Source organism: Helianthus annuus, chromosome 4 (assembly GCF_002127325.2).
Source record: "Helianthus annuus cultivar XRQ/B chromosome 4, HanXRQr2.0-SUNRISE, whole genome shotgun sequence".
In the NCBI taxonomy this organism is placed as follows: domain Eukaryota; kingdom Viridiplantae; phylum Streptophyta; class Magnoliopsida; order Asterales; family Asteraceae; genus Helianthus; species Helianthus annuus.
In genome coordinates this window covers 199,176,993-199,249,081 of record NC_035436.2, presented here as the reverse complement: position 1 = coordinate 199,249,081, position 72,089 = coordinate 199,176,993, and the positions used below count along the sequence as shown (strand labels likewise).

At 39.3% G+C, this 72,089-nt stretch overlaps 2 protein-coding genes, 2 long non-coding RNA genes and 1 other non-coding gene across 7 annotated transcripts; 2 read left to right on the top strand and 3 right to left on the bottom strand.

Annotated features, from left to right (window-relative positions):
* Nucleotides 1-28,013: 28,013 nt before the first annotated feature.
* Nucleotides 28,014-29,297, bottom strand: LOC118491205. Its single transcript, XR_004890822.1, has 3 exons — nucleotides 29,092-29,297; nucleotides 28,534-28,629; nucleotides 28,014-28,154 (listed from the first exon to the last, which is right to left on the bottom strand). It is a non-coding gene; the product is annotated as an uncharacterized LOC118491205 (long non-coding RNA).
* Nucleotides 29,298-31,420: 2,123 nt separating this feature from the next.
* On the bottom strand, nucleotides 31,421-32,155 carry LOC110937844. Its single transcript, XM_022180299.2, has one exon. The coding sequence runs from the start codon at nucleotides 32,153-32,155 to the stop codon at nucleotides 31,421-31,423; it is 735 nt and encodes a 244-aa protein (XP_022035991.1).
* Nucleotides 32,156-45,048: 12,893 nt separating this feature from the next.
* On the top strand, nucleotides 45,049-49,841 carry LOC110937846. Of its 3 annotated transcripts, XR_002591083.2 has the most exons (7): nucleotides 45,049-45,252; nucleotides 45,387-45,407; nucleotides 45,579-45,672; nucleotides 46,430-46,558; nucleotides 47,592-47,686; nucleotides 48,701-49,009; nucleotides 49,440-49,841. It is a non-coding gene; the product is annotated as an uncharacterized LOC110937846 (long non-coding RNA). The 3 variants fall into 3 exon arrangements; XR_002591082.2 differs by lacking the exon at nucleotides 48,701-49,009 and having other exon boundaries at nucleotides 45,050-45,252; XR_004890821.1 differs by having other exon boundaries at nucleotides 45,050-45,252; nucleotides 48,701-49,841.
* Nucleotides 49,842-51,882: 2,041 nt separating this feature from the next.
* On the bottom strand, nucleotides 51,883-51,988 carry LOC118491871. The gene has a single exon (XR_004892316.1). It is a non-coding gene; the product is annotated as a small nucleolar RNA R71 (small nucleolar RNA).
* Nucleotides 51,989-57,368: 5,380 nt separating this feature from the next.
* LOC110937845 lies at nucleotides 57,369-60,380 on the top strand. The gene is made up of 2 exons (XM_022180300.2): nucleotides 57,369-57,810; nucleotides 58,142-60,380. Exon 2 carries the CDS (start codon nucleotides 58,144-58,146, stop codon nucleotides 59,857-59,859), a length of 1,716 nt encoding a protein of 571 aa, XP_022035992.1. The 5' UTR covers nucleotides 57,369-57,810; nucleotides 58,142-58,143; the 3' UTR covers nucleotides 59,860-60,380.
* The last annotated feature ends 11,709 nt before the right edge of the window (nucleotides 60,381-72,089 follow it).

The following is a 72,089-nucleotide window of genomic DNA, read 5'->3' as shown; positions in this document are numbered from 1 at the left end:
ACCACCCAAGTCGATCGCACATGCACGCAGCATATCTTCCAAAGTTTGAATAGTACGCTCACTCTGACCATCGGTCTGAGGATGATAGGCCGTACTAAAATTCAAACGAGTGCCCAATGATTGTTGGAAACTCTTCCAAAAATGCGACGTATATCTAGTATCTCTATCGGAGATAATAGATACAGGTATACCATGCAACGCTACAATCTTATCAACGTATAATTGGGCTAACATATCGGAGCTATACGTCTCCTTGATGGGTAGAAAATGAGCTGACTTCGTCAGTCTATCTACTATGACCCATATGGTATCATTTCCCTTTCTCGTCTTTGGTAACTTGGTGATGAAATCCATTGTCACCATTTCCCATTTCCACTTGGGAATTTCAGGTTGTTGAAGCAAACCTGACGGCTTCTGATGCTCAGCCTTGACTTGCGCACAAGTCAAACATTTAGCTACATGCTCAGCTACTGACTTTTTCAAACCAATCCACCAGTAGTTTGCTTTTAGATCCTGGTATATCTTATCAGCTCCAGGATGAACGGAATATTTAGAGCTGTGGGCTTCCTGGAGGATAACATCCCGAAGTCCTCCATAAACTGGAACCCATATTCGTCCATTCAGCCTAAGCATTCCATCTTTGTCGTAGGATAACTGCTCCTCAGTTACTCCTAACTTTTCTTCAGGATAGTTAGCTTCCAACACAGCTTCCTTTTGTGCGGCTAACACCCTTTCGTTCAAACTATTCCTTATTTCAATGCGCTTGGCATTGATTCTGATCGGTTTCACCCTTTTCCTTTCTGCTTAAGGCGTCGGCAACTACATTTGCCTTGCCTGGATGGTATCGTATCTCGCAGTCGTAATCATTGAGAGTTTCCATCCAACGCCTTTGTCGCATGTTCAATTCCTTCTGATTGAACAAGTGTTGAAGACTCTTGTGATCCGAATAAATTATACACTTGGTTCCATACAAGTAATGTCTCCATAGCTTCAATGCAAATACAACTGCACCCAGTTCCAAATCGTGGGTGGTGTAGTTCTTCTCGTGCACCTTTAGTTGTCGAGAAGCGTAGGCAATGACTTTGCCTCTTTGCATGAGTACACAGCCCATACCAGTATGTGATGCATCACAATACACCACGAATTCTTCTATACCATCGGGCAATGTCAACACTGGCGCATTGCTCAACTTCTTCTTCAAAATGTCGAAGGATTCCTGCTGCTTAGGGCCCCAATCGAACTTAATCTTCTTACGAGTCAACGAAGTTAGGGGCGCAGCAATCTTTGAGAAATTTTCATTGAATCGCCTATAGTATCCTGCCAATCCGAGGAAACTGCGAATCTCGGTAGGAGTCTTCGGCTCCTGCCAATTCATGACTGCTTCTACCTTAGCGGGATCTACTTGGATACCACGCTCGCTTACTACATGTCCAAGGAATTGGACTTCGCGAAGCCAAAATTCACACTTCGAAAATTTGGCATAAAGTTTCTCATGATGCAGAAGTTTGAGAATACAACGAAGGTGTTTCTCATGGTCAGTTTGGCTCTTCGAGTAGATAAGGATGTCGTCAATAAAGACGATGACGAATTTATCTAGATAAGGCTTGCAGATACGATTCATGAGATCCATGAATGCGGCCGGTGCGTTAGTGAGCCCAAACGGCATCACTAGGAACTCATAATGTCCATAACGAGTCCTAAACGCTGTCTTGTGCACATCTTCATCCTTGACCTTCAACTGATGATAGCCTGACCTCAGGTCAATCTTTGAAAAGTAACTTGCTCCTTGCAACTGATCGAACAGATCGTCGATCCTGGGTAAAGGATACCTATTCTTAATAGTGACTTTGTTAAGCTCACGGTAATCGATGCACAGACGCACCGATCCATCCTTCTTTTTAACGAACAAGATTGGCGCTCCCCAAGGAGACGAGCTAGGTCTAATAAAACCCTTAGCTAACAGATCATCCAATTGCGTCCTCAACTCCTTCATCTCCGTTGGCGCCAACCTATATGGTGCTCTTGCTACTGGTGCTGCACCTGGAATGATGTCTATTCGAAACTCCACTTGCCTATCCGGTGGTAAACCGGGGAGTTCTTCAGGAAATACTTCAGGGTATTCTGAGATAACAGGGATATCTTCGATCTTCGGCTTTGGCTCATCAATAGTAACTTGTGCCATATAAATGACACAACCCTTTTTCAGGCATCTGGATGCTTTGAGCATGGACACTTGCTCCGGCAATCCATGTTGGGTATCTCCCTGGATAGTGAGTGGCTCACCAGACGGAGTCTTAACTACCACTTGCTTTCTGTTGCACACAATCTGGGCTTGGTTATGCGATAACCAATCCATGCCTATCACTATATCGAATCCAGCTAGCTTAAAGGGAAGCAAGGATAACGGGAAAGAATGATTCCTAATGGATATAACACACCCATCTAGGATAGTCGAGGCGGTTTCTATGGTTCCATCGGCTAATTCCACCTCATACTTTACTCTTAAGGTTTTAACAGGTAGGTTTAACAACTTACAGAATTTATCATCTACGAATGACTTATCTGCTCCTGAATCAAATAGAACTCTAGCAAAAACATCATTTACAAGAAAAGTACCTGTAATGACGTTGTCGTCCTGAACTGCTTCCTTAGCGTCCATTTTGAAGACTCTCGCATTGGTCTTCTTTCCATCATCGGCTTTCTTTGCGTTCTTTGGGCAATTTGGTCGGATGTGCCCTTTCTCATTGCAACCATAACAAGTTGCATCCTTAAGTTTCTTACAATCTAATGCCTTATGATCCGGGGACTTACAAATCCCACATAATTTCTGCTGAGATTGAGATCTAGACTCCTGCCTGCATCTCCCAAAATGATGCTTCCTACAAACCTTGCACCTGGGTTTCTCACCCGACTGATGATCTCCCTTCTTGAATCCCGACCCTTTCCTGTGGTCGTTGTTCCCTCGGTGTCGTTTCTCCGATCTTCGTGAGGTGTCATCCTCACGTTTCCTCTTGTTTTCCTCCGAGCTCTTAAGGGCTCTTAGCCTGACTACATCCTGAGTGAGTGAGAGAGATAGATCAGCTACTGATCTGAACGTCGTAGGCCTTGATGCCTTAACGCTCGCTTTGATCTCTGGTGCCAAACCCCCAATAAAACGGGCGATCCTTCTTGGCTCAGGGGTTACCAAATATGGCACTAATCGAGATAAGGTATTGAAGGTGGTGAGATATGCCTGACAGTCGAGGTTCTTCATCACTAGGGATACGAAATCCGACTCAATCCTTTCGACCTCATGTTGCGGGCAGAAATTTTCTTTGATCAGAGCTACAAACTGATCCCATGTCATACCGTACAGTGTGGCCTTACCGGCAGCTTGTAGGAGAGATTTCCACCATGCTAGTGCGTCTCCTTTAAATGACTGGGACACGTACTTCACTACGTCCCTATCAGCACACCCGCTGATATCAACAACCGTATCCATCTCATCTAACCATGTCATACAGTCGACTGCTCCCTTCTCCCCAGTGAAATCTCTGGGTTTGCATGAGACGAAATATTTATACGTACAGGACATGCTGTGCGTTTCATGCTTCTGCTTGATCTCCTGTTTCGGTACACTGCTGTGGTTGGAGGAGTGATTATCCTCATCATCCTTCTTCGGCTCATTTTTCTTAGAAGGCGGCTTGCTATGAGCCTCCGAATGAGTCTTGGGCTTGACGTGCGATACGGTTCGGGTCCTACTCCGAGTCCCGCTCGATTCCCTGAATTGCCTATTCATGGCCTTGGCAACAGCATTTTCTACCAGTGCTTGTAGTTCCGCACCAGTCACTTGAATCTTAGTGTTATCAGGGTGTTCCTCAGAACGATTGTTTGTTTCTTCCGATTTTGCCATGTAGCTTTAAGAGCTACAATAAAGTAAGGACAAGGTCTATTTAGAAACCTAACAGTATTATCGTTCTTTGACGATTTATTAACCATGGTAATAATAGCCATAATAGTTAATTTATTTAATTTCATTCAGCGCTTTTAACCGCATTTATCACAGAATGAAATATGTATATTGGCACAATAGGCCTAGTCACTTGGACAATTTCTAAATTCTAAATTTAGATTTTTATAGGATTAAAATTTGTATAATTAAACAAATAATCCTTTGCTTGGCAGGGAGTTATAAACCACAACTGCCTTTTCGTTTTATATGACATAGTCATAACCCGTAGGCATCAAGTCATTATCAGACTCGTATACAGATATAATCTGTGGATAATTTATTAAAAAGGGTGGCTTGTGTGATTCTACAGATCACGTTATCCCAGATTGTTAACATGTTTACAGATGTTAACAGAGATTTGAATCTTTTAATCCAGGTTTTACCATATTGGCCAGGCCTTTTAATAAGACATTCAAGCTAGGTTTTACCTTTTTAAGATTCTTATTAAAATGGTCAATCAAAATAACAATTGATATTTTCCATTTATTTGTATATTATGTTCATGCATATAGATAAAATGAAAAACTTAAATTAACCATTTTTAAATAAAAGTAGACTAGTACAACTTTGCCCTAAACGAGACTTTTGCTCAAATAACATGCCCATGCAGGAGCTAAGCAAATAACAAACAAAACAAACAAAACAAACAAATAAAACAAACCCACGCAGGGGTTAAACAGAAACAACATACCCACGCAGGGGTAGAACAAGAGAAATATACCCACGCAGGGGTAGAGTACAGGAATAAATGTCCTCGCAGGGACATGAGTAAATGAACTAACAAACAAAGGATTTAATAATCCTTCTTACCCTTACCCTTGATCAAGTCAACCATCTTCTTAAACATTCCGCGGTTGTGTCGGCGATCTTCCCGCATTTCATGTCGCAATTCACGCCGCACGTCTTTTATCCCCTGAAGGATTTCTTGAACTTGCGGTGGCGACATCATCGGCGCCGGCGACGGTGGCTGATACTGCGGTGGTTGAGGAGGCTGCGGCTGCTGGTATCCATGCGGTGGGTATCCAAAAGCTGATTGTCCCGTAGCACAGGGACCTCCAAAAGTACTCTCCTGATTGAGAGGGTTGTAGCCCAAAGCTATCCAGTAAGGATCCCCTGTATAGTCATATCCTGGGGGAAAAGTCGGCTCGAAAGGGTTGAACTGTGCTGCGCTAGCATACGCAGGGATTGGCTCTTCAAAGTTTTGCGGTGGCAGTGGCGCAATAGGCGCAGAAGTCACCTCTGAGACGGGATGCTGAGATTCTCCCATCTCTGACTCCTCGTGAAGCGGCGAGTAGCGGCTACTACCTGAATGTCGAGGGGTGCCAATGTGTATCCCTCCTCGCGTAGACATACGGGCGTTCCTCCTTTGCCTCTGAGGCGGAGGAGGCAAAACCGGAGGTGGTGGCGGCGGCGGAGTGACCACGTCGCGCCAGAAACCCTCAGAAGGGTCCTGCTGTTGAGGCTGCTACTGAAGCTGCTGCCGGGAGTGATGCTGTGAGTGCACAGGAGAGTTATGGTAGGACTGGTGCATGGGAGAGCTATGGTAACTAGGGGTAAAAACCCAGTCGTGCTGCTTGAATCTCTCCTCGAAACTGTCGGGACCATTGTAAGGTGATCCCAAAAACGGTGACCCATCAGATATCTCGATGGGGTGGTTCGGTGTACCGGACGGTGGCATGGAAGGATCGGTATCCTCATCGACCTCCATCTCATTGCCACCCGGGAAGTGGTCTTCAGGCCCAAGTGGGTTGTGACCCACTGGTTCTTCCAAATAGGCATCAGGGTTGTACAGGCCCTGATAAACGGGTGCTGGGTAATCGTAAGGTGACTGGTGTAGAGGAATGTAGGATCCGTGGGAGTTGTGGGGCTCATTTTCAGAATGAGGCCCGAAAGAGTGGGGTAGGGAAGGTGAGGTACTCAGTGACACTGAGTGCCTGGCTGGTTCAGCGAATGATCTCCAAAGATCTCGGGCAGCAGTGTTATGGGATGCTGATGGGGTTCGCCTATGCGAAGGCCCTGCCTCATGGTCATGAGAGGTGGCGAATGCTCCTCGTCCCCTTCCTCGTACACGTGGCGGCATCTTGAACCTGTAAAAAAATCAAACAAATGGCACAACAAAATATATATAAGACAAAGTTAGAAATTAAAAAAAAATATAAAAGGAATTTGAACATTTCCTAAGTTCTTTGTCTAGACTCGAAAATCGAGGAATGTGCAATTGTGTAACTGAGATTAAACACAGAAGGCTAGTGTTTAATTCACTCAGAGTTGGCTCTGATACCAACCTGTCACACCCCGATCTCCACGTGTCACCGGTGGGCCCGGTGTGGGGTATGGTGACGTAGTTGGGGTCGTCATAGACAAACAACACAATATAATAATGCACAGCGGAAGCAGAAATAGATTCATTTCAACTTTAAATACAATGTAATAATAAATACCACGAGTAGTTGAAACGGATCCATAGGCGGATCAAATAAAAAAAGAAAATTGTTCAACAGTTTTATTGTCGTCCGAGCTTGCGAGACTATTGTGGACGCTCTAGGAGACAGCCAGCCTATTTCGTTTAGTACATGCACTTAATCTTTTGGGAAAATACGTCAGTTTACACTGGTAAATACAAATTAACTGACTCATTTTGAAAATGATTGATAATTGATTTAAATGCACATGGCATAAATATTTTTATAACTTGGGATAATTATGCAATATAAACTAGTGAACGAATTACATGCTACTCGTGCGTTCGGTAGCCCGGGATCTTGTCCGGGTTAAAGATTAATAAACACACCACATTAAAGAGTTATACACGACGGGTGTACGCCTACACCCCGTGCTCTGGTCGTGGCCATCTCGTAAGATGATGCCAAGGATATCCGGGACACGGTCATTAACCCCCCAAAGGCTTAAAGTAAAACAAGACTGTTTAAACGAGCCGATCAAATTATTCCAATTGCAAACCCAAGGGTGCAAGATTTGTACGCTCGATCAAGCGGTATTCTATATACCGTACCCCAAGCCCGTATAGGGAAAATAAGTCAAAATGTATTTACCTGAGTAAGTATGAATCACAATTGGCAAGTGAGGGTAGCTTTTACCGGGCCTCCTATTCTGGAACAAAGGTTTATAATAACCTATTAGATTCCTAACGGGTCTTTTATTTAAGCCTAAGCTAAGACCGGTTAGTTTAAGGACGATACGGTACAAGCGCACGATTAAGCGGAGACCGGATAGAATGTGATTTAGACCCGACAAGTTTGAATACTTGTATAATATGGATATACTAAATACATTCTGGATTTTGAGATAAAAATGATAACGTTTGACCCGTTTCGGTCAATTTATGCAAACTAGTTACATAAACCGAACCGAACGCTAAAAAGGCGTTACGGGTAGGCAAAAGAGTCATATGCAAGTTCCCTGAGATAATATGCTTTAAATATGATATAATATCAGCAAGTTATGTTCTATATTGCCCCGAATGAATTTAAACTCAATTTATGCCTTATAAGGGCATTTTGGTCATTTAAAAGATTATAAAAGAGTTAAATTGGAAATCTGAGTTACGGGTCTGATTTATACAGTAAATATACTTAGTTTGGCATATTATAACAGTAGGGTATGATCCGTATACAAAACTTATCATTTAAAATCAAACTATGCACCGTAGGGGTATTTTAGTAATTTCACAAGGGCTAAAAATGTCAAAACTGGAAATCTGAGTTCAAAATCTTATACTTACTGTTATTATATGAAAATATGCCAAATACATCAGTAGGTATGAGTCTTATATGTTTAATATGAGTATAACGCTTACTATGCGCTAAAAACGCTAAAAATGCGATTTAGAGCCGTTTCCGGGTTTTCAAAAGAAAGCTGAGATTTTTATATTTCCAGAATGCTCAAAATAATTTATTTAACAAATAAAATCAGTAGGAAAAGGTTTGGGGTCAAAAGGATTTATAAAACTCATTTTATGGCTTAAACGGTCAAAACCGGCATTAACCGAATCAGCTTAGCGACCTATGATACGATCAGCCAAAAATTAAATAAAAATCATCAAAAATCCCAAAATATTATATAACATCAGTGGGTAAAAAGTTTTATATCAAAAAGTGGCCTTAAATAGGTTATACGCTAAATGCGCCGTTTATTTTACATAAAGCTATAGTTTTACGATATCGGCCATAATTCAAAATCTGGACCACCAACTGATCTCAAATTTTCGGTGCAAGTTTATAAATCAGTAATAAAGATTTCTACTCTTTCACTTTTCCAAAAATCACGTTTTATAACAAAAAGGGCAAAATAGTCAACTTTAAGCATAATCGGAAACATGCATACGAATCGGTTAAGCATAGACTCAAGTTGTAAAAATTCCAGAGAGGTAAACTTAAATAAAAATGGTCAAAAATAAACTCCAATACAGATCTCAAACATGCATGCATGGATCCGAATCGAGAGTCAACGAAAAAGTCGTTTTATAAGACTTTCGGTTCCGATCCGAGTTTATACTAAAGATTGTCGAGTTGATCATGATAAAACATATTCCTATATTCCTTATAAAGTTATTTTTGATGATCAAACTGATTGCATGTCATCTACATTACCATTTATGCTATATTTCACAAAAACAATTTCTGTTGACTTTTTAAGAACAACTTTGACTCGACAATTAGCATGCTTAGAGTGGGAATCAGAGAATACCCTTTTGAGGGTTTGTTTCCCACATAAATACCAGCTTATAAGTGGTTTCAATTTGAGAAATGACAGAGCCAAATTCGTTTAATCGAAAAGTCAAACTATATGAACAACGGATTGACTTTTGGCTAATAATCAAAGATAGAACGAATTAGAGAATGATATGAATGCTTACAAGGGTCCTAATGAGGCTTAGATAACACTTGGAGGTTGCCTTGCCGATCAGATTGCTCCTGGAATGCCTTGTGAGGTTTTGCAAGTTGCTAGAGTTCTTGTTACAAACACAAATGCCTCAAAAAGTGAACAATTGATCTGATTTATGGAGGTTTCAGGTGTTGTGAGAGCATCACAGGTGTCCCAACATGCATGGCCTTTGATTGGTGCAAAAGGGAGGTGTTGATAGCTGTTATACACTCAAAATTCGGACCCAAAATGGCTTAATTCGCGAGTTCTGCATCTGGGCTTGGGTCGCGGCCCGCATTAGGCAGCCCAGGCGGGCCGCCTGGTGCCTGCAGCTGCCAAACTTTTATTAAATGTGGCAGTTTTGGTCCCTGTCTTCGCACGCGAGGTTTTGGCCACTTATCTTGACTCGTAAACCCCCAAACTTGGTTTTTAAGAACCTTGGGACATTTACCAACATGGTAATGTCCTCGGTTAACTTTGCGCTCACCCGAAAAGTCATGAAATTCGACGTTGACGCTTTTAACCCCTCAATTACGGTTTTGGCCATAACTTTCTCATACGATAACGAAACTTCATGAAATTTTTACCACATATTCTAGTGAGTATATTTTAGCATTACAAAGCTTCGAGTCTGCCAAAAGTTCACTCAGAGGTATAAATTCAACATGTTGACACTTTTAGCCCTTATAGTTTGTAATTCCTCACTTTCGGGCAATTTCCGCTTTGTATGATCCATGATCCATCCGTTTAGGGTTATAAACATTATGTAGGGTTATCATAGAGTCTATTTATCCCTTGTTGACACTTTGGACCCTTACGTTCCATAGTTTTCACCGTTTGTCAACTTTAGTCCCTCTAAAGTTTATTTTCACATACCGGAAGTCTATGACACGTGTCAATGCATTATTGGACGTAATTTTTCGAGGTGTTACAAAGACAAAATTGTTGAACTTAAAGAAAAGTTAGACAAGTTTGAAAATTCTTTATTAGTTAGGACTCAAATTCAAGCAAGTTTGAAAAAGAGTAATGATAAAAAGGGTTTGGGGTTTAGTAAAGCCTCATCTTCTAAAAACCAAGACTACTCTTTTTTACCTGATGAGAATGAGTTAATTGATTTTGTGCCTACTACACCAGCTGTAGTGGATCCAATAGCTGTGGACTTGCCAAGTAGTCCAGAAAATTTGAAAGAATCTGTTGAGTCTAACAGTACACCTCATACATCAGATGAGGATACTGAAGACGACAAGAAGAAAACATTTAAAAAGAGATTTAACAAAAAGAGAATTTATAAGAAAAAATCTTGTTTTAGATGTCACAACAAAGGGCACGTGGCAAGCTGTTGTCCTTTGAAGAAAAATAAGCAAAAAGTTGATGAGGTTAAGGATGGGAATAGGGTTGGTTTAAATAATAATGTGCAATCACATTGTCAATATAATCAACCAAGATTTCAATCTAAAACTTCAACAGCAAGACGATTTGATAGACCAAGAAGTTTTTCTACACAATTTAGTCATTTTAATGGTAAATCAAATCGGTTTCAAAATCAAAATAGAAATTTCGGATATCAAAATCGATACCAGACTTCTGGTAATCAAAATTTTCAAAGAAGAAATGAACATAGGGGTTTTAGTAACTCAAATGTTCGACAACATCCAAAATTCTTTCAAAATTCATGGTTTGATAATGGGAGAAGAAGGTATCAAGATAATAATTTTCAAAGGTCAGAAAATCAGAGATTTTATTGGAACTCTTGTGATCAAAGACCTAGTGGAAGTTATAAATCTTGTTCAACAACGAGTACAACATCGAAGACACCAGTAAGGTGTGATGGATATTGGTTAGAAGCATCTTATACGGATTTACATGGTCGACCCAAAACCGGTCAGGTTTGGGTTGTTAAATCTAACTAAGTTGTTGAGAATGTGCAGAATGACCGAGAAGGACTGTTGATGTGTTCGATAGTGGTTGTTCCTGTAAAGCGTCTGAGGTGAATAGTAGGTGAACATGGGTAACGAACTATTTACATCAGTGATGGATATGATTTTTCTAAACTTCAAAAGTGAAAAACTTATTGTCAGATTGAAGTGGGAGTCTGTTTGTGTTTGTAAATTTGTGTTTTTTAAAACTTGCTCCATAAAAACAAAAAATTAGGGGGAGAAATTTCCCTAAGCCAAAAAGAGATTAGATAGTGCGTATGTTTAGGGGGAGTAAGTTATAAGTTAAAAAATCAAAATACAAAAACATTAAAAAAATCAAAAACATAAAAAAAATAGAAAATAAAAAATGAGTTGTCACTGTGTGAAAAAGAAGAGATGATAGTACATCAGCAAGTTAGACTTTCACACTAAATTTGAACCTAAATTGCTTAAGTGTGATAGCAGCTTCATCATATGATGTACCAGTAGGCAAAAAGCATGAAATAATCAACTTACCAATGTGATATAAACCTAAAGAAACTAAATATGAGTGGGGAACACATCAGTGGTGTATGGTTTAATAACCTTAAATGTTGCGTTGATAGATTGCCAAAATCTGAGGTTTTGGGTCTTTATACTGTGATTTCATCTGGGGATATCAGGGGTGTCCTTCTGCTGCATCCAGATACATGCTGACCTAGACACACCCAGGATATCTTAAAAGAGCAAAAAATGCCAAATCCCATAAATGAAGAAGCTCTCATAGAGAGTCATTCAAATGTGCAAAAAGCATAAAATCGTACCAAAAAATGGTATTTGTCTTAGCCCTCGATAAGATATTTTGGTCTCTCTACTGTACGGAAGTACTGACCTGTTCACCAATTATCTATTGTTGAAAAATAAGACGGATGAATTCAGTATACTCACCTACTACGATGAATCTTTGTGCATACCTTGATCGCGGGGGTATATCCTGAAGTGGGACACACTAGTATTTCAGTATAATAAAATTACCTTAACGTATCATACGATAATGGTACTTGAAATGTTCATGCATTTTGTTTAAGTGGACAAACAATACTGGTAATCGTCTTGAACTGCTGTTCACTAAAAAATTAAATAAAGAATTATCTAATTGTGTGAAACAGTTTGATTGTGCTGATATGATCTTCTTACCAGTGATTCTCACAAAAACAGAGTGTTTATTGCTTTTGTATTTACTTGCTTTCAGAAAATATAAAAATCCAAAAATAATGTCTTTTTCTGTTTAAAATTCTTAATGTACGGAAAACTGTTATTCGTGGAGGAATTGTTACTGATAGGGGGAGACGGTGTTAGAAAGTGAGTTCAAATTTTTAAATCATGCAGGTTCTTGTGTGTTGAACAAAAGGTTTTGCGTGTTGGTGATGAAATTGAAAATGCTTAATCTGTAATACAGTTTAACTATCTCTTGAAAAATAATAATTTATTTAACTTTGTTGAAAAATTCTTATGGTTTTTCGAGATGTTTGTTTTATAGTATACAGATTGAAGCAGTGTGTTGCTGAGAAGTTGCTGTGAAGTGTGAAGATGAGAGTTTGATTGGATGCATGGTGTCACACCCCGATTTCCACGTGTCTCACCAGTGGGCCCGGTGGGGGATTACCGTGACGATGTTGGCAACAATATAGTCAAACCACATAATTATATAAATGCACAGCGGAAGCTTAAAGATAAATATATACTTCAACCTCTGGTTGTAATATCAAATGTATTACAGAAGTCGAATATATCCACAGCGGATCAAAATAATAATAAAATATTGTTCATTCAGATACGGCATCGAGTTTGCGAGACTATTCGTGATGCTTAGGAAGCTAATACCAGCCCATTTCGTATAGTACCTGCACTTAATCTTTTTGGGGAAAATACGTCAGTTTACACTGGTAAATACATTCAACTGACACATTTGAAAATGTTTATGAAAATTGATTTGAATGCACAAGGCACAAACTCTTTTATAACTTGGGAAAATTATTAAAATCTTGTGAACGTTTTACATGTTCTTTTATGCGTTCAGTAGCCCGGGTCGTGCCGGGTTAAAGATTTACAGACACACCACATTGCGTAAAACCGTAGTATAAAAACCAACGGCTACGTCTTTTAATTTAATGTCGACAATATATACCTGGTGTACGCCTACACCGGGATGTCGATGGTCGTGGCCATTTCGTAAAATGATGCCAAGGATATCCGGGACAACGGTCATTAAACCCCCCAAAGGCTTTTAAGAAACAAAACTGTTTAAATGAGCCGATCATATTATTTAATTAACCACCTAAGCGATGGAAAAATATAATGCTCAATCAAGCGGTATTAACATACCGTAACCCAAGCCCATATAGGGGAAATAAGTTAAAGTATTTACCTTTGCAAGTATTATTCCTTAGTTTGATTAAATCGCCGATAGCTTTTACCGGGGCTCCTAATCTGGAATGAAGGTTTTAATTAACCTCTTAGAATCCTAACGGGTCCTTATATTAGCCGTAGCCTAGACCGGTTGGTTCCGATATATATAGATATGGTTTAATCGCGCGAAGAGGCGAAAACCGAGAACGGAGTGTGATTCTGACCCAACAAGTTCAGAGACTTGTTTTATATGGGTTTATGGTTCACACTCTGGAATTTGGGGTTCAAATAATATAATTTGACCCGTATCGGCTAATTTATGAAAACTAGTTTCATAAGCCGAACCGTGCGCGCAATAGGCGAAACGGTTAACCATGAGAGTCTTACGCTTATTTCCTAAGTCAATATGCCTTAAAGAGGTTGTGGTATCAGTAGGATACCTCCCGTGATGCCCGTAACGAGTTTTAGTTAATATCATGCCCCGTAGGGGCGTTTCGGTCATTTTAAAGATTTTTAAAGAGCTTTTCGAGTTCTACAAGAAATCTGAGGTTCCCGAACAGTTTATAAAGTCTAAAATACTTTATTTATTATTTAAAATCAGTAGCAACTGGAATCGGGTCAAAAGACCTTGTAGAACTCAAGTTTTGGCCGAAAATGGCATATTCGGTATTTACCGAACCGTAGCCATAACCGCAGGTTATGAGCGAGGTAAAAAATTATTAAAAATCTTTAAAATTCCCAAAATATTAATTTATAACAGTGGGTAAAAGTTTTGGTGACGAAATCTTGGTTTAGATAGGCGTCATGCTAATTGCGCCGTTTATTACAAAAGTTTATTTTAATTGCGCTAATTAGCATAACTCTCATTCTAGACCTCGGATTGACGTGAAACTTTAAGGACATGCTTATAATTTAGTAAGCAAGGTTCTGGTCCGTTCACTTGTCCGAAATACTCGTTTTATTTTCAAAATGGCGTTACGGTCAACTTTTAGGCGATTAACGGAAACACGTAAAAGACTTTGATAACTCATGAACCGATCACAGAGGTTTATACCAACATGTGACCTGGTCCTAAGAGGGTCCTAAGGCATATCTATACCTCACTAAAACGGGTCAGAACTGAAGTCAAAGCAAAAGTCAAACTTTTGCGACATTCGGCTCCGAACCGGGTTAATATAGCAAATGGTCGATTCAAACGAGCGCAAACAAGTTTATATGCTTAATATCATGTTTTATGAACATCAAAACAGGTTTCATAACGTATACATTACAGATTATGTAGAAAACGGCAAAATGACTTTCTGTTGACTTTTTAAGTGCGCGTTTGACTCGATATTTGACATAGTTAGAGTGGTGATCAGAGGGAACCCTTTTAGGGGTTTATTACCCACATAAATACCAGCTCATAACTACTTTTGATCCGTCATAAGACTGAACCATTTGCAAGTTATTGTAATGACAACCGTTAGTTACAACGGTTGTGTTTATAAGCTATAAATATGAAAATGCAAGACCATATTGATTGTGAACGACTTACAGAAGTTATTTCTTGCTTATAGAGCAGAGATGGATGCTTGGGAGCCTTAGAATGATCAGAGGTGAGTTGTTTGAGGTGTGGTGAACATATGCTCACAATGTGGCTATTTATAATGTTCAAAAGGTCTTTAGATCATCACAACTCATGCTACAACTGATCATGGATGATGGGTAGGTGTCCCTAAGTGTTATGGGTCGAGTAGGGGGCGCCCATGCTCCATTAATTGGTTGTTGGTCGTTCAAAGGCTCCAAAAGGCATGTAGTTACAAGTATTCTGCATCTGGGCGTCTAATGCGGCCCGCATGGGAGTTCCATGCGTTTCTAATGCGGGTCGCCTGGGATTTAAATATCAGGCGAGTAAAAGAGGAGGCTCGCGGCCCGCCTCAACTTAACCACAAATGCAATGCGGGTCGCGAGGGGCCTGTTTTTCAGATTTTTAAAATCTTTTGAAATGATTACGAAATCCTGGTAATTAATAACGAAATCTTTCGTAATGATTTACCTGACCTTTCGGGTTTGAAGGGGTAACTTTGCGGTTTGGCCCTCGGTTAATTACAACTAAGGACCTCGTGTTATTTACCCGCGTTGTTAAGTCCCCGGTTAGTTTATTAATTATTCAGAAAGCCTTCACTTTCATTATTGACGCTTTTAACCCTTCTTCTACGAATTCGATCGTAACTTTCTCGTTTCATAACGAAACTTCGCGAAATTTATATATTATATTTTAGTGAGTGTACAATACCGTTACAAAGCCTTGGGAACGTCAAAGGGTCACTCAGAGGTATAATTAAACATGTTGACACGGTTAATCCCTGTAGCTTGTAATCTCTCACTTTCTTTCGCGTTTCGCTTCTGTACGATCTATGATTTGTTCGTTTGAAGGTTCAAGCATTATTTAGGGTTACTATGCAGTATATGTACCCTTGTTGACATTTATAACCCTCGAATTTATATTCTTTCAAGGGTTGTCAAAATTAGTCCTTTATTTAATATCAATGCCACGTGTAAACAAATGACACGTGTTAACACATTATTGGACACAAAAATTCGAGGTGTTACATCCTCACCCCCTTAAAATAAATCTCGACCCGAGATTTACTCAAATAAATAGGGGTATTTTTCTTTCATTGTGTCTTCGACTTCCCACGTATATTCGGGACCTCTACGAGCATCCCATTTGACTTTTACAATCGGTACGTGCTTTCTTCGAAGTTTCTTCACCTGTCGATCTTCAATCGACAAAGGTTTTTCTATAAACTTTAAGCTCTCATCTATATGCACATCTGTGTGTGGAATCACCAATGATTCATCGGCGAAGCACTTTTTGAGATTGCAGATGTGGAACACATTGTGAATTCCATTGAGCTCTTCAGGCAAGTTCAACTTATAGGCGACTGACCCAACCCGTTCAATGACCTCAAAAGGTCCTATGTATCTCGGACTCAGTTTGCCTTTCTTGCCGAAACGCATCACCCCCTTCCAGGGTGATACCTTAAGCAACACTTTTTCACCTACTTCGAAGTGAAGATCCTTACGTTTTGGATCGGCGTAGCTTTTCTGCCTATCGCGGGCAGCCTTGAGACGCTCCCAGATCTGGACAATCTTGTCCGTTGTCTGGAAAACAATCTCTGGTCCTGATAATTGGACCTCTCCTACTTCCGCCCAACAAACAGGCGATCTACATTTCCTACCGTATAATGCCTCGAAAGGCGCAGCCTTTATGCTGGTGTGGTAGCTATTATTGTAGGAGAATTCGATCAGGGGTAGATTCTTATCCCAGTTACCGCCTAAATCGATTGCACATGCACGAAGCATGTCTTCTAGCGTTTGGATGGTACGCTCACTTTGACCGTCCGTCTGTGGATGGTAAGCCGTACTAAAGTTTAAACGCGTGCCCAAAGATTGCTGGAAACTCTTCCAGAAATGAGACGTGTACCTGGTATCCCTGTCCGAGATAATAGTCACAGGTATGCCGTGTAAGGCTACAATCTTATCAACATAAAGTTGGGCTAACATATCGGAGCTATACGTCTCCTTGATGGGTAGAAAATGAGCTGATTTAGTCAGCCTATCGACTATGACCCATATTGTATCGTTTCCTTTCCTGGTTTTGGGTAACTTGGTTACGAAGTCCATAGTTACGCATTCCCACTTCCACTCGGGAAGTTCAGGCTGTTGTAGCAAGCCAGACGGCTTTTGGTGCTCGGCTTTGACTTGAGCACAAGTCAAGCACTTTGCTACGTGGGCGGCTACAGACTTTTTCAAGCCTATCCACCAATAGTTCGCCTTTAAATCTTGATACATCTTGTCTGCACCAGGATGGACAGAATAATTGGAACTATGGGCTTCCTGGAGGATAACATCTCGTAGTCCTCCATAAATCGGAACCCATATACGTCCGTTCAGTCTAAGGATTCCATCCTTGCTAAGAGTCAACTGCTCCTCAGTTACTCCTAACTTTTCATCAGGATAATTAGCTTCCAACACAGCCTCTCGCTGTGCAGCTAATATCTTTTCAATTAAATTGTTCTTGACCTCAATGCTCTTGGCATTGATTCGAATAGGTTTTACCCTTTCTTTCCTGCTTAAGGCATCAGCGACTACATTCGCCTTGCCGGGATGGTACCTGATCTCGCAATCATAGTCATTCAAGGTTTCCATCCAACGACGCTGCCTCATGTTCAACTCCTTCTGGTTGAACAGGTGCTGGAGGCTTTTGTGATCAGAATAAATCACAAATTTAATACCATAAAGGTAATGCCTCCACAATTTTAGTGCAAATACAACGGCACCCAACTCCAAATCATGGGTGGTGTAATTCTTTTCGTGCACCTTTAATTGTCGTGAAGCGTAGGCAATAACCTTGCCCTTCTGCATAAGCACACACCCCATGCCCGTGTGTGATGCATCGCAGTAAACTACGAATTCATCGGGCCCCAAATAAACTTTTCTTTCTTCTTGGTTAGGGAAGTCAAGGGCGCAGCAATCCTTGAAAAATTTTCAATAAACCTCCGGTAGTATCCTGCTAATCCCAGGAAACTACGAATTTCGGTAGGCGTCTTTGGCTCTTGCCAGTTCATGACTGCCTCTACCTTAGCGGGATCCACTTGGATACCACGCTCACTCACAACGTGACCTAAAAACTGAACCTCTCGTAGCCAAAATTCACACTTCGAGAATTTGGCGTAGAGTTTCTCACGCTGTAGTAATTCGAGAATGCAACGGAGGTGCTTCCCTCATCTCTGACCCTTAGCTGATGATAACCCGATCTCAAGTCGATCTTCGAGAAATAGTTTGCTCCTTGCAGCTGGTCGAACAGATCATCGATCCTCGGCAAAGGATATCTATTCTTTATGGTAACTTTATTTAGCTCTCGATAGTCGATGCACAACCGCATCGATCCGTCCTTCTTCTTTACGAATAGGACTGGTGCTCCCCAGGGAGATGAACTAGGTCTGATAAAACCCTTCGCCAGCAGTTCATCCAACTGGGTCCTCAGTTCTTTCATTTCCGTTGGAGCTAGCCTGTAAGGTGCTCTTGCTATCGGAGCCGCTCCAGGAATGATGTCTATTCTGAACTCCACTTGTCTATCTGGTGGCAAACCAGGTAGTTCTTCAGGAAAAACCTCGGGGTATTCAGAAATGACAGGAAGATCCTCGATCTTCGGCTTAGGTTCTTCTATTATCACCTGAGCCATGTAAATTACGCAGCCTCTGTTCAAAAACCTAGAAGCTTTGAGCATAGATACGTCCTCGGGCAATCCGTACTGCGTATCTCCTCGAATGGTAAGCGATTCACCACTCGGAGTCTTTAATACTATGTGCCTTTTGCCGCAAATGATTTGGGCCTGATTACGGGATAACCAGTCCATGCCTAGAACAATGTCGAAACCCGCTAGTTTGAAGGGAAGTAGAGATAGAGGAAAAGAATGGTTCTTAATGGACATTTCACATCCTTCTAGAACAATGGAGACGGTTTCTATCGTGCCGTCTGCTAACTCTACCTCGTATTTCATATCTAGGGTTTTGATCGGCATGTTCAATAGTTTACAAAACTTTTGGTCTACAAAGGACTTATCAGCGCCAGAATCGAAAAGTACTCTTGCAAATATATTATTTACGAGAAAAGTACCTGTAAGCACATTGTTGTTCTGTACTGCCTCCTTTGCATCCATGCGGAAGACTCTAGCGTTAGTCTTCTTTGTCTCCTCCGGTTTCCTGGCATTCTTAGGGCAGTTGCTCTTGATACGCCCCTTTTCATTGCAACCGAAGCAGGTTGCGTCCTTGATTTTCTTGCAATCCACAGTCTTATGATCCTTGGACTTGCATAGTCCACAGGAAAAAGTCTTTGGTTGTGACTGTGAATCCGATGCAAACCTGCACTTCCCAGAGTGGGGTTTCTTGCAGATTTTGCAGTTGGGCCTTTCACCAGCTTGCCCATCTTTCTTCTCCTCCGACCCCTTTTTGCCATCACCGTTTCCACGGTGCTTTTTCCCTGACCTCCGCGAGGTATCATCCTCACGTTTCCTCTTCTCAGCCTCCTTGCTCCTTAGTGTCCTCAGACGGACAGCATCTAAAGTTAGAGACAAGGAGAGGTCAGTAACCGACCTGAAGGTCGTCGGCCGAGAGGCCTTTACGCTAGCCTTTATTGCAGGCTCTAATCCCCCAATGAAACGGGCGATTCTTCTGGGTTCTGGTGTCACAAGGTATGGGACCAGGCGAGACATCGTATTGAAGCTCGTCAAATATGCCTGGCAGTCCAGGTTCGTCATTACCAGTGACACAAAGTCAGCCTCGATCTTCTCAACCTCATGCTGAGGGCAGTAGTTTTCCTTAATGAGAGCAATAAATTCCTCCCATGTCATCTTGTACAAAGCAGACTTACCTGATGCCTGCACCAACGCTCTCCACCACGCCAGGGCCTCGCCCTTAAATGACTGGGACACATACTTCACCACATCCTTCTCTGCACACCCGCTGATGTCCACAATAGTGTCCATCTCATCTAGCCAGGTGATACAATCAACAGCACCTTTCTCCCCTGTAAATTCCCGGGGCTTACAAGATACAAAGTATTTGTAAGTGCAACCCTTAGCATTTGATGCATCAGTATATTCTCTATCGCGATGAACGCTGTTCTCAGTGGACGAGTGTTTGTCGTCATCTTTCTTGGGTTGAGAGGGTGGTTTGGAGTGTGTCTTTGGTTTAGAGGGTGGTTTTGATACGGTTCTGCCTTGGGACTCAGTATATTGACGATCAAGAGCTGCCTGAACAGCATTGTCAATCAGAGCCTTTAGCTGTGCGCCTGTCAGATGCACTGGCGCATTGTCGTAGTCATCATTAGTATGGTTATTCTCTCCGTTGGGATCCGCCATTGTAACTTGAATCTGTTACAGAAGATGACAAAATTTTAGAAGTTCATTATATAATTGTCTTTCATGACAATTTGTCAACCATGGTAACAGAGACCATATTTGGTTAACTTATTACTCATTAAATCTTAGGATTTGAATATATCCTATTTTAGTTATATCAATAACATTGGCGGCATAAAGCCTAATTACGAGGATGTTTTATATTATTAGCCGAGATTTCAGAGAATCAAAGGCATAGAGATTTGAACCGTAGTTCTTTTATCTCTTTCTGACAGAGAGTCATAGACCACCACTGCCTTTTGTCTTTATAAGACAATTATTATGGCCCATAGGCACTACACCTCTAATGGATGTTTCAATATGGTTGGCCCGTAGGCACTACATCACTAATGGATGTCTCAATATGATTGGCCCGTAGGCACTACATCACTAATGGATGTTTTAATAGGGTTGGCCCGTAGGCACTACATCACAAATGGATGGTTTAATATGATTGGCCCGTAGGCACTACATCACTAATGGATGTTTTAATATAATTGATCACCTTCGTTGGTGATTTAACCCACGATTTATAAATCATTTAGTTGGGTTTTGAAATCCTTAAAGGATTACTGTATAAGAATGACGTGCGTGATTTTAACGAATCACATCTGCCCTGAATGTCAATCGTGCTTGCAGCGGTTAACAGGGAATCTGAATCTTTTAATTAAGTCCTACCATCTTGACCGGATCTTAAAAGACACCAGGCTAGGTTTCACTCGTAAGATTCTTTATTTAGGCAGATCAATTTAAAAGGATTGGTTTTGATTTATTTCATACATATTAAAACAAAACTCATAACATACATTCCATAATCTTGAATACAATTACATATTGCCCTAAACGGGTATTTCAAATAGTACATACCTCCATAGAGGTTTAAAATAAGTGACAAGTCCACGCAGGGACTAATACAAGATAGGTGTCCATGTAAGGACTAAAGATAAGTCCACGTAGGGACTGAAATACGATAAGTGTCCACGCAGGGACTTATTTCAAAGTAGAAATTACATTAGTACAACTATTAAGGGCTAATGGTCACGTTTCTTCTTTTTGCCCTTTAGTAGGTTCGCCAAGCCTTTGAGAAATCCTCGGTGGCTCTTTTTCTCTTCTTCGAACTCTCTCTCCACACGATCTAGTCGATGGAGTATCTCTTCCTGTTCAGAAGGAGAGAATCGTGGTTGTGGCGCGTGTTGCGGAACTGGGGGTCTGGGAGGTATTGGATACCCATGAGCTGAGTAGTCCGGGGGTCCCATGTTCCCATGAGCTCCGTCAGGGTAGCGCGCATTATATCTGGCCGACACCACATATGGGTCGCGTTCATAATTGTAGTTGTATTGTGCTTGTGACGGTTCGAACGGGTTGTAAGCCGTTGGACCCGTGTAAGCAGGTATGGGTTGGTCATACCCAAATGGTGGCGAATTTGGTGCAGCTGGTGCGGAGTTCGCCTCCTGTATAGGACTTGAAGGTCCTTCTTCTTGTAGTGGCGGATAGTGGCTACTACTAGAGTGTCGAGGGGTGCTGAAGTGGATACCCCCTCCTCCTCGTGTGGACATCCGAGCATTTGTCCTCCTACGCCTCGGTGGATCAGGCATTACTGGTTGCGCCGGTGGCGGAGGTGGTGGCGTAACTGCCTCAAAGCGTGAATCCTCAGAGGAATCCTGTGGATGTCGCGGTTGTTGTGATGTCTGTTGAGGTGGCGTGTAGTACCACTCATGTCGGTCGAACAACGCTTGGAAACTGTCTGGCCCTTGATAGGGTGTGCCATGGAAGGATGACCCATCAGAGATTTCTATCGGATGCGTGGGCGTACCACGAGCAGGTTCTGTTGGATCAGTATCTTCGTCCATGTGATCCTCGGAGAAGTGATCTTGTGGCCCTAGTGGAACAAAACCTGAAGGTTCCTGTATGTAGTCAGCCGGATTAAACTGACCTATGAAGTATGGAGTAGGGTCGTCGTAATTTCGGTGCGATACCGAACGTTGTAGAGGTATGAAGGAAGGTTGTGGGTTGTTGGGATCATTCTCTGAGTTTGGCCCAAAGGAGTGCCGGTAGGATGGCGTCGAGCTGTGCGAGGTGGAATGCCTCGCGGGTTCGTAAAGATCTCTTCGTCGTTGTGGTTCTTCGCTCCTTGTCATTGAAGGATGTCTTGTACCTGATGGTCCAGCTTCGTTATCGTGATGTGTCACGATATCTCCTCTGCCTCTTCTTCCCCTTCCTCTTCCTCGGAATATAACAGGTGGCATTTTCCTGCTTTATAAAACTTTAAATTCCAATAATAAAAGAAAAAGACAAAATTGGAATAACAATTCGAATTTGTCCTAAGTTCTTGTCTAGACTCAAGTATGTGCAATTGTGTCATTGAGATTAAACATATTAGGATAGTGTTTAATTCACTCAATGTTGGCTCTGATACCAACCTGTCACACCCCGATTTCCACGTGTCTCACCAGTGGGCCCGGTGGGGGATTACCGTGACGATGTTGGCAACAATATAGTCAAACCACAAAATTATATAAATGCACAGCGGAAGCTTAAAGATAAATATATACTTCAACCTCTGGTTGTAATATCAAATGTATTACAGAAGTCGAATATATCCACAGCGGATCAAAATAATAATAAAATATTGTTCATTCAGATACGGCATCGAGTTTGCGAGACTATTCGTGATGCTTAGGAAGCTAATACCAGCCCATTTCGTATAGTACCTGCACTTAATCTTTTTGGGGAAAATACGTCAGTTTACACTGGTAAATACATTCAACTGACACATTTGAAAATCTTTATGAAAATTGATTTGAATGCACAAGGCACAAACTCTTTTATAACTTGGGAAAATTATTAAAATCTTGTGAACGTTTTACATGTTCTTTTATGCGTTCAGTAGCCCGGGTCGTGCCAGGTTAAAGATTTACAGACACACCACATTGCGTAAAACCGTAGTATAAAAACCAACGGCTACGTCTTTTAATTTAATGTCGACAATATATACCGGGTGTACGCCTACACCGGGATGTCGATGGTCGTGGCCATTTCGTAAAATGATGCCAAGGATATCCGGGACAACGGTCATTAAACCCCCCAAAGGCTTTTAAGAAACAAAACTGTTTAAATGAGCCGATCATATTATTTAATTAACCACCTAAGCGATGGAAAAATATAATGCTCAATCAAGCGGTATTAACATACCGTAACCCAAGCCCATATAGGGGAAATAAGTTAAAGTATTTACCTTTGCAAGTATTATTCCTTAGTTTGATTAAATCGCCGATAGCTTTTACCGGGGCTCCTAATCTGGAACGAAGGTTTTAATTAACCTCTTAGAATCCTAACGGGTCCTTATATTAGCCGTAGCCTAGACCGGTTGGTTCCGATATATATAGATATGGTTTAATCGCGCGAAGAGGCGAAAACCGAGAACGGAGTGTGATTCTGACCCAACAAGTTCAGAGACTTGTTTTATATGGGTTTATGGTTCACACTCTGGAATTTGGGGTTCAAATAATATAATCTGACCCGTATCGGCTAATTTATGAAAACTAGTTTCATAAGCCGAACCGTACGCGCAATAGGCGAAACGGTTAACCATGAGAGTCTTACGCTTATTTCCTAAGTCAATATTCCTTAAAGAGGTTGTGGTATCAGTAGGATACCTCCCGTGATGCCCGTAACGAGTTTTAGTTAATATCATGCCCCGTAGGGGCTTTTCGGTCATTTTAAAGATTTTTAAAGAGCTTTTCGAGTTCTACAGGAAATCTGAGGTTCCCGAACAGTTTATAAAGTCTAAAATACTTTATTTATTATTTAAAATCAGTAGCAACTGGAATCGGGTCAAAAGACTTTGTAGAACTCAAGTTTTGGCCGAAAAGGGCATATTCGGTATTTACCGAACCGTAGCCATAACCGCAGGTTATGAGCGAGGTAAAAAATTATTAAAAATCTTTAAAATTCCCAAAATATTAATTTATAACAGTGGGTAAAAGTTTTGGTGACGAAATCTTGGTTTAGATAGGCGTCATGCTAATTGCGCCGTTTATTACAAAAGTTTATTTTAATTGCGCTAATTAGCATAACTCTCATTCTAGACCTCGGATTGACGTGAAACTTTAAGGACATGCTTATAATTTAGTAAGCAAGGTTCTGGTCCGTTCACGTGTCCGAAATACTCGTTTTATTTTCAAAATGGCGTTACGGTCAACTTTTAGGCGATTAACGGAAACACGTAAAAGACTCGGATAACTCATGAACCGATCACAGAGGTTTATACCAACATGTGACCTGGTCCTAAGAGGGTCCTAAGGCATATCTATACCTCACTAAAACGGGTCAGAACTGAAGTCAAAGCAAAAGTCAAACTTTTGCGACATTCGGCTCCGAACCGGATTAATATAGCAAATGGTCGATTCAAACGAGCGCAAACAAGTTTATATGCTTAATATCATGTTTTATGAACATCAAAACAGGTTTCATAACGTATACATTACAGATTATGTAGAAAACGGCAAAATGACTTTCTGTTGACTTTTTAAGTGCGCGTTTGACTCGATATTTGACATAGTTAGAGTGGTGATCAGAGGGAACCCTTTTAGGGGTTTATTACCCACATAAATACCAGCTCATAACTACTTCTGATCCGTCATAAGACTGAACCATTTGCAAGTTATTGTAATGACAACCGTTAGTTACGACGGTTGTGTTTATAAGCTATAACTATGAAAATGCAAGACCATGTTGATTGTGAACGACTTACAGAAGTTATTTCTTGCTTATAGAGCAAAGATGGATGCTTGGGAGCCTTAGAATGATCAGAGGTGAGTTGTTTGAGGTGTGGTGAACATATGCTCACAATGTGGCTATTTATAATGTTCAAAAGGTCTTTAGATCATCACAACTCATGCTACAACTGATCATGGATGATGGGCAGGTGTCCCTAAGTGTTATGGGTCGAGTAGGGGGCGCCCATGCTCCATTAATTGGTTGTTGGTCGTTCAAAGGCTCCAAAAGGCATGTAGTTACAAGTATTCTGCATCTGGGCGTCTAATGCGGCCCACATGGGAGTTCCATGCGTTTCTAATGCGGGTCGCCTGGGATTTAAATATCAGGCGAGTAAAAGAGGAGGCTCGCGGCCCGCCTCAACTTAACCACAAATGCAATGCGGGTCGCGAGGGGCCTGTTTTTCAGATTTTTAAAATCTTTTGAAATGATTACGAAATCCTGGTAATTAATAACGAAATCTTTCGTAATGATTTACCTGACCTTTCGGGTTTGAAGGGGTAACTTTGCGGTTTGGCCCTCGGTTAATTACAACTAAGGACCTCGTGTTATTTACCCGCGTTGTTAAGTCCCTGGTTAGTTTATTAATTATTCAGAAAGCCTTCACTTTCATTATTGACGCTTTTAACCCTTCTTCTACGAATTCGATCGTAACTTTCTCGTTTCATAACGAAACTTCGCGAAATTTATATATTATATTTTAGTGAGTGTACAATACCGTTACAAAGCCTTGGGAACGTCAAAGGGTCACTCAGAGGTATAATTAAACATGTTGACACGGTTAACCCCTGTAGCTTGTAATCTCTCACTTTCTTTCGCGTTTCGCTTCTGTACGATCTATGATTTATTCGTTTGAAGGTTCAAGCATTATTTAGGGTTACTATGCAGTATATGTACCCTTGTTGACATTTATAACCCTCGAATTTATATTCTTTCAAGGGTTGTCAAAATTAGTCCTTTATTTAATATCAATGCCACGTGTAAACAAATGACACGTGTTAACACATTATTGGACACAAAAATTCGAGGTGTTACACATGGTAGAACCTCCTTTCTATATTGCAGACAAAGTTGAAGAGTTTGAAGATTGCTGTGCAAATGCTAAACTGGAGTTTACTCAAGTGCTAACGTGTTGAAGATTTGGTGATTGGATGCATCAGCTTAGGGGGAGTCTGTTGCTGACAGAAGCTATTGAAGTTGAAGCTATCCAAAGACTAAAGACGGTGCAAGACTACGTGAAGATTGCAAGAAGACTGAAGACAAAGTTCAAGAAGACTGAAGACAAAGTTTTTATGAAGCTATTGTCAAGGGGGAGTTTGTTGGTGCATATTTGTGACAACAACTTAGATTTGGTCTTTGGATATCATGTAATTAGTTAAACGATAATCAGTTAGCGGGTTTAGCTTTGTAATAGTGAGATAATAGAGTTTGGGCTAAACTAAACCCACATTGGGTCTAGGGGGACGAACTGGGCTTGTCCATGTAGGAAACCCTAGTCCAACTTGTAAACCTTGTGTTATATAAACAAGGTTAGACATTAGGGTTTAGGTTAATCAGCCAAAACAGTTTGAGAGATAGAATTTCGTGAGAGCTTTAGGGTTTGGATGAAATTGAGTTTGTTAGGGTTTGGATTGATTGTAATTCCTTGTGATTGATAATCAATAGAAACCCGGTTTGTAAGTGATTTCTGTTCCTACACGTTTTCTGCTATATTCTGATCAAGAGGATTCCGCACTCTTGATCAGATTGACAATTCTGTGAAGATCCATACACATCAAGGGGACCTACAATTTTTCACCAATAAATCATCAATCAATCAAGATCCCTAACACTATCAAATTCGTCCAAGCTAGTAATGCTCTCACGAAATTCCTCACACTAACTGTTTTTGCTGATTAACCTAAACCCTAATGTCTAACCTTGTTTATATAACACAAGGTTTACAAGTTGGACTAGGGTTTCCTACATGGACAAGCCCAATTCGTCCCCCTAGACCCAATGTGGGTTTAGTTTAGCCCAAACTCTATTATCTCACGATTACAAAGCTAAACCCGCTAACCGATTATCGTTTAACTAATTACAAGATATCTAAAGACCAAATCTAAGCTGTTGTCACAAATATGCACCAACAACTAAAAAGTAACTGACTATCCTAACACTTGGTGCAACTAAAGCATCTGTGTTGTGGTTGTTGATGTTCTCCTCAAAAAGCTTGCTTTTCTTCTTTGGTTATCATATTAGTCTGAGATATAACATATAGTTGCAATTCTTTGTGAGTTTAAGGAGAATTCTAACACCAGCACCCCACGCCCGCTACCCCCCACGTTCGCCACCGTCATCAGGAAATCGACCAATGCACGCCCCACGTTTGCCACCGTCATCAGGAAATTGACGTTCACTTAAGCACGTCATCACATAGTGTTTTTCCCTAGTTCATCTCCTACAAATAAAGCATAACAAAAATTTATTTAATCACGATACCTGGAAACAGAATAACATCCACTTCGAAATAACATAAAATACTAACAGTTCCCCCAACATAACCTCACATGTTAACAGGTTACACCAAATAGTACTTCATTAACAACTTAAACTTCAAAAACTGTTATAAAATTAACACGCTTACTTGCTAATAACAACAAAGGTGTGAAAATCACCCTCGATCTCTCGCTCATTAACCCTCGGACCCAAATTCCCAATTAACACCCTCATTTAAAGTACCAGATTATAAGCTATAAGTGGTTCAATATTGTCAACTGGTTTAGAATGGTGTAAAGGGTGTGAAAATCCCAAAAGGTGCTTTGTGTAATTTGGTGCTGGTGGAACCTTTGGTGTTGTGCCTAGCAAATGCTTATTTTTGGGGTTCTGTTTGTTTTTCTGGTTTAGACCTGAGAGTAATTTCAACTTAAGCCACTCACCTCTGAAGCACCAACAGTTCAATACTATGAGGTGGCTGAACCCAGACATCATTAGAATCCACAGATCTTCTAGCCATTAGCAAATTGTCATTTATGATCAAATTCTTGTCTCCAGGAACACCTGTGTAGAAAACAACCCTAGCAACTAAGCCCATGATCCGACAATTTGACTCAACCAAACAAAGCGGGCATTGAAGAAACATAAACGAAAAGTTTTATTGAAGAAACACATATTTATACCATATCATGTTGGTGTATGTCTTCCTCTTAAGCTCTGCTACTGCTAGTTCATGCCTTCAACTCCAGTCAGATATCGCAATGCCTCTGAAGAACTGAAATAGATCACATATGGCATTAAATCTCAAACAAATAGTTTGCACTGTGTAATAAGATCTACAGTTTGACTTTTAAGTTCAAAACATGTTATGGGGCGTATATGTAGCAATAATAGTCGGGACTCGGGATTAACTCTTTAGGCGAAACTTAACACGTTTGGCTTGTTTCCTTCTTAGGTAATCCATAGATCTTACTCATTTGACCCATTACGGTTCACATATACCAAGGTGAATCACAACTAACTCAAATCGACCAAACTATAAACAAATGTGTACAAACGGTGACATGTAAGTGGGTGTTTAGATGTGCTTTTTAAAAGTGATTTTCCATTACTGAATGAATGAAATTAGATTTTTAGTAATAATATATATGTACCAGGTATCACGGGAAAAAGTCCCGATCTAGCGTTGAAATCGTTGTCGTTTGATTTCGTTGGATCACCTTTTTCACTTGCTTGGCAGCACAAACAACCTATGCAAATCACAAAAATCAAATGCGTCCAAACATTTTACAAAGAAAGGATTCTAATTTCTAACTAAATAACCTAAATATGATGTATTTGCAAATGATATTCGAAAGTTGAGAAAATACTTTAACCAACCAATTGACGAACTTACTATTAAATAGTTCTAGAAACATTGCTAATCATTTATATCTCAAAACTCAATGCATACATCGTATATAATTTTTGAAACAAATGAAATATAAATCATGAACATTTAGCTAAAAAGTGAATGTAATGATGAAATTTAGCACCTAAATTTGAAACAGTTGGTATCAAAATCAACTAAATAACAAAAAAACCATGTGACTCTCCCAACAACACTCCTCCTTAATCGCTCTCAATATCAACTGCTCCTCAATTGTCGATTGTAACAGCAGCAGACTATCTGTAATAATCGAAATCGAAACACACCGAAAAAATCAAATTACCTCGAATCAGTTGTAAACCCTCACTGTCACCTTGAATCCACCATCACCGTCGTCATCAGCAGCGTACCTCAAAGCCGCCGCCGTGTCTCAAAACCCTAGAAACAACCGTTGTTATCGCCGGGGTATAATGGACGTCAGGAGGGCTTGGGTGTTGACGATGTTCCTTCATGCGCTCTCTCTTCTTTGTGTCGCCCCCACTTTCTCTCTGTTAGTTTTCATGCGTGACGGGTTTGTGAACAACGGAGAACAGGGCGGTGGGTTTTTTAGTGGGTTTTGGATGCGTGGCAAGCGCGATTGATGAAGCCCGTACATGTGGCATGTAAAAGGTTGGCCCAATAGATGGTTGACACCAGCAGTCAGTTACTATTCATTCAGTTTCTCTATTATCAGATATAGATTAGGCTAATTTTTAAACTTTCACTTATTTTCACTGTCAAATAAAAAAGTGACTATTACTAGAGTGTGTAATGGTTTCACTATAAACAATCTCGTTGGTTAGTTATCTTGGGGCCCACCGCCTTCCCACCTCTCAGGTTTGTTACCCCCCCCCCCCACCGTCAGTCATGTCCTATGAGGTGGTGTTTAACACCGATCTTATGTCCTGAGACTACCATAACACGTGGTCTTAGGGTAGAGGGACACTCTTTACTCAGAGGTTGCGGTGGTGTAGCCGTCCAACCCACCGCTACTCGCCTCAACCCGGCCCTATCCAAATTATACGCCCCCTCAACGCTTGTATTTTTTTAATCTAAAAACTATAAAGACTTTGAACTCCTATATTTTTGTCTTATCAATGCATTTACTTGTTGGCATTTAGTTGTATATTCCAATTCCCATATTAATAGGTAACATGGAGCTTGACCATCCATAAATGTGATCTCACTTGAATTCATCTACCAACCATTCCATTGATCAATACACTTTGATAACAACTTTACATCCTATTAGTAATGTACACCATTTAATGCATAATATACAAACAATGATCATTCTTTATAGGGAAATGTCATTCTCGTCCTAATAACTTCTTGAACCATTATTGCTCTGGACTAGATCATTTTTGGTTGTATACAAAATCTAACTGCACCCAAACTAGAATATATATATATATATATATAAATAAAATATAAACTACAATAAAAGTTGTCCATAAGATAAGGTTTCTCTCATTTTATTTGTTAGGAAAAATTGCAAACACACACACACATATATATATATATGCTCTTTTATTATCTTAGGATTAAGGTTGTTAATGATCGCTAAACAAGTAATCACAATTATACAAAAAAAAAAAAGATTAAATTGGTAAACATTCACACATCATTAGAATAAGTTTAAGAAGAATAAATGGACTTCGTTAATAATTTAAGAATCAGATAGTCATACATGTACAAATACATTTGGCCATTAGGGTTCATTTAGGAACATCTTTTAAAGCGTGGATCTAATTGTTGTTCTTGCTTATCTTTTGAAGTGTGCTAACGATTAAAGGTGTTTTATGTGCATGAAGTATTTATAGTCGTTGCTACCATAGTCGTTGGAAATCGAGGCACTCCCCTAATTAGAATAAAACAATGTGTTAACGTGCTTGAATGTATTTTTGCATTTTTTTTTGGTTAAATTTTGACATCTTTATTGAAATGCCAAATTAACAAATTACAAACAAGTGGTGGGTAAACGGGCAACAAGCTTCACCACAACCCCCTTTTAAATTGCAAAACCAAAATGAGTACCCCTTTAAGCCAAGATGTCAATGCATGTTATATTTTGCATGGAGAACAAAGAGTTGATATAGGGGAAATGGTCAATGCATGTTATATTTCTTCCAAGATGAGTGCCCCTTTAAGCCAAGATGTCAAAGTAGAGCCACACAATGAGTGTGTTGTCAAGGAAAGTGTTGCCACACAACATGACTTGGTGATGGGAGAATACACGACCAAGATATTTAGGCTTCGGGTTTTCTCATAATTACACGTGTGAGTTCCTAGTGACTTTTGCTTATCTTTTGGAGGCCTTGTGTAGTGCGTGCTAAAAGTGTTTATACTTCCTACTACCACAATGTTCGACACTTGGGTCACTCTTCCAATGAGTCTAAATCATACGCATGATGTGGCAACGCATGAGATAACGACAATTTAAGCGCTTATGCAATTTTACCTATGTCGTTTCCACAAGTAAATGATAATCCCTCAAACGATCAATTGAAAAGACGTAGGTTATTATAATAGTAGTACATGGTTCAACACAAAACTAACTTAAAATTACATATTATGTCACATTATGATTACACAAAATTACAATTCTTACACCATTACTAAAATTAATATTTCTAAAGAAAAATAAAACACTCCAACGATACAAGTGGATTATCAAGTGATTCATTCTTATTTGCAACACTCGTAAATCTATCACTCCCCCGACCCGATCGCAATTCGGGTTTCCGGACCCTCTCATGCAAATCGGACCCAACCCGACCCGGAGACTTCCCGGTCATCCTACCCGACAAACTTCGTCCAATCTCACTCCTCCCACCACCACCACCACCACCTCTCACCGCCGTACGTTTTGCCGGAGACCTCGAACGAGCCGGACTCCGGCGGTCACTAGCCCCAAACCCGGTTTGCGGAACCAACTTGACCCGACCCGGAGACTGTACTTGTTCTTTCCCTCTAACCGGCGATTTTCGAACATGCGGAAGCTCTCCAGATAGCTGACTCCGGTTCGTTGACTTGGACGGCGATTTATTAACAACTTTCCGGCGGTACACGTCATTAACGTCGTCGTCGAAAGATGTGGTGGAGATGTTGTCGTTCATCGTACTAGCGATCTCCGAGATGTATGGGTATTCAAGAGTATGATATTTGTAAGAGTTGTGTCGGGATATTGAGTATGTTTTGGGGTCATCTAATTCTGGTTTTATGAGATTTGGAGTTTCGGAATAAACTTCTTTTACGGTTTCTACGTCGACCACCGGTGGTGGTGGTGTTCTGATGATTGGTTGTGGTGGATGTTGGTGGAGTTTAGAAGATGGAGGGTGTTTTTTTGTGCTTACACAACACCCCATTGTTTGGTGATTATGAAAGATTGTGGTGGTGGTTGGTGGTGGAGTTGGGTTGGGTTGTGACACGGTGGTGTGATGGTGGTGGTGAGTTTAAGGAGAGGGCAGAAAGGTGGGTGAAGGGATTTAGGTATGGGGAGGGATGTATTTATTGGCAATTGGTGACATTAGCAAAACCAAATGGTGGGAGAGACAAAATGGCTTGGAATGAATCAATATTATTTTTTTTTGAACGAAAATTTTAGATTAATGACTGAAGATTAAAGTATTATCATTTTATCAGTGGAACTATCTGTTTATATTCATCTCATTAATGACTGAAGATTAAAGTATTATCGTTTTATCAGTGGAACTATCTCTTTATATTCATCTCATAAACAATAATGCTTATACATCAATTCAGAAAAAAACTCAATAAATCTGGAAAAAACTCTCTTGTGGGAATCAAACTTGGGACTTAATGGTACCTAACCTTTATCTCACCCCTAAAATACCACTAGACTATAATGTCATGGGCAATGAATCAATATTAAGGGTGGAGGGTATAGGAAGCGGGGAGGTGGAGTCACCGATCGGTGACCGCCCCCACATGTTTGAGTCACCGAAATTTAACAATTTTCGGTGTATATTCACTGATTTGGGAAGAGGAGGGAAGGTAGAGGGAGGGAGGTTTAATGGTGGGTCCCAACCCCTTTCAACCAATCACAATTTTTTTTTTATTTTTTAATCTACTCAAACACCCTAGGGTGATTGACCATAACCCCTGATTGAGTGCAAAATGGGGAGTGGAATGAGGAGTTGACATGACATAATATTATTGGGTAGGATTTCACTCAAACACCCTAGGGTGATTGACCATACCCTCCACCCTAACAAAAGTATAGAACTATGTTTTTAGTATATGTAACGTGAAATATATATGTAATATCTATGTACGTAGGTGATGGAGTGTTTTATGTTTCACATATAATATCATTGGGTTATATACTAATTAATATTAAAAAAAAACAATATACGACCGCCGCCTCAGTGCCCTTGTCGGGCGCCGCACCTATTGCGGTGTGTCGTACCCCAAGTGCCAACATCGCCACTTAAATGGGGTTTTAAATCCCACAACACATAGCCTATTTGTTTTTTTAATAAATAAAAACTTAGATTTATATTTTTGACCTTATGTGGTACATATATTGATAGAGTTTTCCAGTTTGTGTAAGTTTTGGATCACTATATGAGTTGATAAGACATGATTGTTAACGAGTCGACATAGATGATTGTATAATGATATAAGAGGTGAAAATGGGTTAGGTACCCATATGCTAGGATTTTATTCTATTTGTTTTTTTAATGATTAAAAATACTAAAATTAGTTTCTAGACCTTGAAGTGCATGTAGTTTTACATACCTTGTTAGTCCCTTGCCAAGTTTGTGTAAGTTTTAGTTCACCAAATGAGTTGATAGGACATGAGTGGTAAAGAGTCGATGATGAATCATATAAGGCCTGTGAAAATGGGTTAGGTACCAATACTAGTATGTTTATTTATGTATCTTTTTTTTATAATAATAATAATAATAGTAATATTAATAGTAATAATAGTAATAGTACTAGTACTAGTACTAGTAGCAGTAGCAGTAACCAATCATAATTTTTTTATTTTTTAACCTAATCAAACACCCTAAGGTGATTGACCATAACCCCTGATTGAGTGTAAAATGAGGAGTGGAATGAGCAGCAACAGCAGTAGCAGTAGTAGTAGTAAGTTATACCGTTAAAGTAATATAACTTCAATTTTTGAGGTAGTAAATTTTATATATTTGCATAATCTATTTTAGATACGATTGAACATGAATTAACCTTTATAAAATTTGATCTTTAATATGTTGTAGTTGAAATATACTTCATGGCTTTATAGCCTAGTGGCATCTTAGGGGTGAGATAAGATTTTGGGACTGACAAGTCATGTGTTCGATTCCCACAAGAGGAGTTTTTCCCATATTTATTAAGTTTCCTCCTGAATTGGAGATAGATATGATCGGGTGGTTCCACTAGTGGCACGATGATACTTTAGTTGTAGTGATCCAAACTTGCCGTTTAAAATATATATAAATAGCCACCTCATTAAAGATTTAGATGATAAATATATAAATAACGTGAAGCCCCAAGTGTTATGCATAGCTTCAATGAGGTAAACACATACACATATAATCGTAATATCTAGGGAGAGTTAGCATGGTCTAGCAAACATGGTTAATTTCTTGTCATCGTGGGTAGACATATAAAATCAAATAATGTTTCTATGACAGTTTATTAACACTATTTATTGTTCTCGTGTTTTTGCATATATTGTAAGAAATTTTATGATAGGAAAAAAGCCCAAGCTTTGAATTGTAAAAATTTTATGAGCAAGTTCTAATTATTGCTTTTCTGAAATCACCATACGAGTATGTTCATTAATCACATTTAGTTATTTAAGCTATCAACTTGTTCCAGTTTATAGGTTTGAATGTTTAATTTCATTAGATTGATTACGCAATAGAAGCCTAAACTTAGTTTAACTGTGTACGTATTTGTATTATATGGTTAAGATGATTGATTATAACAAATTATCAGATATTAAGGCTTTGGTCCAAGGGAAACCCCTCTAGGTGTTTAAATAGGAGAATGTCATAGGTTCAATATTCGAGGAGTGTAACATCTAGCCGTTGAAAAAAAAAAATTATCATAATTCAAATAGTTGATTAGTTAAGGCAAGTATTTTGAGTCCCAAGGCCTTCGATCAAGGTTTAAACAAGTTTATATATAGTTTTCATAATATAAGTAACCTTTATTTCAAGTATAAGCTTTGATGATATTGCTAAGATACTGGGGTGTGGGAGCGGGGAAGTGAACGGTCAAGTCTCAATCCATATTCAAACGAACGTAAAAATTATGACTAACACCCATAATATTATTTGATCAAGAAAACTACTCAAAAACTTGATTTTTACAATTCAGAATATCCAATACATGATATTTATAAGCTAACATATCACATTAGACTTATACTTGGATTGCTCATGTAATTATCCTATAAACATCTAAACCTAACTCGTTTAGAATGCTAGATAATTATCTAATCAATTAACTAGGAAATGATTGTTGTTTTGGTCAAAAATCACACAAGTATAATGCAACCAAATCCGATTTTATGAGATGTGATGCTTGGTTTTATGATTAAATGAATAAAAAATGAATGAATGAATGAAATCAATGTTGAACACAAGGATTTATACGAGGAAAAAGCCCTTGATCAATGTATGATCTCCGGTACAAAAAACCTCGGATAGTGAAAACTATCACTATCAAGTATATTGAATAAACAAGTTTACAACTTCGGAAGTATTGAACCTGATACAATGAGTTCTAGTGTGTGCGTTCGAGAAAGAGAGTAGCAGAAGTGTTGTACGTAAACAGAGTGCAAAAGTGTTTCTAAAATAAGCTCAATACCCCTTTAATCTTAGCTAAAAATATCCTAACTAACTATCCGAAAAATCTGCCCATCATCCACGATCACCATTAACGGTAACTAGCTCGTGCACATGTTGAAAATGTAGAGCATATTCCCCTGGAATCTCGCATGGAATAAGTCTTCTTCGAAACATACCTGCAAAACAAGCCAAAAGGTGATGGAAACAATTGTTAAGTTAGAATAATAATGAGGATCCTTAATTCAAACTGAACTGAGGACCCGTAATCCATGCTACACTTGAGGATCCGTGATCCACAGGCTATGTAATTCTATCTCTAACAATAATTATAACTAATTATTAAATCATTCTCACATTTAATAATCTATAATTATCCACTCTTAAAAACCCTCCTTGAGCCTTGAACGCCAAGTCGGTTTTATTAACTTGAAATTCCAACAAACGGGGTGGTGATGTGGTGGTTTCCCGTCAGGGAACACCGCCCCTCCCAATCTACCTTCGGCGTCCACGGGAAATAATCCCCGGTCTCCCCGAGCTGCCATTCTCTGTATCTCTACCTTGTTTTCTCTCTCTTAATATTTTGAAAGGGGGTGAATGGAGATACCACACCCTATAGAATGTACCGCGGCATACTCATTCTTGTTTTAAAGTATTTGAGTTTTGACCCGTCAAAAAATAATTTAAGCATTAAAACTGTTCTAAAGTATTTGAGTTTTGACCCGACAAAAATTAATTTAAGCATTAAACAATGTTTCTTGTTTATAGTTTTCAAATCTGTATCAATTCAAGTCGTTATGTATCTGTATATTTTATATAAGTTACTCCTTCCGTTATCTTATTTTACTTTGAAATTAAGATTATTACATAGTTTATATGTCATGTGTAATGAGTAGTATTGAAAGCAAGTCTTTAAGTCTTTAAACAAATAAAGGAGTGTATTGTAACCCAGTAAACCCATACATGTTCTTGTCTAAATTACAACACGTAAACCACCTATAGATGTTTTTTTTTTTTTTTTTTTTTTCTTTTTTGTAAGAACAACGTTTATAAATTGAAACAAAACAATAAATCCTATACGAACCTTTTGATATGCTGTCATGCTTTGTCACCACCTGTGGACTAGTATTTACACATATTAGGGTGGTGGGAGTGCACTTGGCAAAACCCATCAACATCACTCGGCGTGGTGTGGCAAATCGGCAAGGACCATTCCGTGTTATGCGGCAAGGTATGTTCGGCAAGCAGTGTGCAACAAGGGGGGTTAAGAGCTTACCACTCTTGTCAAGATGCACAACGCATTGAGGTGCGGCCCCTATCTCCCACTAGCCAATCAAATATTAGTTAGATTTTTTTTTTTTTTTTGTTGTTGCATAAGAGATATGAATTTCTATAATGTGTCACGTTGTAAGAGACAAGTTATAGTGAAAGGTGATGTGACGCTGACATAAGGTTGTGGCATGTTGACAACAAGAGTGGCAACTGCCAAGCGCTCTCACCACCTTTAAAGACGCGCATGCCATTTTTACGAAGTGTTTCCGGCATGAATAGAAGATTGGATTTTGACATATGTTATTTTACAAACTTAACTGATTTATCATTAGAACATTATAATCTATTTAAAATAATGTATTTAAAAATAAACAGAACAAGTCAAACACAAAACATACAATTCACATGATAGTGTTGTTTTCTATATGACAAGTTTGTATGGTAGTGAAACTAGTGATAGTATGACTTTTGTTTGTTATGAACGAACAAAGCACGTTTGCATTATCCAATGATACTTCGAGTAACATGTGGGATTGCCCATTGTCTAATTGTAAATCACATCGTTTTTATATGGTTGTTCAATAAATGAGTTTAAACTTCATTTATAATTCATACGTGGTTAACGAGTAGTTTTTTTTGAGCGGGAAGGAACGACGAGCCAACCAAAGAGTTGGTTGGAACCAAATACACAACTGATACAAAGCCTGATGCCCAGAGAGCAAGCGCAAGATCTTTTCACATGACAGCCGCCGAGGCTAAAGCTGAACCTGATGTTATTTCAGGTATATTTTTTGTAAATTCACTTCCGGCACGAATTTTATTTGATACGGGTGCAAATAGATCTTTTATATCACATCGATTTATTCAACACCCTATATTCACATTAACAAAATTACCTATGCCATTAGAAGTAGAAATATGTGATAATAAAAGTTTTATTGTTTGTGATATGTGCTGGAATTGCAAATTGAGTATTGATGATGAAGAACATTTCGTCGATCTAATTCCCATGTCGATGGGAGAATTTCAAGTGGTAATCGGGATGGTTTGGCTAGCTCGATATCACGCGAAAGTAATACGTAACCGTAAGGAGATACAACTAATGTCTCCAAGCGGAAAACATGTTACTATTATGGGGAGAAAAGTGGCAGCCCCATAATCTGCTCTTTTATAAAAGCTTGTAAACTGGTCCGACATGGATGTAAGGCATACATGGTTTACATACATGATTCAACAAAAGAGTCTCCAGAAATTAAGCACATACCAGTCGTACGGAAATTTGAAGATGTTTTTCCGGAAGATCTACCGGGGTTACCACCGGAACATGAGTTGGAGTTTGGCATCGAATTAATTCCAGGCGCGAAACCGGTAGCCAAGGCTGCTTATCGATTAGCGCCATCGGAACTACAAGAATTGCTGTCACAATTACAAGATTTTCTAGACAAGGGATTTATTCGCCCAAGCGTTTCTCTGTGGGGAGCGCCGGTATTATTCGTGAAGAAGAAAGACGGAAGTATGCGAATGTGTATTGATTACCGGGAATTAAACAAACTTATGTTAAAGAATCGATACCCGCTTCCTAGGATCGACGACTTGTTCAATCAGTTGCAAGGCGCGAGTTGGTTTTCAAAGATCGACTTAAGGTCGGGTTATCATCAGTTGAAAGTAAAAGAAGAAGATAAACCAAAAACAGCATTTCGAACGCGTTACGGACATTACGAGTTCTTAGTAATGTCTTTCGGATTAACTAATGCACCTGCGACTTTCATGGACCTCATGAACCGCGTCTGCAAACTGATGCTAGACAAGTCGGTAATAGTCTTTATCGACGATATTCTTGTTTATTCGAAAAGTGAAGCAGATCACGAGTGTCATTTGCGTGAGGTACTTGAAACGCTTAGGCGTGAAAGACTTTACGCGAAATTTTCGAAATGTGCATTTTGGCTACATGAGGTACAATTTCTAGGACATGCTATCAGTACCGATGAAGTGTCGGTAGACCCGTCTAAAATAGAAGCTGTGTCTAAATGAAACCTCCGAAAAATCCATCAGAGATTAGGAGTTTTCTAGGTCTTGCGGGTTATTATCGGAGATTTATACAAGATTTCTCTAAAATCTCAACTCCATTAACCAAGTTGACCTGTAAAGACGAGAAATTTGTATGGGGAAACGCACAAGAAGATGCTTTTCATATACTTAAAGAAAAATTGACCAGTGTTCCGGTATTAACGTTACCAGATGGAATTGAAGACATGGTCATTTATTCTGACGCATCCCAGCTTGGTCTAGGGTGTGTACTTATGCAACGAGGAAAAGTGACCGCGTATGCTTCAAGACAACTAAAGACCCATGAAAAGAAGTATCCGACACATGATCTGGAATTGGCGGCAGTAGTCTTTGCCTTAAAGATATGGAGGCATTACTTGTATGGTGTGAAATGTACTATTTTCACTGACCATAAAAGTCTCAAGTACTTCTTTGATCAAAAGGAGTTGAATATGAGACAAAGGCGTTGGTTAGAGACGGTGAAGGATTATGATTGTGAAATTCATTATCATCATGGGAAAGCCAACATAGTTGCAGATGCACTGAGCAGGAAAGAAGAATATTCACCTATTCGGGTGCAATCGATGCAGTTAGTAGTGACCTTTGGCTTACTCGAACAAATCAAAGAGGTGCAAACTGAAGCTGTAAAAGAAGAGAATTTGAAAAAGGAAAGAATTATGGGTCAACTTAAAGACTTGAAAGATAGTAATGGATTGAAAACCAGTTTCGATCGAATCTGGGTTCCAAACACGTGGAATGTTAAAACTCTTCTTCTTGATGAAGCCCACAAGTCCCGCTATTCTATTCATCCGGGAGCTACCAAGATGTACCAAGACTTGAAACAAAATTATTGGTGGCCCAGAATGAAGCGAGACATTACTAAGTATGTGGAAAAATGCTTAACTTGTTTACAAGTAAAAGCAGAACACCAGAAGCCTTACGGTAAACTTCAGCCGTTAGACATTCCGGTGTGGAAGTGGGAGCACATCACTATGGATATGTTAACTAAACTACCAAGAACATCACGTGGATTTGATGCTATATGGGTAGTAGTTGACAGATTGACCAAGAGTGCTCATTTTATTCCAATTCGGGAGACATACACTTTTAAGAAGATGTCGGAAGTATACATGAAATTATATCTCGCCATGGAGTACCGGTGTCTATCATATCAGATATAGATACACGGTTTACTTCAAACTTTTGGCGCGATTTCCAAAAGCAGAGGGGTACTAAGTTGTTCATTAGTACCGCATATCATCCGCAGACTGATGGGCAGAGCGAAAGAACTATTCAAACGCTCAAAGATATGCTACGAGCATGTATTATCGATTTTGGGGGTGGCTGATATATCTATCCACCACTAGCGGAATTTCATATAACAATAGCTACCATTCCAGTATTGGAATGGCCCCGTATGAAATGCTTTACGACAAAAAGTGTCGAACCCCGGTGTGTTGGGGCGAAGTGGGTCCGCGAGAATTAGCCCACAAAGATATAGTCAGGATCACTAATGAAAAGATTGAAGTGATCCGGGCTCATTTAAAAGCTGCTCAAGATCGACAGAAGTCCTACGCGGATAAAAGAAGAAGACCAATCGAGTTTCAGGTTGGTGATATGGTTATGCTTAAAGTATCTCTGTGGAAAGGGGTTATCAGATTCCGAAAACAGGGAAAATTAAGCCCGAGATTTATTGGGCCATTCAAAATCGTAGAACGTGTGGGTAAGGTAGCTTATCGACTTGAATTGCCAGAAAAGTTGAGAAATATACATAGCACTTTCCATGTTTCACATCTACGAAAGTGCTTAGCTAATGAAACAACCTATATAAGCTATGACGACATTGAAGTTGACGATAAACTGAATTATGTCGTAAAGCCTATCGAAATTCTCGATCGAAAAGTTAAAAGCTTAAGACATAAAGAGATCAATCAAGTTAAAGTAAAATGGGAACACCGTAAGGGATCGGGCACCACTTGGGAGTCCGAAGAAGAGATGACACGCTTATACCCTTCCTTATTCGGTACGTATTACGATTTCGAGGACGAAATCCTCTTTAACGGGGGTAGACTTGTAACACCCCTAATTTATTAAACTATATATGTTTGTGTACATGTATAAATTATAATATTAATAATAAAATAGTGAGAATAAAAACTAGGAATAATTAACCTAGTTAAAATCTTGTCGTAAAAGATGGAAAATCAAAGCATTTTAGCTTTTTTATAAAACTTAGAAACTAGAGGGTCCAAAGGCGCCAAATTGGAAAGTTGTTTGTTTAAAATCCTGGATAAACATCAGAACACACACTTTGTATGCGTGTCCTATTCGATCAAAACACCAGGGGCGACCTAGTGCTCCTTAAAACCCTAAATCCTACAATTTCACTCAAAATCAAAGAAACCAAACAAAATTGAAAGTGATTCAAGGCCGAAATTGTGATTATCATACTTAGTAGAGCACAAGGTATGATAAATTCTTAGATTTGGTGATATATATGCGGATTAGACACCAAAAAATAAACACTTAAAAAATGGATACAATTTAAGGAATGTGTTTAGTGACGGCATCAGATTCCTAATTGATGGAGAAAGTCTGGTGGCAAGAAAAGCTGCTTACAGGAGGTTGTCAAGTGTTTTCGCTCGACGATTCCATTCTTGGGTGGTTGGTTTGGCCCTTTTTCCTGTAACTCGAATCCTAGCCCGGTATATCCCATTTTATTTTTACACCATTGTGAACCATACGCCTTTTTTACTCTCTGATCAAGGTTCTCGCCATTGAAAAATCTTCGTAAACTAAATCACACGTGTATATGTTGACATTTAAGAGATATACAATCAAGAAAATCAAGAGCAATAGTGATATATATGCGTATTAGACACCAAAAAATAAACACTCAAAAAATGGCTAAAATTTAAGGAATGTGTTTAGTGACGGCATCAGATTCCTAATTGATGTAGAAAGGTCTAGTGGCAAGAAAAGCTACTTCTAGGAGGTTGTCAAGTGTTTTCACTCGACGATTCCATTCTTGGGTGGTTGGTTTGGCCCTTGTTTCTGTAACTCGAATCCTAGCCCGGTATATCCCATTTTAGTTTTACACCATTGTGAACCTTACGCCTTTTTTACTCTCTGATCGACATTCTCGGCATTGAAAAATCTTCGTAAACTAAATCACACGTGTATATGTTGACATTTAAAAGATATACAGTCAAGAAAATCAAGAGCAATGGTGATATATATGCGGATTAGACATCAAAAAATAAACACTCAAAAAATGGCTACAATTTAAGGAATGTGTTTAGTGACGGCAATAGATCCCTAATTGATGGAGAAAGGTCTGGTGGCAAGAAAGCTGCTTCTAGGAGGTTGTCAAGTGTTTTCGCTGGACGATTCCATTCTTGGGTGGTTGGTTTGGCCCTTGTTCATGTAACTCGAATCCTAGCCCGATATATCCCATTTTAATTTTACACCATTGTGAACCTTATGCCTTTTTTACTCTCTGATCGAGGTTCTCAGCATTGAAAAATCTTCGTAAACTAAATCACACGTGTATATGTTGACATTTAAGAGATATACAATCAAGAAAATCAAGAGCAATAGTGATATATATGCATGTTAGACACCAAAAAATAAACACTCAAAAAATGGCTACAATTTAAGGAATGTGTTTAGTGACGGCATCAGATTCCTAATTGATGGAGAAATGTCTGGTGGCAAGAAAGCTGCTTCAAGGAGCTTGTCAAATGTTTTCGCTCGACGATTCCATTCTTGGGTGGTTGGTTTGGCCCTTGTTCCTGTTACTCGAATCCTAGTCCGGTATATCCCATTTTAGTTTTACACCTTTGTGAACCATATGCCTTTTTTACTCTCTGATCGAGGTTTCGGCATTGAAAAATCTTCGTAAACTAAATCACACGTGTATGTGTTAACATTTGAGAGATATACGGTCAAGAAAATCAAGAGCAATGGTGATACATATGCGGATTAGACACCAAAAAATAAATACTAAAAAATGATTACAATTTAAGGAATGTGTTTAGTGACGGCTTCAGATTCCTAATTGATGGGGAAAGGTCTGGTGGCAAGAAAAGCTGCTTCCAGGCGGTTGTCAAGTGTTTTCACTCGACGATTTTCCATTCTTGGGTGGTTGGTTTGGCCCTTGTTCCTGTAACTCGAATCCTTGCCCGGTATATCCCATTTTAGTTTTACACCATTGTGAACCTTACGCCTTTTTTACTCTCTGATCGAGGGTCTCGGCATTGAAAAATCTTCGTAAACTAAATCACACGTGTATATGTTGACATTTAAGAGATATACAGTCAAGAAAATCAAGAGCAACAGTGATATATATGCGGATTAGACACCAAAAAATAAACATTCAAAAAATTGCTACAATATAATTAATGTGTTTAGTGACGGCATCAGATTCCTAATTGATGGAGAAAGGTCTGGTGGCAAGAAAAAGCTGCTTTTAGAAGGTTGTCAAGTGTTTTTGCTCGACGATTCCATTCTCGGGTAGTTAGTTTGGCCCTTATTCCTGTAACTCGAATCCTAGCCCGGTATATCCCATTTTAGTTTTACACCATTGTGAACCTTACGCCTTTTTTAGTCTCTGATCGAGGTTCTCGGCATTGAAAAATCTTCATAAACTAAATCACACGTGTATATGTTGACATTTAAGAGATATACAGTTAAGAAAATCAAGAGCAATGGTGATATATATGCGGATTAGACACCAAAAAATAAACACTAAAAAAATGGCTACAATTTTAGGAATGTGTTTAGTGATGGCATCAGATCCCTAATTGATGGAGAAAGGTCCGATGGCAAGAAAGCTGCTTCTAGGAGGTTGTCTAGTGTTTTCGCTCGACGATTCCATTCTTGGGTGGCTGGTTTGGCCCTTGTTCATGTAACTTGAATCCTAGCCCGGTATATCCCATTTTAATTTTACACCATTGTGAACCTTACGCCTTTTTTACTCTCTGATCGAGGTTCTCAGCATTGAAAAATCATCGTAAACTAAATCACACGTGTATATGTTGACATTTAAGAGATATACAGTCAAGAAAATCAAGAGCAATAGTGATATATATGCGGATAAGACACCAAAAAATAAACACTCAAAAAACGGCTATAATTTAAGGAATGTGTTTAGTGACGGCATCAGATTCTTAATTGATAGAGAAATGTCTGGTGGCAAGAAAAGCTGCTTCCAGGAGGTTGTCAAATGTTTTCGCTCGACGATTCCATTCTTAGGTGGTTGGTTTGGCCCTTGTTCCTGTAACTCGAATCCTAGCCCGGTATATCCCATTTTAGTTTTACACAAGGTTTGATGGCCAATTAACCCTAAAGAATTAAAGATTTATTACGTGATATAGACACTCACCAAAATCTAAAACCCTAGCATGATTCTATTATGTGATAAAGACCGTCACCAAGACTCGTACGAAGCAATAATCAATGATCAAACAATATCAAGCATGCATATACACCAAATCACAATTCCATAATCGTTTACAATTCAAGAAAACCCAAGAACCAACATTAATAACGAATAAAAATCCAAACTTTGTTAAACAATCATCTTAACCTAGGTAGTTTAAAAGATCTAGCCAAGAAACATAGTCTTAAAAACAATCAAACAAAATCTCAAATAAGAATTCATCGAAGTAAAAACAAGAAACTAGAAAATAAAAGAAATCGTAAGGTAGAACCCGTAAATTTCTTGATCTCTAAGCTTCCCACTTGACCCCAATGATTCCCGAGCTTGATTTCTTGCAAGACAATCCTCAAAACTGATGTTCTTCGTCCCTTGCTTCTTGATCGTCTGATCTTGTCTACTGCCGTGTCTCCTCCCCCCTGTTGTATCCTCTCCTTGATATATATATTTGCGTCTCCAAAGGTCGGCTCCCCTCTGATCGATAATAATGGAGTGATATATATCTATTATATATAATAAACATGAAAGATATGGGCTGATGTGGCAGCTTCTTAGGGCTTCTCAGAATTCATTTTGGCGGGAAAATGAGATGGGTATTAAAATTCAACGCGGTTCCATGATTTAATATGATCCGACCCGCTTTATGACCCGGGTATATAACTCACCTAAAAACGTAAATTCCTCTTGCTCATTCTTTTCCTTCACTGCTTCACAGCGAAACCCTAGCCTCCATCTTCTTTTGGCTTTTACCAGACGCTTTCCTTTCCTAAAACCTGAACTATCATACGCCTCTTCTTCTTCTACCTGCATCTCATTCTCTCTGAATCGGTTGTGCTTGAACGGCTTAACAAAGGATTCCAAAATCAAGGTTATTCACTTACAGGTATGTCGATTACGTAGTCGATATTGATCAAAATCTAGGTGTGTTTAGTGTTATTGGATACCTTTTATTCTGTTTTCCCCTAATTTTCGTGTTGATCCTTAATTTTTTTTCTTTTTGTGTTTTGAATGTCATAGATTCATCCAGATAAGATCCAGGTGTGATGTTCTTTTATTGATTTTATATTTGATATTCAATCATTACTGTGACTTTACTTCATTCCTTAATCTGCAATCTCGAATTCGATGGATTCTTTTTTTATTAGGTTTTTTCTTGCTATTTGTCCGATTAAGTTTTTTTTTAACTAACTTATTTATCTTGGGATGTAGGTAAAACAAAATGCAATTGGGAAGCTATCTGAACTGAAGCCAACTGGATTGATGTGTTTGTACAACAACTACCAACTGTGATGATGATTTGGGTGTGAGATATCCACTTTTGTTTTGGATTATGCTATAGATTTTGCACTTTTCTTCTCTAACTATATGATTATGTGCTTTATCTTTTTTTAAATGGATTTAGATTTTGCACTTTCCTTCCCTAAGCGTATGACTATGTGCTATATCTTTTTTAAAAGGATTTGGATTTCATGGTTAGCAAGGCGACTACACACTCTTTTTAAAAAGTATGTATTAACCTATGCAGTTAATGCGGTAAAATATCGAATATCAATTAAGGACCAATATTTGAAATATATGTTATCTCGGTGAGATATCGGTGGGATATCGGTAATTTTAATATAATGCAGAATTTATATATATATATATATAGCAATTTAACACCAATAATTCAGTGATATATCGGTTAGATCGGTCAAATATCAGTGATATATCGGTTATATCGCTCAAATATCGGTCAATATCGCCGATAATATGGGTACCGATAGTTTGACCGATATTTTACTAAGAAACCGATATATCACCGAGATATCACCGATATTAACTGCATAGGGCTAACTATGTATTGAAGAACTTGCTAAACTATCACAATGAAGGTATTCACCTACTTTGTTTGTTCATGTTATCTGTATGAGTAATTTTTTGCAAGTATTAAAAAAGTAGGCGATTTCGTCATGAAATGAGGCATTAATTTGTGAGGCGAACTAATATTGTTCATTTGGTGGTGTTTCTTAATACTGGTAAATTATCAGAATTAACGTTTTGGTTGTTTAATGATGCAGATTAAGTGGTTTCTTCCTGGTTGCTATACACAGGTACGTTGGAATCTTCACAGCCCACGCGTATTTCGTAAACCCTAGCTATCAAAATCATCTTCCTTCTTGACTATTCTACGATCCAGACGCAATCAGGTTAGCAATCTCTGATTACTGTTTTTTTTTCAATTTAGATATGTTTATTTATGGTCAGTTTGTTGGGTTTTGGTTGACCTAATGATTTACGTTCCGTTTGTTGTTGTTTTGTTTGATATTGTGATTTATGTTCATCGATTCTCGCATAAAACACTGTTGATTGTTTTGTATATGGACTTGCGAAAAAGCCAAGTTTTTTCATTTCGTTAATCGTTACAGTCTCTTAAATATTTTTTAGATGATGGTATCCGATGGCGATATTGGAAACTTGCAGTAAAAAGAAAAGATAACAATAAATAAGCTATAGTATATATGAGAAAAAGATTAAAACTCTTGACATATGCACTATGGTTGATATGACAGTATTAGATAACTTTCATTTGAATTGAAAATAACATTACTCATATTTCGAACCACATGTAATTGTTTTGTTTTCAATCGGTTCAGCTTTTTGGCTAAAGTTAGTACTTATTGAATAATTTACACTCGTGGGGTAAAATTTTTGATATTAAATATGCTCGAGATTTAAAAAATTTATAATTAGTTTTTTTTTGAACGACAAATTTGGATCACTGACGGACCACTGGAGTATCATCGTGCCACCAGTGGAACCACGCGATCATATCCATCTCCACTAGGCATAATGCCTATACACCAATTCAGGAGGAAACCCAATAAATATGTGAAACCCTCTTTGTGGGAATCAAACCTAGGACCTATTAGTCCAAAAGCCTTATCCCACCTTCAAGATGCACTAAACTATAAAGCCATGGGCAAAATTTATAATTAGTTGATTAGCATTAGTGATTAACTAAAATAGAAACTGGCCAAGTGGGTCGAATGAGCCAAACTCTAGCCTAAGTGTACTTTTAATACATTCAGCCTCTAGATCATATTATAGTCATACATAGGGTCATCATAAATGGCTGAAAAATCTGTGTAATCAAACTGGAATTACGATAGAGAAGTAGGAATACGAGTAAAATCTGTTTTTAAATTTTGACTTTCACTTTATAAATTTTGTTAATTTCAGATGCAGTCTTTTCAAGTGCAGTTTGTATGTCTCGCAACGTCAGTTATCCTGTTCGACTTGGATTTAGACGAACTTCAATAGTCATTATCCCCTCGGTAAGCCATACAGTTATTGATTTCAACCCTTTCATTTATTGTTGATTTCTTGTCAGGAATTCTTAGTTATGCTATGATTGCTACTACCTGCATTTTTGAATTTTCTCCTGTCTATAGCTATAGGTTTAGGTCAATTGTTGAAAACTACTAATAGGCATGCATTAGCAATGAAATGGTTACCTTTTATTACTTATGATTAGATAAATTACTTAAACCTTTGACTGTTTCTAAATGGTCTAAAGTTTTAATTTACCAATTGGATATGTTAGAAAAGAAACCAACAACAAATGATTTTTTACATGTTGCCTCAATTATTTATGTATTTGAGTTCACAAGTTTGCTCACAAACTGACATATAGCAGGTAAATCTTTTTCTGGTAAAAAGTTTAGTATATAATTATGGGATGCCACATTTATACGGACCTCAAGCAAATAAAAGGGTTTGAAAGTCCCCTTAAATTAACCTTGAAATAAAATAAATTTGCACTAACATTTCGAAAATAGTTGAAGTTGAGAAACCTTATTTTCTAATTGGTATTATTCATTACAAATCACTTTATTAGAAATTTCAGTCATTATTTAGAAATGTAGTTTTTACCATTCTTATTTAACAAGTTTATTAACAATAAGGTGTCAACGGCCGGCTGGCCTGGCCCGTTTGAACCCACATTAACTACAGAGTTGGCCCGGAGTTGTTCCGACCCGGTAACCAATTTGAACGATCTATCCCAACACCAATATGTAATTTTTGTTTTCAGGGAAATGATTAAGAATTGGTTGCCTTCTTCTATATCGTTTTATTATATTTTTAGTAAACAAGTCAAAATTGTTGTTTTAATTTAGTAAACAGGTCAACATATCAAAATTAACGTTTGATGCCGCTGAGAACAGTTGGGAGTTTGAACTTGATGTTGAATTGTTTGTTGAGTTGCTATTATAATTATCAACCCTCGGAATCCATGTGAAACTGTTTAAACGTATCATTATTTATAAAAGAGTAAATTGCCATTTTAGCTATGAAGCACGGGGACGGCTTGGAGCATCGCGTACCCGTTCCGGGGACGGTTTGGGGACAGAAACGCCATGGGGACGTCCCCCGAACGTTTCTGTGTATCTGGGGACGCCATCGAAACGCTTCCGGGAAATTGGGGACGGCAGTTTGACGTTTCGGGGACGTTTCCTTAATATATTTAGGCAATGATGGATTTATGTACAAAGGAGTACGTGGCCAACCAGAGTTTATATTAAATATGGGATGATCGGAAAATTTTCCGGCTGACCGTTGAATAGATTGAGTGGCGGCAATGAAGAAGATAACTGATGGTAGTGGCCTTTCATCATTGTTTTTGTAGGGTTTTTAATAATTTTTTGTCATTTTGTCACTTCACACCCTTTGGTTTTCTTTTATAATACTTTTAGCACTAATTTTTAAGAAAGAGTTCATTAAAAAGTTTGTTTTTTTTCATTTAACCCCTCTATTTTAACGAGTTTACATTTGGTCCATATTCTTTTAAGTTTATAAAAATAGCACAAAGTTTAAGATTGTACCACATTATATGGACTTTGTTTAATATATTTTTATTTTTTTATATGTTTTTTCCATACCTTTGCCGTACCCGTATCTTGGATTTTTTAGTTTTGCCGTTGACGGGTGGTCCTTGGGACAACCCTTAAGCATGTTAAGATATGAAATAATCCTCCATTTAACCGCGTAATTATCTTGAATTAGATAACTACGATGCTTATGTTTCAGGTGCGAATTAGGAGATAAGAGATGGATAAAAGGCAGCTCATGGATGCTTTGGTGGAAAACGGGTTGAGAGAAGAACACAAGACAAAACATAGGAGTCAAGGATGCTGAGTACCGTAAATTACGGTTCTACCGTAATTTACGGTAGACTTGATTTGTGTTGATTCCTGCACCGTAACACAGGCTCAATTCACCGTAACAATCTGATAGCCACCGTAAATTACGGTGGAGCCGTAATTTACGGTGGTGCCTGAACGTGAAATGTGTAACTGCCACAATATACTCGTTTTTTGGTGTGTCTTTTGGTATTATCTCATCATTGACGGTTCTTGGAGACTTTGGGAGCGAATTTGGAGTACTTGCTTGGTTTGTGAACGATTCTAAACATTCGGTTTGTGTTTTTAATTCGTATGAACACTAGATTAATGTTGATGATGATTCACCGAGCCATGTCCGGCTAAACTCTTCGGTGATCATCCTAGGTGAATGTTTCTAAGACTTTTGTGTGTTAATTTCTGCATTTCTAGAATGATATTTTGCGTTGCTTGAATGTCATGGTGTGTGTTTGATTGTTTGTAGTGCGTTAATCTATATCACAAATTCTAGTCTTGATCGTACGTTCTTGGTGCCGTTGGCAACCGAGATATCACGGGAAGGGTTAGGGTTGGTTATTGGTTAATAGGTCATCGGGAAACAACCTCGCATTATCTAATCCGAGTACTTTGTTCCCTTTTATCACTTCAATCACACATACACGAGTTATGTCTATGTAACTCTTTCTAGTGAAATTGCACACAATTGTTTAAAGAAACTGAAACCTAGGGTGATCATTGTTCTCTTCCAATTGTTTACAACCTACTTTGATTTGAATTAGTCTTTAATTTAGTTTTATAAAACAACAATCCACAATCTTGAATTTTAATTTTCTGCAATTTAGTTTAATTTTAGTATAAATACAAAGCTACATAATCAACACATTTTCCACATACTCCCTGAGTTCGATACCCTACTACCACTAACTACAGTTGTTTAGGGATTAAATTTGCGTGACCCACGACATCACGTCAAATTTTGGCGCCGTTGCCGGGGAGTAGTGCGCAACGTGTGTTATTTTTGTTTGTGTTTTAAGTTTGTTATTTTTCTGGTTTACGCGGGGTGTGTTAGTGTGCAGGTATTTACAGGTGCATGCGTACTAGGAGCTCTCACAAGCTATCACCATTGGCGTTTGATCCGGAAATTGAGCGAACTTTGCGAGCAAACAGAATTTTGCTAAGGGAAAATACAATCAATAGTTCACCAACAACACCAGTTACACCAATTCGATACATGGATCCACCACCACCACCACCCACTACGGGTGAATTTACCTCATCATTCATACCAACATCCACTCAACCTTCACCTAACACTACCATTCCACCAAATACTACCGAACCCACCATACCTCAACAGGTTACACCAACCAACACCACACAACCCATTACTACCCAAGAAGAACCAACCGTCACCTTTAACCCTTCCACTACTATACCACCATTATCCCATTTTTTCCCGGGTGCGGGTCCATCATATTCGGGCCATACTATGGCACCAGTTTCGTCTATTGTCCATGCTACACCGTATCGACCACCAAATCAATCGGGTTTTCAATACTCGACTATTCCATTTGGGCAATCATCGGGAATTCAAGGAGATGGGTATGATGAAGGATTTGAAGACTTTGAGGGGTATGAAGATGATGGGTATGGTTATGGAGATTATGGTGATCAAGGGGATTTTGGGTATGTTCAGAGTCAATCTCAAGGGATGGCGAGTGTTGGTGGAATGCAACATCAACAACTTATACCACAACATATTCGGCCAAGACCACAAGGGCCACCAATGCCACAACCGATTCCATTGCAACAGGTCCGGCCACAACATGTACACCAACAACCATTTCAAAGACTGCCTCAGCGCCCACCGATGCGACCACAACAGTTTCAACAACCGATCGCACCACAAGGGCAAGTACAAAGACCGAATGGGCCGATTATTCCGAGAGGTAGGTATGGTGTGCCACGAAGACATCTTAGAGAACAAGCAAGGGGAATAGAGGCACATTTCAGGCCAATCATTACTCAAAACCCCTCACCGGTGGTTATCCCTCACAACAACCAAGGGAGAACTTTTGAAGTAAGAACGAACTCGTTGCAAAGTTTACCGAAGTATAAAGGGTTAGCAACGGAGGAGCCGTACTTTCATCTAGAGGCCTATGACTCAATTTGCAACACTTTTGGGAGTCAAGGTTTTTCGGCCGATGAAGTTAAGTTAGTCTTATTTCAGTTTTCGTTGGAAGAGAAAGCTAAGAAATGGTTCTATACATTACCTTCAGCATCAATTTATACATGGGGGGAGATGCAACAAACCTTTTTGGATGAATTCTACACCGCCCAAAAGACTAATGATGCGCGGAAGGGGTTGAGAAGCTTTCAACAACAACATGGTGAGATGTTCCATGAGGCGTTCGAGCGTTTTAACATGATGATTAAAAACTGCCCTCATCATGGGATTGAGTTATGGGAGTTAATGAACGCTTTTCATGAGGGTTTAAGTGCCGAAGATGCACGGGATTTAATGTCTATCACCGGAGGGACATTTGGAACGAATTATGAGAATGAAGATTGGGAGTTTTTGGAGAGTATGGCAACTACATCAAAAAGGAAAGCTCAAGCTTCGAGGAGAGCCCGACCGACGACTAACCGACCACAAGTGCATGCCATGGATGAAGGTAATGTTCAAAGTACTAACCAAATTTATGATGTGTGTGCTTTGTGTAATGAAATAGGTCACGCGGCTGAAAATTGCCAAGGAATGTTGGAAGGGCAATATGAGGAAGTTCATGCGATCCAAGGTCAAGGCCAAGGAGGAGGTGGTAGGAACTACAACAACATGAATTCTAATACCTACCACCCCGGGTTGAGGAATCACCCGAACTTTAGATATGGGAACCCGTCAAATCAAGCGAACCCAAATTTTCAAGGTAGCCAAGGTAATTTTGGTTCACGGCCATCCTATAATAACCAAGGTGGGTACCGGGGCGGAAATAACCAAGGGTATCAAAAACAATACCAAACGGGTCAAGATCAAAGGGGATCTTCGGGTGGAAATGAGGTGATGGAGATGCTTAAAAGCATGCAATTGGAAATGCAAAAGCGGAATCAACTTGATGAAGTGCGGATGCAAAAAGATGAGGTTCGCGATAAAAGCATCCAGTCACTAACGACTCAAATGGGGCAATTAGCAACCGATGTGGCGGAACTAAAGAAAGGTAAGGGTCAACTTCCAAGCGACACAAAGGTAAACCCTTCACATGGTTCGTCACGAGGTAATGTTAATATTAACCATGTTAGTGTGTTAAGAAGTGGGAAAGAGTTTAAGGCCAATTTGTCACCCGAATTGGTCGAGGGGGTGGTTGAGGACATCACGGGAATGGAAAGTGATGATGAACTTGCACCGGTTAAACCAAAAGAAACAACTATTAAAAAACCGGGGTTGGGTGAAAGTGAAAAAAGTAAAAATGAAAAGAATGAAAAAATAGAGGGTGAATCGAGTGAAGTTCCATTCCCATCGGCTTTACTTGACCCGGGAAAGAAAAATGTTATTGTGTCAAGGGGTCCTCAAAAAGAGGAAATGTGGGATATGTTCAAACAAGTTAAAATAAATCTCCCACTTCTTGATGCAATAAAACAAGTTCCCGCTTATGCAAAATTCTTAAAAGAATTATGCACACAAAAGAGGCAAAACAAGAAAAAAGTGCCTAAGCGGGTAGATTTGACCGGGCAAGTGAGTGCGGTGTTGAATGGGGAGCTTCCTCCTAAGCTCCAAGATCCGGGCACGCCATTGATTAATGTACAAGTTGGTAATTTTCAAATGGCTAAGGCGTTGCTAGATCTCGGAGCCGGAGTTAGCATTTTACCGGGGGGATTATACGACCAATATGACTTTGGTCCATTAGCACGGGTGGAGACGACGGTTGTTTTGGCCGATTTGTCTCATAAGCTGCCCCGGGGTATGGTTCAAAATGTTATTGTTAAAATTGATGAGTTTTACTACCCGGTGGACTTTTTGGTTTTGGACTACTCATCGGCGGACCCTAAACAACAACAGAACATAATTTTGGGTCGGCCATTTTTAAGCACCGCACATGCTATTATCGACTGTAGATTTGGTACGGTTGATATGGCATTCGGAAATCGAAAAATGCGTTTGAATGTTTTCACTAACAATTCTAATGCTAATGGTGTGGATGAGTGTTTTATGGCAGACATAGTAGATGGATGCAACCCGCATGAGTATGAGGAGGATGGTTTGGATATTTGCCTGTGTGACTTTTCTGAACAGGTACATGCTTATGCACTACGGGTTGAAGAGGAGGCACAAGATGTGATGGCGATGAAAGAAGGTAGACCACCATGGACTCATCAATTCGAGGGTCTACCGGTGGAAATCGATTCGGGTACAAAACCATCGTTGGAGGAACCACCAAAGTTAGAGCTTAAGGACTTGCCGGGCCATTTGAAGTATGTATTTTTAGGGGATAATGACACTTTGCCGGTCATTATTGCCTCTAATTTGGAAGTGGCACAAGAGCAAGCCTTGATGGAGGTGTTAAAAGCGAACAAGGGTGCTATTGGATGGACGATTGCCGATCTTAAAGGAATTAGTCCATCTATCGTCATGCACAAGATTATCACAACCGAAGATGCCAAACCGACACGAGAAGCTCAAAGGCGGTTGAACCCGAACCTAAGGGAGGTAGTAAAAAAGGAGGTAATTAAATGGTTGGATGCGGGAATCATCTATCCGATTTCGGATAGTGCTTGGGTGAGTCCCACCCAAGTTGTGCCTAAGAAGGCCGGCATTCAAGTAGTCAAGGACGAAAGTGGTGAACAAATTGCCACCCGACCGGTTACCGGATGGCGGGTGTGTATTGACTACAGAAAACTGAATGCCGCCACTTCTAAGGACCATTTCCCGCTACCTTTTATTGACCAAATTATTGAAAAATTGTCGGGTCAAAAATATTATTGCTTCTTAGATGGGTATTCGGGATATAATCAAATTGCCATACACCCGGATGACCAACACAAGACCACCTTCACATGCCCATACGGCACTTTTGCCTTTAGGCGAATGCCGTTTGGGTTGTGTAATGCTCCGGCAACTTTTCAACGATGTATGATGAGTATTTTCTCGGACATGGTTGGAGAGTCGCTTGAAGTGTTCATGGATGATTTTTCCATTTTTGGCACCACTTTTGATGCTTGTCTCAACGAATTGGAAAAGGTTTTAAAAAGGTGCGTTGAGAAAAATTTGGTGCTAAGTTGGGAGAAAAGTCACTTCATGGTGCAAGAGGGCATTGTGTTGGGACATGTGATTTCGGAAAGGGGAATGGAGGTGGATAAGGCAAAGATACGGGTAATTTCATCATTGCCACCTCCTAAAAATGTTAAGGGTGTACGGTCATTTTTGGGACACGCGGGTTTTTATCGACGTTTCATTAAGGGTTTTAGTGTTATCACCAAACCTTTATGTAATTTGTTATTAAAAGATGTCCCGTTTGACTTTACTAATGAATGTATGCAAGCGTTTACTGTTTTGAAGGAACATTTGGTCAAGGCGCCTATCTTGCAACCACCTGATTGGTCAAAGCCGTTCGAGATAATGTGTGATGCCAGCGATACCACTATTGGTGCAGTTTTGGGTCAACGGGTTGACAAGAAACCGGTGGTTATCTACTATGCAAGCAAAACTTTATCCGAAGCGCAACTTAACTACACCACAACCGAGAAGGAATTATTAGCGGTGGTGTACGCTTTGGATAAGTTTCGCTCGTATATTTGGGGAAGCAAGGTAGTAGTTTATTCCGATCATAGTGCGGTTCGGTATTTAATGGAGAAAAAGGATGCGAAGCCGCGTTTGATTCGGTGGGTTTTATTGTTGCAAGAATTTGATCTAGAGATCCGAGACAAGAAGGGATGTGAGAATGTTGTCGCGGATCATTTGTCCCGAATCCCGTTGGAAGGTGTAGATGATGCAAGTGAAATCAATGAACGGTTCCCCGATGAACAATTGTTGGCCGTTTCTACTTATGTGGCCCCTTGGTATGCTCATTATGTTAACTATTTGGCCAAGGGTGCGATTCCAAATCATTGGACTAAGAAGAGACGACAACAGTTTTCTAGTCAAGTGAAGCAATATATATGGGACGAACCCGACTTGTTCAAAATCGGGGCTGATCAAGTGATAAGAAGATGTGTTCCCGAAACTGAAGTTTTAGAGATATTGACCCATGCTCATTCATCCGCATGTGGGGGCCATTTTAGTGGGAATAAGACAGGCTATCGGGTGTTATCGAGTGGGTTTTATTGGCCCACGATTTTCAAGGATGCTCGTGAGTATGCCCGAAATTGCATCAATTGTCAAAGAATGGGAAGCATTTCGAAACGTGATGAAATGCCGTTGCAACCAATTTTGGTAGTGGAGGTATTTGATGTTTGGGGAATAGACTTCATGGGTCCTTTCCCAAACTCAAATGGGTTTTTATACATATTGGTTGCGGTTGATTATGTGTCGAAATGGATTGAAGCTATTGCCACAAGGACCAACGATCATTCCGTTGTATGTAAGTTTGTGCAATCCAACATTTTCTCTCGTTTCGGTGTACCTCGGGTGATAATAAGTGATGGTGGTTCACATTTTAAAAATTTCAATTTTGGAAAGTTGTTGAAGAGATATAGTGTGAATCATCGTGTGGCTACACCGTACCACCCACAAACGAGTGGTCAAGTGGAGGTATCTAACCGCCAAATCAAAGAAATTCTAATGAAGACGGTTAGAACGGATAGGAAAGATTGGTCAACCAAGCTTGATGATGCATTGTGGGCATATCGCACGGCTTTCAAAACCCCACTTGATACCACTCCGTATCGAATGGTTTACGGGAAAGGATGTCATTTGCCTATGGAGTTGGCACATAGGGCATATTGGGCAATTAAAACAGTGAATGCGGACTATGATGAAGCGGGTCGGGCGAGGAAGCTTCAACTGAATGAAATTGAAGAGATAAGGGACCAAGCGTATGAGTGTGCATCCGCATACAAAGAGAAACTGAAAAAGGTTCATGATGCGAAGATAAAGAAGAAGAACTTTGAAGTGGGTCAAAAAGTGTGGTTATACAATTCAAGGTTGAAAATGTTCGCGGGGAAACTCAAGAGCAAGTGGATGGGCCCTTATGTTGTCCGACGAGTGGGAAGGTTCGGAGATGTTGACATTCAAGACGAGCGAACATTGAAACAACAAACGGTGAACGGTCACAGGTTAAAGCCGTATTTGGATGGCAATGACATCAACAACTTGGAGCTTGACAAAGCGGGCTACATCCTACGCCCGGTTGAGGAGGAACAATCGTAAGAGGCCCAGGTTTGGTGATAGTGTACATAGTAGTTTTATTTTGTTTTATTAGTATAGTTGCATAATTGCCATAGTTCCTCAAAGTCTGTGTTCGAAACAAGTGTGGGGAAGTTCGGGTCGCGAATTGCTCTTACATCGTGTTGAGGACAACACGGGATTTTTGAGGGGGTAGGGTGATTTTCCCAAGTTTTTGAAATAATTAAAAAACATAAAAAAAAAATCGAAAAATTTAAAAAATCTAAAAAATTGGAACATAAACTTCAAAGTTTTGTCAAAATGTGCATGCCCAGTATCCACCGTAAATTACGGTGGAGCCGTAATTTACGGTGGTTGTTGAAAATTTTTGGAATTTTATGGTGAAAACCCCCTGTGTTACGGTGAAAGTTGAAGCCTGAAGTTTACCGTAAATTACGGTTGTGCCGTAATTTACGGTGGTAAAAAAATTGGTTGGGGTTTACGGTGGAAATAGCCTGAATTACGGTGAATATTTGATATCCAGGTCTCACCGTAATTTACGGTGAGACCGTAAATTACGGTACGCGATCGATTCATTTCCGTCGGCAGGGTTCCGTGTGTATATAAAAAAAAAAAAAAAAACAATAAAAACGAAAACAAAAAGCCTATCACGTGCATTATACCCTAACCACTCAATCACTTTTCACCTTTCCACCTCTTCTTCTCCAAAGAACCCACAAACTTCTTCTTCTTCCACCTTCTACTCTTCATAAAATCTTCAATACTCGTCCAAATCAAGTGGGGTTTTGGTCTAAATCGACTAATTTCTCACAAGCTTCGTGATTGTGAGGAGGAATTTCAGAGAAAACGTGGTTTTGGGGTCGAAGTTTGAAACCCTAGGTTGAGATAATTTGGGGGTTTTGGGATTTTTAGTTTCACAAGCATCCTCTCATCTTGAAACAAGGTATGAACACTTATTTTACTCTATTATGGAGATGCATTGTGAAAAACAAGGTGATTTAGGTTATATGTTCTTGCCCACTTGCTTGTTGCTAGGATATGAGTATGAAATTGTTATTGAACATGATTGATGGTTGTAGATGTAGGAATGTTGGTTAAAGTAGTGAACTTTTGGGATGTTCTACATTGTAGAGACATCATGCCCAATTTTTGAAAATTCTTGATACATTTTGGGTTCACTAACATCTACAACCATGGCAACAAGCAAGTGTGGGGATGACTTGTGGAGAGAATGCTAACTTTTGTGTTGTTTTGTTGTTTCTTCATGTGTGTAGGAATGGCAAAGACAAAGGAAAAGCCGGGTTCAAGTTCATCCTCGTCAAGAGGCAAAGGCAAGGAGAAGGAGCAGCCATCGAAGAAGAGGCAATATCTTGGTAGGGTTAGTGAAAGCGAAAGCGAGGAAGAAGAAGAGATGCAGTTAGACCCAAGAGATAAACCGGTGTGGAATTCGGGGTCATTGGATGACCAACCCGAAATTTGGCAGCCAACTTTGTATAACGATTGCATGAACAAGTTAAAGAATAAAGCGGCCGCATTCATCTGTGAAAGAGATGTTGATGAGCCTCAGTTGGGCCAGTTCGGGGTGTATGACAAGTTCCGTGCTTTGGGTTGGGAAGGAGCACTCAAGTGTTGGGATAAGGATAAGAGCAATTTGTTTTTGACTGAAATTCAGGAGTGGATGGCAACACTTAAGTGTGAAAACTTCTATAGGCCATCACAAATGAAGTTGATTGGGACGGTACATGGGGTACCAGTTGAAATGTCATTTGATACTTTGAAGAAGTTGGGAAAATATGATAGTCTTCCAGCTAGGGAATACATGATTCCCACGCTTGAAGACTTGTTGCTCAAACCCGAGAAGCACGTGACATGGAACAGTATGTTGGCTGATTTGTTTTTGCCCGGTAGGTATGGTGGCGTGTTATACCGAAAAAATCTGAAAATAGAAGCCAAGCTCTTGCATACGATCTGTTTACTTAATGTCATCCCAAGGAGAGGGGATAAAGAACAGGTGAGGTTTCCAGAGATACCTGTTCTGTACTCATTGATGCACGGGTCCCCACGGTTTCCAATCCGCTACCTGATCATGCACCATTTGTGGATATGCCGGAACAAATACGGGAGAGACATTGTCCCGTACTGCCGCATCATAACGGGCTTAATGAAACAGCAGAAGGCACTCACATCTGAAGACCGCGGTTTAACGAAAAGGCACTTGCCTTTTACTTTGGATAGGTTGGGAAACGTTTGGACGTACACTTCGTCTGAACGTTATCACAAGCTGAAATCGGAGGGTCAACGGTGGAGGGCGTTGAAATTAGGTGCAAGGGAATTGTTACCGGGAGAACCGGATGAACCTGAGAGTGATGAAGAGTTAGTTCCGAGTGGGGATGACGATTACGCAGACGAGCCACCGGGTGGTGCAAATGTTGGTTTTGGGGCTTTTCATGGTGGTCATGGTGGCACATTTTATGACTATGCGCAGCAACCATATGAGCCGGGGTGGGCTTATAGTGGTTCAATGCAGGAGGTGATCGAGAGCCAACGCCCGCCGGCGGCCATCTTTGATACTTGGTCGGGTTCGGAGAGGTCGTTATTTGATCAAGGCACGCGGAATAGCGCTAGTATTGAGCGGGCACTTAAACATAGCCTCGACCGCAATGAATCTTGGCACCGGACTCACGCATATTCGCAGGAGGTGGAAATGAATAACCGATATCACGATGATCAGATGAGGCGGATGCATGCGGACTGGCATGCTGGGAGGCCGGTGGTTGAGGATCCACAACATGTGGACTATGCCTCATTGCCACCGTATGATGGCAGCGTTTCGTATCCGACTCCACAGCTCCACCATTCTCAGTGGCTTGATCCAAGAAGGCAAGAGGGACCACAACAACAAGAGGGAAGCAGTAGCGGCTCGTTCGGGTTTGGAGAATGGAACGATATGATGTCGTCCATTTTCGGGCCCCCAGGACCGCGTTATTATTGATCAGGTGGTATTTTTTCTCTTGTATAGTTTGTATATATTTGTTGGTTTATGTTGATTATGGTGGGAGGATGGGTGGTGATTGATCATATGATTGATTGTTGGGTTTGGTTGGTTGGTGGTGTTGTGTTTAAAAATGAAAAAAAAAACATAAAAAAAAATATAAAAAGAAAAAAAATACAAAAAGAAATTTGGGGGTTTGAGATAAAAGCTTTTTGCGGATGTTGATTGAGGATGTGATCAAATCCTTCCAAAGCCATACATTGGGGACAATGTATCCCAAGTGTGGGGATGGGGGGAATTTTTTGAAGATTTTTGAAAAATTTTAAGCCGAGCAAAACAATATGAAATCTTGTCGCCCTAAATTATCCCCAAGTCAATGCACCGGCAACCCTTATTACCCTTTTCATTCTTGGTGAGAGTTGTAGCCACACATGTGTATAAATAATCTTTAATGAGAGTGGCTACGGGTGGGGGTGCGTTAGAACTTGTGCTTGAATGCAATTTGAATCCTTGTTAGACATGAATGTAGAAAGGATAAGGGCATTAGGTAGCCTCGTCGGTTGTGTGAGTGAGTGTGGGATTTGGGGGGTTGGACCTCATAAATTATATACATGAGCATGGTAGTGAGAGGGGTGGGGGTTTGGTCACTTAGTTGCCCAATTTTGTGCCTAAAGCCTATCATTTGTTTCCCCTAGCTACTTACTTGAAAATGTACCCAAATTTGACCCGGTCTTATAGCATTAGTGATATAATTAGTAGTTTATGAGTTTGAAATAGTTATGGTTAATGTATTATTGCTTGAAAAAAAAAAAATGAGAAAGAAAAGAAAAAAAAAAGAAGGTTTCATTGTCTTGTATATAGTAGTATGTCTTTGTTAGTTGTTTTGGTAGTTGTAATAAAAAGACCGGGTTGAATTTTCGCTACTCATATATATTCCATTTCCTACCCATACACCTAGCCACGTTACAACCTTTAAGCCCCTTTGATTTGCATTCATGTTTGACCCATTATAGGAGGATAGTTGATTCAGGTACAAGCTTATGATTGCGCAACCACCCGTTTGCCTAATGTGTGCCTAGCTTATCTTTGCTAGTTTCCACTTGTAGCCGAGAGGAGAGAAATTGTGAGGGGTGCATTGCTTGGGCATTAACAAAGGGGTTGATTAAGAAATTGCATGATTTGTTTGGTTTGATTTGATCACTTGTTGCGAAGCTATGTTGATGAGTTGCTTGGGACAAGCAACGGTTAAGTGTGGGGATGTGACGGGTGGTCCTTGGGACAACCCTTAAGCATGTTAAGATATGAAATAATCCTCCATTTAACCGCGTAATTATCTTGAATTAGATAACTACGATGCTTATGTTTCAGGTGCGAATTAGGAGATAAGAGATGGATAAAAGGCAGCTCATGGATGCTTTGGTGGAAAACGGGTTGAGAGAAGAACACAAGACAAAACATAGGAGTCAAGGATGCTGAGTACCGTAAATTACGGTTCTACCGTAATTTACGGTAGACTTGATTTGTGTTGATTCCTGCACCGTAACACAGGCTCAATTCACCGTAACAATCTGATAGCCACCGTAAATTACGGTGGAGCCGTAATTTACGGTGGTGCCTGAACGTGAAATGTGTAACTGCCACAATATACTCGTTTTTTGGTGTGTCTTTTGGTATTATCTCATCATTGACGGTTCTTGGAGACTTTGGGAGCGAATTTGGAGTACTTGCTTGGTTTGTGAACGATTCTAAACATTCGGTTTGTGTTTTTAATTCGTATGAACACTAGATTAATGTTGATGATGATTCACCGAGCCATGTCCGGCTAAACTCTTCGGTGATCATCCTAGGTGAATGTTTCTAAGACTTTTGTGTGTTAATTTCTGCATTTCTAGAATGATATTTTGCGTTGCTTGAATGTCATGGTGTGTGTTTGATTGTTTGTAGTGCGTTAATCTATATCACAAATTCTAGTCTTGATCGTACGTTCTTGGTGCCGTTGGCAACCGAGATATCACGGGAAGGGTTAGGGTTGGTTATTGGTTAATAGGTCATCGGGAAACAACCTCGCATTATCTAATCCGAGTACTTTGTTCCCTTTTATCACTTCAATCACACATACACGAGTTATGTCTATGTAACTCTTTCTAGTGAAATTGCACACAATTGTTTAAAGAAACTGAAACCTAGGGTGATCATTGTTCTCTTCCAATTGTTTACAACCTACTTTGATTTGAATTAGTCTTTAATTTAGTTTTATAAAACAACAATCCACAATCTTGAATTTTAATTTTCTGCAATTTAGTTTAATTTTAGTATAAATACAAAGCTACATAATCAACACATTTTCCACATACTCCCTGAGTTCGATACCCTACTACCACTAACTACAGTTGTTTAGGGATTAAATTTGCGTGACCCACGACATCACGTCAGCCGTTCCCCGTACCCGTATCGTCCCCGTACCCCAATCCCGTACCCGTTCCCGTGCTACATAGCATTTTAGTCCCTGAGTTTTGTCTAAATTTGTTATTTTAGTCCAAATAGTTTTTTTTTTGCCTCTGGGTCCCTGACTTTTCCCTTTTGTTGCCATTTTGATCACATACACTAACTCCATCCAAAAACTCCATCTTTAACCAGGGGTATTTTGGGGATTTTCATTTTAAATGTCTTCAATTGCCATTTTGATCCAATTCCAAAAAATAAAAAAAATCCAAAAAATTCTAAAAAATCATAAAAATTCTAAAAAATCCAAAAAATCCGTTTCGGCGCGAACCGTTTCGAGCTGAACCGTTTCGACCCGTACCGTTTCGACCCGAACCGTTTCGAGCTGAACCGTTTCGACGCGAACCGTTTCGACCCGTACCGTTTCGAGCTGAACCGTTTCGACGAGAACCCTTTCGAGCCGAACCGTTTCGAGCCGAACCGTTTCGAGCCGAACCGTTTCGAGCCGAACCGTTTCGAGCCGAACCGTTTCGAACCGAACCGTTTCGAGCCGAACCGTTTCGAGCCGAACCGTTTCGAGCTGAACCGTTTCGAACCCGAACCGTTTCGAGCCGAACCGTTTCGACGCGAACCGTTTCAGTTGAACTGTTAGTGTGTTGTCACCCGACCCGGTTAAGTTTTTTTTACAAAATCCAATTTATGATCATCAAAGGAAATGTTAATGTATTTTTCATATAAAAAGTGTACCCATGTCAAAATCATTTAAGATAGTTGTATTTCTGTGTAGTGAATTTTGACATAATGTGATTAAGTAGAAAGGTTAGTGATAATAGATATGTTTTTTCTTATTTGTGTTAGTGGATATTTTTAGTTATGAAAGTCAACTCTTATTCAGGTATTAAGGTTGGTGCAGTTCGTTCATTCGAGAATATCCAATTCTGCATCTCAACAGGTACTTCCATTCTTTCTAAGCATGTAGGATTTAGTTTCCACTTCTTTGGTGATTTGATCAAGTTAAAGGTGGGATTTTTGTACTTCTTTACCTAAAAATGGGTGGCCTTTGGTTACAGTTTATCTCTAACGAATCAAACGGGTACATTTAGAAAACTTAGCTATAGATGGATCATGTCAAATGGGTGGCATTAGGTTATATCTTATCTCCAATGGATCAAATGGGTGTAATTTGAAAACTTGGCTATATAATATACGAGTAATCAAAGTTTTCTTATGCTGCAACTTACATATTGTGTAATATGATAAATCAGCGGTATATTTGTTCACTCAGACTGGGTGGTGTTGGGGTAAGAATGTCATTTAGGATTTATAATTCACTTTGAACCAATGACCATATGTACAACTGAAACAAAGTCCTGCTCAAGTTATTAAACTAATTTTCACCAACCAAATGATCTTTCTACTACTTATTTTCTTAAGTTAGTAGCTGTAGTGCTGTACTTGCATAATAAAACTGCCCTAAATGCTTCTCCATGATCTAACGCTGTCAACATCGGCACTTCATGATCTACCTTATAAGAGAAAGAAGACTAGAAGTGGGTGTAGGGCATTTAAAACCTCTACGGTCACCAAAGTTGGCTTTCTTTTTTTCTTTTCTTTTCTTTTTTTTTTTTTTTTGCAGATTTGCTAGCTCTCATTGAGGTTCTTACCATCTATTGTCCAAATAATCTTGTGGGGATCACACAAATTACTCAAGTTTTTCAAGATACTAACATTGGTTAATCAAGATAATGACAAAACTGCACTTCAGGTATATGTTTTTGTCAAAATGTGATGCTATAATATAAAGAGTACAAAAATCTTGATGAACCAATTTGGTTTCTTTAAACTGTAACCTGATACTTGATCGTTTCTTTTTAGCCTTGTGAAAAGGTATATAACTAAACAACTTATTGAATTACATGGGTCTTCAAGCCGTTACTTATAGAGGTTTATGATTTTGCATAATGTGGTTTTATTTTATAGATCTATACTATATTTACTAGGATTATTATTTCTTTACCTTATTAACTTTGATGATGTGTTAGTGATTGTCTTTATGTATTCTCTTTTTGAATATAAATTATTGCAGGCCGTCTCTCATGGGAGTTCAGTACATGATATAGTGTATATGCTCTTTAATGGATTGTAGAAGTTAATGGGAAACTAACTCTTAATGTAACAAAGGTACATATTATAAAAGCTTTTATTAATGAGGTCACAATGGATATGGTTTAGCATGTTGTGGTCTAGAGTTGACAAAAATTTCTAATATTTTCATTTTTATATTCATAGAAAGATTTAAGGGTGTGTTGATGACAATTGAACCCGTATATTATTGTTGCTTTTGATTGTAATTTAAATTTTCCTACCCGGGTATCTACCCGGGGAATAACCTAGTTAAATTATTAATGAATTAAAGGCTCCCAAAGATACTAGTCGATGGCTGCCCAACTTTTTATGAACCCAACAGCCCAAAATCGATGATGGTGGCTGCCAATTGTCAAGCCCAATTAATGAAGTCTGCTCCAAAATTCGAGATTTGGGCTGCCCTATATTCGATCCTCCTCTTGTAATTTGACGGCTGCCACTTCTTAATTTGTGTGAAGATGATATATTAATAAAATTAATCCCCACCACTCAATTGTATACGGCTCCTTTTTAAGAATTGTGAATTGGATCTATTATGGTTTCATAACATCAATGCATTTAATAATTGATTCACATGGCCTATGACAACTCCTTCCTCTAATGGGTATTTTATCACCCAAATTTTATGCGGGCCAACACCAATAAATTAAATGAACTCAAATAATAAAACTATATATTGATGTGGGCCCAACCCTTTCTCTCAATACAAAATATATATATTTCCTGTGGCAGCCCTTTAACTTATAAAATAGAGATAGTGGCCTCAGCCCACTCACAGAAAATAACTCCAATTTTACTTCGGTTACTAGCACCCCACTTTACCCAACTGGCTGGTCATTTCCATATTACTAGTTTTCACTCCATTTGCATCAGGACATGCCAAAACAAAAAATAATATAATATAATACTAAAACAAAAAAAATAATAAATGAAAACTATACAAATATTATACAATTTACACGGGATAAATATGCGTATTTTACCCTACATCAAAAAATCTTCGTAAACTAAATCACACGTGTATATGTTGACATTTAAGAGATATACAGTCAAGAAAATCAAGAGCAATGGAGATATATATGCGGATTAAACACCAAAAAATAAACACTAAAAAATGGCTACAATTTAAGGAATGTATTTAGTCACGTCATCAGATTCCTAATTGATTGAGAACGGTCCGTTGGCAAGAAAAGCTGCTTCCAAGAGGTTGTCAAGTGTTTTCGCTCAACGATTCCATTCTTGGGTGGTTGGTTTGGCCCTTGTTCCTGTAACTCGAATCCTAGCCCGGTATATCCCATTTTAGTTTTACACCATTGTGAACCTTACGCCTTTTTTACTATCTGATCGAGGTTCTTGGCATTGAAAAATCTTCGTAAACTAAATCACACGTGTATATGTTGACATTTAAGAGATATACAGTCAAGATAATCAAGAGCAATGGTGATATATATACGGATTAGACACCAAAAAAATAGACACTCAAACAATGGCTACAATTTAAGGAATGTGTTTAGTGAAGGAATCAGATTCCTAATAAATGGAGAAAGGTCAGGTTGCTAGAAAAGCTGCTTCCAGGAGGTTGTCAAGTGTTTTCGCTCAACGATTCCATTCTTGGGTGGTTGGTTTGGCCCTTGTTCATGTAACTCGAATCCTAGCCCGTAATATCCCATTTTAGTTTTACACCTTTGTGAACCTTACGCCTTTTTTACTCTCTGATCGAGGTTCTCGGGATTGAAAAATCCTCGTAAACTAAATCACACGTGTATATGTTGACATTTAAGAGATATACAGTCCAAAAAATCAAGAGCAATGGTGATATATATGCGGATTAGACACCAAAAAATAAAAACTCAAAAAATGGCTACAATTTAAGGAATGTGTTTAGTGACGGCATCAGATTCCTAATTGATGGAGAACGGTCTGGTGGCAAGAAAAGTTGCTTCTAGGAGGTTGTCAAGTGTTTTCGCTCGACGATTCCATTCTTGGGTGGTTGGTTTGGCCCTTGTTCCTGTAACTCGAATCTTAGCCCGGTATATCCCATTTTAGTTTTACACCATTGTGAACCTTACGCCTTTTTTACTCTCTGATCGAGGTTCTCGACATTGAAAAATCTTCGTAAACTAAATCACACGTTTATATGTTCACATTTAAGAGATATACAATCAAGAAAATCAAAAGCAATGGTGATATATATGCGGATTAGACACCAAAAAATAAACACTAAAAAATGGCTACAATTTAAGGAATGTGTTTAATGACGGCAACAGATCCCTAATTGAAGGAGAAAGGTCTGGTGGAAAGAAAAGCTGCTTCCAGGAGGTTGTAAAGTGTTTCGCTCGACGATTCCATTCTTGCGTGATTGGTTTGGCCCTTGTTCCTGTAACTCGAATCCTAGCCGGTACCTTCCATTTTAGTTTTACACCATTGTGAACTTTACGCCTTTTTTACTCTCTGATTGAGGTTCTCGGCGTAGAAAAATCTTCGTAAACTAAATCACACGTGTATATGTTGACATTTAAGAGATACACAGTCAAGAAAATCAAGAGTAATGGTGATACATATGCGGATTAGACAACAAAAAATGAACACTCAAAAAATGGTTACAATTTAAGGAATGTGTTTAGTGACGACATCAGATACATAATTGACAGAGAAAGGTCTAGTTGCAAGAAAAGCTGCTTCAAGGAGGTTGTCAAGTGTTTTCGCTCGACGATTCCATTCTTGGGTGGTTAGTTTGGCCTTTGTTCCTGTAACTCGAATCCTATCCCGGTATATCCCATTTTAGTTTTACACCATTGTGAACCTTACGCCTTTTTTACTCTCTGATCGAGGTTCTCGGCATTGAAAAATCTTCGTAGACTAAATCACACATGTATATGTTGACATTTAAGAGATATACAGTCAAGAAAATCAAGAGCAATGGTGATGTATATGCGGATTAGACACCAAAAAATAAAAGCTCAAAAAATGTCTACAATTTAAGAATTGTGTTTTGTGACGGCATCAGATCCCTAATTGATGGAGAAAGGTCTGGTGGAAAGAAAAGCTGCATCAAGGAGGTTGTAAAGTGTTTCGCTCGACGATTCCATTCTTGGGTGGATGGTTTGGCCCTTGTTCCTGTAACTCGAATCCTAGCCCGTATATCCCATTTTAGTTTTACACCATTGTGAACTTTACGCCTTTTTTACTCTCTAATCGAGGTTCTCGGCATTGAAAAATCTTCATAAACTAAATCACACGTGTATATGTTGACATTTAAGAGATATACAGTCAAGAAAATTAAGAGCAATGGTGATATATATGCGGATCAGACACCAAAAAATAAACACTCAACAAATGGCTACAATTTAAGGAATGTGTTTAGTGACGGCATCAGATTCCTAATTGATGGAGAAAGGTCTTGTGGCAAGAAATGCTGCTTCTAGGAGGTTGACAAGTGTTTTCGCTCGACGATTCCATTCTTGGGTGGTTGGCTTGGCCCTTGTTCCTGTAACTCGAATCCTAGCCCGGCATATCCGATTTTAATTTAACACCATTGTGAACTTTACACCTTTTTTACTCTCTGATCGAGGTTCTCTGCATTGAAAAATCTTCGTAATGTAAATCACACGTGTATATGTTGACATTTAAGAGATATATAGTCAAGAAAATCAAGGGCAATGGTGATATATATGCGGATTAGACACAAAAAAAAAACACTCAACAAATGGATACAATTTCAGGAATGTGTTTAGTGACGACATTAGATTCCTAATTGATGGAGAAAGGTCTGGTGGCAAGAATAGCTGCTTCTAGGAGGTTGTCAAGTGTTTTCGCTCGACGATTCCATTCTTGGGTGGTTGGTTTGGCCCTTGTTTCTGTAACTCGAATCCTAGCCCAGTATATCCCATTTTAATTTTACACCATTGTGAAACCTACGCCTTTTTTACTCTCTGATCGAGGTTCTCGGCATTGAAAAACCTTCGTAAAATAAATCACACGTGTATATGTTGACATTTAGGAGATATACAGTCAAGAAAATCAAGGGCAATGGTGATATATATGCGGATTAGACAAAAAAAAAAACACTCAACAAATGGCTACAGTTTAAGGAATGTGTTAAGTGGCGACATCAGATTCCTAATTGATGGAGAAAGGTCTGGTGGCAAGAAAAGCTTCTTCTAGGAGGTTGTCAAGTGTTTTGACTCGACGATTCCAGTCTTGGGTGGTTGGTTTGGCACTTGTTCCTGTAACTCGAATCCTAGCCCGGTATATCCCATTTTAATTTTACACCATTGTGAACCTTACGCCTTTTTTACTCTCTGATCGAGGTTCCCGGTATTGAAAAACCTTCGTAAACTAAATCACACGTGTATATTTTGACATTTAAGAGATATACAGTCAAGAAAATCAAGGGCAATGGTGATATATATGCGGATTAGACACAAAAAAAAAACTATCAACAAATGGCTACAATTTAAGGAATGTGTTTAGTGACGGTATCAGATTCCTAACTGATGGAGAAAGTTCTGTTGGCAAGAAAAGCTGCTTCTAGGAGGTTGTCAAGTGTTTTCGCTCAACGATTCCATTCTTGGGTGGTTGGTTTGGCCCTTGTTCGTGTAACTCGAATCCTAGCACGGTATATCCCATTTTAATTTTACACCATTGTGAACCTTACGCCTTTTTTACTCTCTGATCGAGGTTCTCGGCATTGAAAAATCTTCGTAAACTAAATCACACGTGTATATGTTGACATTTAAGAGATATACAGTCAAGAAAATCAAGGGCAATGGTGATATATATGCAGATTAGACATAAAAAGAAAACACTCAACAAATGGCTACAATTTAAGGAATGTGTTTAGTGACGGCATCAGATTCCTAATTGGTGGAGAAAGGTCTGGTGGCAGGAAAAGCTGCTTCTAAGAGGTTGTCAAGTGTTTTCGCTCGACGATTCCATTCTTGGGTGGTTGGTTTGGCCCTTGTTCCTGTAACTCGAATTCTAGCCTGGTATACCCCATTTTAATTTTACACTATTGTGAACCTTACGCCTTTTTTACTCTCTCGTCGAGGTTCTCGACATTGAAAAATCTTTGTAAACTGAATCACACGTGTATATTTTGACATTTAAGAGATATACAGTCAAGAAAATCAAGGGCAATGGTGATATATATGCGGATTAGACACAAAAAAAAAACACTCAACAAATGGCAATAATTTAAGGAATGTGTTTAGTGACGGCATCAGATTCCTAATTGATGAAGAACGGTCTGGTGGCAAGAAAAGCTGCTTTTAATGGGTTGTCAAGTGTTTTCGCTCGACGATTCCATTCTTGGGTGGCTGGTTTGGCCCTTGTTCCTGTAACTCGAATCCTAGCCCGATATATACCATTTTAATTTTACACCATTGTGAACCATACGCCTATTTTACTCTCGCATCGAGTTTCTCGGCATTGAAAAATCTTCGTAAACTAAATCACACGTGTATATGTTGACATCTAAGAGATATACAGTCAAGAAAATCAAGGGCAATGGTGATATATATGCGGATTAGACACCAAAAAATAAAACACTCAACAAATAGCTACAATTTAAGGAATGTGTTTAGTGACGGCATCAGATTCCTAATTGATGGAGAAAGGTCTGGTGGCAAGAAAATCTTCTTCTAGGAGGTTGTCAAGTGTTTTCGCTCGACGATTCCATTCTTGGATGGTTGGTTTGGCCCTTGTTCCTGTAACTCGAATCCTATCCCGGTATATCCCATTTTAATTTTACACCATTGTGAACCTTACGCCTTTTTTACTCTCTGATCGAGGATCTCGACATTGAAAAATCTTCGTAACCTAAATCACACGTATATATGTTTACATTTAAGAGATATAACATCAAGAAAATCAAGGGCAATGGTGATATATATGCGGATTAGATACAAAAAAACACTCAACAAATGGCTATAATTTTAGGAATGTGTTTAGTGACAGCATCATATTCTTAATTGATGGAGAAAGGTCTGGTGGTAAGAAAAGCTGCTTCTAGGAGCTTGTCAAGTGTTTTGGCTCGACGATTCCATTCTTGGGTGGTTGGTTTGGCCTTTGTTCCAGTAACTCGAATCCTAGCCCGGTGTATCCCATTTTAATTTTACACAATTGTCAACCTCATGCCTTTTTACTCTCTGATCGAGGTTCTCAGCATTGAAAAATCTTCGTAAAGTAAATCACACGTGTATATGTTGACATTTAAGAGATATACAGTCAAGAAAATCAAGGGCAATGGTGATATATATGCGGATTAGACACAAAAAAAACACTCAACAAATGGCTACAATTTAAGGATTGTGTTTAGTGACGACATCAGATTCCTAATTGATGGAGAAAGGTCTGGTGGCAAGAAAAGCTGCTTCTAGGAGGTTGTCAAGTGTTTTCGCTCGATGATTCCATTCTTGGGTGGCTGGTTTGGCCCTTGTTCCTGTAACTCGAATCCTAGCCCGGTATATCCCATTTTAATTTTACACCATTGTGAACCTTACGACTTTTTACTCTCTCATCGAGTTTCTCGGCATTGAAAAATCTTCGTAAACTAAATCCCACGTGTATATGTTGACATCTAAGAGATATACAGTCAAGAAAATCAAGGGCAATGGTGTTTTATATGCGGATTAGACACCAAAAAATAACACACTCAACAAATAGCTACAATTTAAGGAATGTGTTTAGTGACGGCATCAGATTCCTAATTGATGGAGAAAGGTCTGGTGGCAAGAAAACCTTCTTCTAGGAGGTTGTCAAGTGTTTTCGCTCGACGATTCCGTTCTTGGGTGGTTGGTTTGGCCCTTGTTCCTAAAACTCGAATTCTAGCCCGGTATATCCCATTTTAATTTTACACCATTGTGAACCTTACGCCTTTTTTACTCTCTGATCGAGGATCTCGGCATTGAAAAATCTTCATAAACTAAATCACACGTGTATATGTTTACATTTAAGAGATATACTATCAAGAAAATCAAGGGCAATGGTGATATATATGCAGATTAGATACAAAAAAAAACACTCAACAAATGGCTATAATTTTAGGAATGTGTTTAGTGACGGCATCATATTCTTAATTGATGGAGAAAGGTCTGGTGGCAAGAAAACTGCTTCTAGGAGGTTGTCAAGTGTTTTCGCTCGACGATTCCATTCTTGGGTGGTTGGTTTGGCCCTTGTTCCAGTAACTCTAATCCTAGCCCGGTGTATCCCATTTTAATTTTACACAGTTGTCAACCTTACGCTTTTTACTCTCTGATCGAGGTTCTCCGCATTGAAAAATCTTCGTAAGCTAAATCACACGTGTATATGTTGACATTTAAGAGATATGCAGTCAAGAAAATCAAGGGCAATGGTGATATATATGTGGATTAGACACAAAAAAAAACACTCAACAAATGGCTACAATTTAAGGATTGTGTTTAGTGACGGCATCAGGTTCCTAATTGATGGAGAAAGGTCTGGTGGCAAGAAAAGCTGCTTCTAGGAGGTTGTCAAGTGTTTTCACTCGACGATTCCATTCTTGGGTGGCTGGTTTGGCCCTTGTTCCTGTAACTCGAATCCTAGCCCGGTATATCCCATTTTAATTTTACACCATTGTGAACCTTACGCCTTTTTTACTCTCAGATCGAGGTTCTCGGCAT

Excerpts from the sequence above, each read along its gene's own strand:
- LOC110937844 (XM_022180299.2), bottom strand. The coding sequence starts at position 32,155 with ATGGGGTGTTGTGTAAGCACAAAAAAACACCCTCCATCTTCTAAACTC.
- LOC110937845 (XM_022180300.2), top strand. The coding sequence starts at position 58,144 with ATGGCAAAGACAAAGGAAAAGCCGGGTTCAAGTTCATCCTCGTCAAGA.